The 62,778-nt window shown below is 46.5% G+C and overlaps 1 protein-coding gene across 1 annotated transcript; it reads right to left on the minus strand.

The window, feature by feature from the left end:
• Positions 1 to 44,515: 44,515 nt before the first annotated feature.
• On the minus strand, positions 44,516 to 48,367 carry LOC144689141 (uncharacterized). The gene is made up of 2 exons (XM_078556279.1): positions 48,106 to 48,367; positions 44,516 to 46,084 (listed from the first exon to the last, which is right to left on the minus strand). Exon 2 carries the CDS (start codon positions 46,064 to 46,066, stop codon positions 44,738 to 44,740), a length of 1,329 nt encoding a protein of 442 aa, XP_078412405.1. The 5' UTR covers positions 46,067 to 46,084; positions 48,106 to 48,367; the 3' UTR covers positions 44,516 to 44,737.
• Between the last annotated feature and the right edge of the window lie 14,411 nt (positions 48,368 to 62,778).

The raw sequence follows: 62,778 nt of genomic DNA on the forward strand, positions 1-62,778 counted from the left end.
GGGGGAGAGAATTGGGGGTGTGGGGGGGGAGAGAAAAGTGTGGGGGTGGGGGGGGAGAGAAGTGTGGGGGTGGGGGGTGGGGAGAGAAGTGTGAGGGTGGGGGTGGGGGAGAGAATTGGGGGGGTGGGGGTGGGGGAGAGAAGTGGGGGGGTGGGGGGGAGAGAGAAGTGTGTGGGTGGGGGAGAGAAGTGGGGGGTGGGGGTGGGGGAGAGAAGTTGGGGGGTGGGGGGGAGAGAGAAGTGTGGGGGTGGGAGGGGGAGAGAAGTGTCGGGGTGGGGGGGGAGAGAAGTGTGGGGGTGGGGGAGAGAAGTGTAGGGGTGGCGGGGGGAGAGAAGTGTGGGGGTGGAGGGGAGGGAGAGAAGGGTGGGATGGGGGGGTGGGTGGTTGTAGGGACAAGCAAGCAGTGATAGGAGCAGATAATCAAAAGATGTCACAGACAAAAGAACAAAGAGGTGTTGAAGGTGGTGATATTATCTAAACGAATGTGCTAATTAAGAATGGATAGCAGGACACACAAGGGGGTGGGGTGAAATAAGACTAAAAGGGCACCAAAGGTATAGATTTAAAAATAATGGAAATAGGTGGGAAAAGAAAAATCTATATAAATTATTGGAAAAAACAAAAGGGAGGGGGAAGAAACGGAAAGAGGTTGGGGATGGAGAAGGGAGTTCAAGATTTAAAGTTGTTAAACTCAATATTCAGCCCGGAAGGCTGTAAAGTGCCTAGTCGGAAGATGAGATGCTGTTCCTCCAGTTTGCGTTGAGCTTCACTGGAACAATGCAGCAAGCCAAGGACAGACATGTGGGCAAAAGAGCAGGGTGGAGTGTTAAAATGACAAGCGACAGGGAGGTCTGGGTCTTTCTTGCAGACAGACTGAAGGTGTTCTGCAAAGCGGTCGCCCAGTCTGCGTTTGGTCTCTCCAATGTAGAGGAAACCGCATTGGGAGCAACGAATGCAGTAGACTAAGTTAGGGGAAATGCAAGTGAAATGCTGCTTCACTTGAAAGGAGTGTTTGGGCCCTTGGACGGTGAGGAGAGAGGAAGTGAAGGGGCAGGTGTTGCATCTTTTGCGTATGCATGGGGAGGTGCTGTAGGTGGGGGTTGAGGAGTAGGGGGTGATGGAGGAGTGGACCAGGGTGTCCCGGAGGGAACGATCCCTACGGAATGCCGCCGGGGGTGGAGTGAAGGGAAGATGTGTTTGGTGGTGGCATCATGCTGGAGTTGGCGGAAATGGCGGAGGATGATCCTTTGAATGCGAAGGCTGGTGGGGTGATAAGTGAGGACAAGGGGGACCCTATCATGTTTCTGGGAGAGAGAGGAAGGTGTGAGGGCGGATGCGTGGGAGATGGGCCGGACACGGTTGAGGGCCCTGTCAACGACCATGGGTGGAAAACCTCAGTTAAGGAAGAAGGACATGTCAGAGGAACTGTTTTTGAAGGTAGCGTCATCAGAACAGATGCGACGGAGGCGAAGGAACTGAGAGAATGGGATGGAGTCCTTACAGGAAGCGGGGTGTGAGGAGCTGTAGTTGACTTAGCTGTGGGAGTCGGTAGGCTTGTAATGGATATTGGTGGACAGTCTATCACCAGAAATTGAGACAGAGAGGTCAAGGAAGGGAAGAGAAGTGTCAGAGATGGACCATGTGAAAATGATGGAGGGGTGGAGATTGGAAGCAAAATTAATACATTTTTCCAGGTCCCGACGAGAGCATGAAGCAGCACCGAAGTAATCATCGACGTACCGGAGAAAGAGTTGTGGGAGGGGGCCGGAGTAGGACTGGAACAAGGATTGATATTTTGTTCTTCATCCTTTGAGGTGAAGATGATGATCTTCATTATCTGGAGTGTTTGGTCGTGTTCCGGTGGGTATGGAGGTGACTGCTAAGGCCAATCTGCGCCTGGAAGATCCAGTTGCAAATAGACAGGATACCACAAATGATTGAGTTTTGGATGAATTGCTAACTTGGGATTTCCTCTCCTTACATTATCTCTCTGAGAAGGAGGTTGCGACACCTGCAACAATCCTGGGCAAGCTTCTTCCAGGACTCGAAGTCGATACCAAAACTCCTAAACGAAGCCTTCAGATGTCCTTCTAGTGCTTCATTTGACCACCATGAGAGCACACCCCAGACTCAAGCTCCTGGTAGAAGATTTGCTTTGATAAGCGAGTGTCCTGGATACATGACCAACATAACTCATTTGGGACGGTATCAATATGATGTGGATGCTTGGTATGGCAGCTCAGGTGAGCACCTCAGTGCTGATCATGAGTTTTAAAGTTATCATATGCATTAGAGAACAAGTCCATGCTATGTTGCATGTCCAGCTCTGAGCTGGTGTGGCGAGCGCACAGTCATCGGCAAACAGGAAATCACCAAGTACATCTTTGGAGACTTTGGTCTTTGCCTGGAGTTGTCTCAGATTGAACAGCTTCCCATCCATGTGATATCTGATTCTAATGCCAGAATCACCATCATGGAAGGCATTGGAGAACATGGTGGAGAAAAACATGCTGAAGAGAATTGGTACTAGTGCACGGCCCTGTTTAATTCCTTTAGTGACTGGGAATGGGTCAGAAGACTTACTGTCATCCAGGACACACGCGAACGTGCCATCAAAGAATTGTCGAATTATTGTGATGAATTTCTCCATTGCCTTCCAAATGCCCTCATAGCTGACTGTTGTCAAAGGCTTTAGTGAGGTCAGCAAATGCGGTTTGGAGGCCCATGTTCTGATATTGGCATTTCTCCTGGAGCTGTCTAACTGCAACAACCACATCAGTGGTTTCTCAACCTTTTCTGAAACCACATCAGCGGTTTCTCGACCTTCTCTGAGACCACGCTGACTCTCTGGCAGATCCTGGTTAAAATGTTGCACTAAGCGGTTCAGAAGGATTCTGGTGAAGATTTTGCCAGCGATGGAGAGGAGTGAGATTCCTTTATGAATGTCGCAAGATTGGAAACAACTCTACATTGATATATGGCCCTCAATATTAGGTATAGAGACTACATAATGGGAATTATATGTAACGTGCTCAATGGTGAGGTCACGAACACTTGATTTGCACAGTAATAGGGGTGGCTTCACAAAATGTGATTCCCAAATCATCGATGCAACTTCTGGAAGTACATAATGGATGTTCACAATCCATGTTCACAATCCAGGTATTGGAAATGAGTAGCCTGATTAAAGATATTTTTCACCATGGCTTCCTGAGATGCTAGAAAATCCCACAGAGCCCACAGATCATCAGATTTCTATCCAGCTGTTTATAAATGTCAACAGTAGCTCAGTGGCAGCAGCCTTGGTCATGAGTCAGAAGGTCATGTGTTCAAGTCTCACTCCAGGGACTTGTGTACAAAGTCCAGACTTCAGTGCAATACAAAGTTGCAATGTTAGAGATGCCATCTTTCAGATGAGACATTAAATGAGGCCTGGCCTGCCCTCCCCAGCAGATGTAAAAGATGCAATGGCATTGTTGTGAAGAAGAACAGGGGAATTCTCCCTGGTGACCTGGACAATATTTATCTCTCAACCAACATCACTAAAACAAACAGATGACTTAGTCATTATCACATTGCTGTTTATGAAGTTTGTTGCTGCATGTCCTACATTACAACAATGGTTACACTCCAACGGTACTTAATTTTCTATAAAGAGATTTAGGGTGTGAAAGGGGCTGGTTCCAGAAGGTGACTCCCCGCCAGCTTTTTCAGGGCAATAAATGCAGCGATGACCAAACCCCATGACGCAATTAAAACCTGTATCAATTCAAGCTCCTTCTTCCTTTTATCACAGTTCTCTTGTCATCATCATCACGTCTGCTCTGTCCGAAGGCAGCTCCCTGGCTCATAGGAATCTTTCTGTGGTCTCTCTATCCTATGCCAGTCATTTCATTTGCCAACAATTCCTTTAAGTTTTCAAGCCATTCAGCATTGATATCCTCTTCCCTCCTCTTCCTCTTTATCCTTGAAATCTTCCCTCCATAACATCTCTTACAAGTCCGTTACTTCTTAAGATGTGCCCCGCCCAGTCTCCCTGCCTGTTCCTAATTACATTCAGCAAATTTCTTTTGCTCATTCGCTTTCCACAGTGCTTCATCATTTGTTACTTTTTCTCTCCGGCTGATCCTTTCCATTCTCCTCCAAAGCCACATTTCAAAGTTATTTTGAGAGTTGGTCTCCTCTTTCCGTAAGTCTCACACCCATACAAAAGAACACTCCAAATCAAGCTCTTTACAGTTCAATCACTTGATAGGTTGTTTATTCAGCTTTCTGGTTACCATCGCTTCTGACCAAATACAGCCTTTCCCATTGATATTCTTGTTCTTATTTCTCAGCATTGCCTGCTATTGTACATTTTCGTACTGTTTTGCTCAGGTTGGGTGATAGGACCTCCTCCTCCTCCTCCTCCTTCAGATACCAGGCCCGAAGAGGGCGTTGGCGACCGTGGACTTCCATTGGAATGTGTCCATGATTATGCTTGGCAAAGTAATGCAGTGGTTTGCCATTGCCTTCTGCAGTACAGCTGACCAAGAAACTCTCCCGTTCTTTGCTGCCTGTCATCAGGCATATTGGAAGGATATGCAGCCTGATAATCAACCTGTATGGCCACATTATTCACACACCTTCCATGGCTTTTAAGTCCTTAAGTGGGACTTGAACCCAGAGTTTCTGGCCCAGAGGTAGGGATACAACCCGCTTCATCACAAGACCCCCCCTGATGATAGGACAAAATCTGCAAATCTGTTGAATGACAAAAAAAATCTTTGTCCATACAACAACGACTGTGTTTCAAAGCAATTCATTGTAGTTCAAAGATGTGCTAAAACACTAGATAACTGCATTCAGTCCCTTGGTTAAGTGGCAAGTTAAGCTTCTCTGATGTTGTGAGTGTAGATTTTAATCCATTTGATAACCTTTTAAATGGAAACAAAATATTTTTAAAATGTGACAAAAAAGGGTAAAATGAGGCACTTTGAATAATATATATTGTGGTGGTGTGAGGGAGAGGAAGCTGAACAGGTGACCACAAGATGGGGCTAAAGTTAGTGATAATGTTCTGACTGGAACTAATGGTCTTGTTTTAAAATGTTCCCCCGAACCTGAGATTAAATAACTTTACAGTTCCATAGTCCATCCCTGTTGTGCTGATGTGTAAAACCAAACACATTTTGATGTAAGATTTACATTTTGTTATGATCCCCGTGGAGACCAATGAACTAAAGCAACCAAATTTACTGAATGACCCCAATGAGAAACCAAAGAACAAGATTTCACTTTTATAACTTTTACTTTATCAAACCAAAATCAATTTAAGTTAATCATATATTCACAGGAAAATTGCAGTCAATATAAAAACTATAAATTACACTTTAAATAGCAGATACAACAAGGATAAATCTCATGAATTTACCATAGGCAGTACACTTAGTCTACAGCACACCAATAACGGTCACAAAGTGCTTCGAAACTCTGAGCTTCCTCCAGGCAGAATTCCAGTTCTTTTTCTTCGAGGTTTTAGCCACTAATTCCCATCTAACAATTTTCCAGATCCCTCTCAGCTCTGCTCTGGATCCTGTCTTCCTGGTCTTCTTTTTCAGCAGCGCCATGACCTTCTTCTGCCCTAAAGTTGGTCGCCTGAGCCTGGTTTTCACTCTGCCCGGATCACGTGGACCTGTTTTTCCCACTTCTTCGCGGCGCCCAGTGTCATCATGCTTGACACCTGACTGCATAGCCAGCACGTTCCTAATTGTGCAAACCACATCCCCCAAAGTGCGTCAGGTAAAGCATGGCTGTGCAGTACGGGCGATGGCTAAGCCCCCGCCATTACTGTCCATTTCGATCTGCAGTCCCTCATTCATCCATGGCTGCAAATTGTGGAGTTCATCACAAAGTACATATAATTACACAGGAAATATACAGCACAGGAACAGGCTGTTCAGCTCAACTAGTCTGCGCTGTTGTTTATGCTCCATACGAGTCTTCTCCAATTCCACCAATCTCATCTCAACCTTTCAGCCTATCTTTCTATTCCCTTTTCTCTAGTCTAGTCTAGTTCCCTTTTGAAACCATTTAATCTATTTACCCAACCACTTCCTGTGGTAGTGAGTTTCACATAACTCCTTGAGTTCAGAAATTTCTCCTTATTTTCCTATTGGATTTATTAGTAGCTATATTGTATTCATGTCCCCTAGAATTGGATTCTCCCACAAATGGACTATCTCCACATCTACCTTGTCCAGCCCATTCATAACTTTAAAGACCTCTATCGGGTCACCTCTATATCTTCTCACTTCTGAAGAAAAAAGCCTTAATCTTTTCAGTCCTTCCCAATAGTTGTAATCTCTCAGTTTTTATACCATGCGTGTAAGTCTTCTATTGCATATTTTTCTAGTACTTTACATCTGTTTTGTAGCATGAAGACCAGAACTGTGCGCAGTACTCCAAGCGCGACCTGACCAGTGTCCTGTACAAATTTAACATGACTTCACTCCTTTTGGATTCCGTGCAGCTCAGTTCTTACATTTCACAGGATAGTGCCTTATTTCAAGAAGGTCGTCAATGGCGAGGAGTATACGTTGAAGAGGTCCAGCAAAGGTGATACCGAGGATGAGAGGCTTTAATTATGAGGAGGAATACAAACAAATACTTTATTGAAAGTGTGGCCAGAGGAAGGAATGTGTGTTAAGCATCAGCCATGGCTCAAAGGTGGCACTTTCCTCTTTGAATCAGAAGGTCATGAGTTAAAGCTCCATTCTATGGGCTTGAGCACATGATCTAGGCTGGTATTGCAATGCAGCACTGAGGGAGTGCTGCACTGCTGGGGGTGCTGCCTTTCAGATGAGACATCAAACAAGACCCCATTTATCTTCTTGGGTGGATGTAACAGATCCGATGGAACTATTCAAAAAAGAGCAGGGGAAATGATCCCAGCCAGCATTTATCCCCATAAGAAGCATCACTGAAACAGAATATTATGTCTTCTGTCTGTCAGAGCTTGCTGTGTTTTTGTTGGCTGCTATGTTTACCTACATTAGTGGCTACTCACTCACTACACTTCAAAAGCACTCCAAGCACTTTGTGACATCCTGAGCACCTGGAGGGGGCTTATAAATGTCAGTCTATTTTCTTTTAGATGTTTTCTACAAGGGAAGAGAGAGGCAAAATAAGATGAGTTAGTCAGCGATTCTGTCACCAACCTGTTCTGTTTCCAACAAACAATTAAATTGAGAAAGTAATCTTTTCTGCATTTTTATGGGTTCACTAAGCTGCATATTATGCATAAAATAAACAGGGCGTAGAGCAGGGAAATTGCCCCCTACCCTCTGGTTTCTAAGTAAACCCCCCCTACACATTGTCAACAAGCTGAGTTTCCATCTGTTCCTACTGTGTGTTCCCTGGGCACTGTTTTTAAATTAACAACCAGCCCAGGCACAGATATATATTGCCAGAAGGTCTTCCATTTCTTAGCTGTAGCGCTGTTCAGGGGGAAAAAAAAACTTTTGTCTTGAGAACAAGTACCTTGTAAATCAAAGTTTTCCATCCTGCTGAGTGTGGTGTGAATTGTTTTTCCACTGGCATGGGCTAGAGGATGTTGCCTCTCCCCTCTCCGCCCCCATGTATCGCGCCTCCCCCTCCCCCTCAGCAAATGCAGTAAATGTTAGCCACAAGAGGCTAAACTTGGAATTTAACACTCAAAACCAGAGACATATATAATACAAAACAAAAACAGAAACAGAAATAACCTGGAAAAACTCAGCAGGTCTGGCAGCATCGGCGGGGGAGAGCACAGTTGACGTTTCGAGTCCTCATGACCCTTCATATATAATACATGTGGCTTGGTGGGTAGCACTTGCCTCTGAGTGAGAAGTTTATGCTACTTCCGACACCTGGGTACAAGATCTAGGCTGACAATACAGTGAGTGCCACACTATCAGAGGAGCTGTCCTTTGGGCGAGATGTTCAGCTGAGGCCCCATCTGCCCTCATAGGTGAATGTAAAAGATGTCATGGCTCTATTGCAGAGGACAGCGGTCGTCTGTTCTGCCAATATTCATCCCTCAATCAACATCGCAAAAACAGGTTATCTGGTCATTATCACATTGCTGTTTGCAGATCTATTCGTGTGCAAATTGGCTGCCATGGTTCCTACATTACAAAGAGTACTTAGGGACATTCTGAGGCCATGCTGCTGCTTGCAGCTACTCCTACCAGGAGGTCTGCTGTCACGGTATGTCACACTCGTCCGACCTGTGCCATCTCCACACACCCACCGTAGCTCGTCCGCAACCGCTCGGTGACGTCCATCATCCAACATCCTAGGTCGACCCCTCATTCTGCTGCCCTCCACTTTGCCCTCCAGAAGAGATCTCTGTAGCTTTTCAGCCCTGCTCAAGTGGCTGAAATACTGACATTTTCTTTTCTGGGTGTCACTTCTTAGTGTTCTTTTTGCTCTTGTAATTTCAAACACCTCTTCAATTGTCTTATGGTCTGTATGTGGAATTTTAAGCACACGTCTTAGCATTCACATTTCAAAGGCCTTTATTTTCTTCCACAGATCTTTACTTATTGTTCAGGTTTCATCTAAGGCCATGAAGGATGCTATATAAATGCAAGTTTTCCTTTTTATATATAAATAGAAATATTTATATTTTAATCCTATTGTTCCATGGAGGTAAAGACACATGGCCCCCAGCCTATAACCTCACTGTTCTCCAAACTACCGAAAGGTGTGCGAAACTGATGATTCAGTCTTTGGCCAGGATTTTGCCCTCGTTGGGCGGGCTTGGCAGGGACAGGCAGCAGTGGTTGGGAAGCCGACTGCAGCCCCCCCCAGCCGCGATTTCACACTGGCGGGCCTATTAAAGCCCGCCCAGCGTAAAACGCGTGCTGCAGTGCTGCAGCGCTGCCTGTGTGGTGGGGAGGAGGGTGAGCGCGGAACTCTGCGCATGCACACGGGTGCACGCAGGTAAAGCTCCCGGATGAGGCACAGAGCTGCCTCAGGGAGATGAAGATATAAAAAATTGCAAATCAAACATTTTAAGATGTTAAAAAAAATGTCCCCGCCCATGTGACTCTCTGTCACACGAGCACGGACATGTTCGAAATCATGCATGAAAATTTAAAAAAAAATTTTCACAATGGATCGCAACCTCATCCCACCCGTGGATGAGGTTTCGCAAAAAAATGCAAAGGCCACTTGGCCCCTTCGCCTGCCCGTCAACCGCAAGGTCGGACGGGCAGCGAAAAATTTAATTCAATTAGATTGTTCATGGCCTCAATAGGCCTTTTAATTGTCGACGGGTGCGCCGCCAACTCCTGTGCCCGCCCGTCGGCTGAAATGTCACACGAGTGCGTGATGGCGTTGGGACGCTCGCCCAATGTCATCACGTGTCACTTTACGCTCGTTCGGGTCGGGCGCGCGCCCGCCTGCCCGCCCGCCGAACAGGAAATCCTGCCCTTAGAGGTTTTCCCTTCACACTCTCATTCCCTCAAGGGAAGACCATGCCAATTTGGAGCTCGTTGCTTACATCAACATTGAGTTAATCCATTGAGTCGAACGTTAATTGATCAGGAACTGTGAGGAGGTAGCACCATGTTAAGCAAATTAAGACAACTGGAAAAATAAGCCTGAGGAGAGATGAGGGGGATTGTTTTACACAGTGAATAATTCTTATGAACTAGAAAATGCTGCTGGTAAGGGAGGTGGAAGCGGATTCCACGGCCAGGGTTTTAAGGCCCCACCACAGAGTGTCTCCCCCCGGTGGCTGCGTCAAGCCACTTAAATCTCCATTCAGCTCCGCAGGACCATAATATTCCGGCAGGCGGGAGGAGCCGGAAAATCCTGGCCCATAATAACTTTCAAATGGGAATTGGATAAATACTTGAAAAATAATTTACTGGTCTATGGGCAAAGGACAGGGGGAAATGGGACTCATTACATAATTCTTCCATAGAGTTGGCACAAGCCTGACGGATTGAATAACCTTCCTCTGTGTAGTATCATTCTGTGATTTTTAGGAGTTTTGTTTAGGGGTTTTTTTTTACTACTTTTTACTGTGTCTTTTAGGAGTGCCTCTTGATGGACAAAAATGGATTTCATCTCTGTTTGGCTTCACATTCTGCAAGATAATGAGCACTAACGCAGACACATGAACCAAGTCCCCAGTTGTTTGTGACTGAGACTGATGTGGAGATGTTTTATAGTGCATTGTACGAGCTGGTTAGCAAAGACAACTAGAATGTTGCCTGGAGACACAGAACTGTCACAACGCATTACTTTTGTAAAGCCCAGTTCCCTTTAACAGTGGTACGAGAGTTGTTGTTTGTTAGTCAGTCAGCCACATTGATATTAATTGCCACTTAGCACTGTCACAATCAATGAGACCTAATTTATTTTCTCTCAGGTATTAATTCAATGTTTTTTTTGTTGCCTCCATGCTCTCTGACAAACAGCTCAGGGCGTCACTGTATTTTGTCATTAATTCTGACCTTCCTCAGCTTGGCTGTGTAGTTGTGGGTTCCAAGCCCTGCTCCAGACCCCGAATAATAAGGGGGCCATTTTTGCCGATCTCTTGCCTATTTTAGAAGCAGAAAATGCAGGAGATTTCGCAACGGTGACTCGATTATCCCAAAGCCCTCCTTGATGGCCATCCGAAGCAGACATGCTGACCGTTTCCTATCTTGCACCAAGTCCTGTTCACTCTGTGCTCGCTGACCTACTTCGATTCAGAGCCCAGCAACACCTCAGTTTTAAAATTCTCCATCCTTATTTCCAATCCCTCCGTGATCTCTCTGCTCTCCCTAGCTTTGCAACTTCCGTAGGTCTTCAATGCTCCACCATCGGAGGCTGTGCTTTCAGCTGCTTGGGCCCAACCTCTGAAATACCCTCTCTGCCTCTTCTACCTCTTCTCCTTTATAGCATTCCGTAAAATCTGCCATTTTGGCCAAGCTTTTGGTTACCTCTTCTGCTATCACCTCAGTTTCAAATTATGTTTGATACCACTCCTGTGAAGCACATTGGGATGTTTTTTCAGGTATGTTAAAGGTGCTATATAAATGCAAGTTGTTGTTGTTATTGCATGCATCCACTTTGCATATAATTCGGAGCATCTGAAATATGAACGGACATTTCAGTGAAACATTGATAGAGGTCATCTCTGTATAACCAATATTTGAAAGGGACAAGTTTGCTGGGCAATGGGGCATGAACAGGGGAGTGGGATTAATTGGACCATTGACCAGAAACAGAACTAAGCTAACCATATAAATACTGTGGCTACAAGAGCAGGTCAGAGGCTAGGAATCCTGTAGCAAGTAACTCAACTCCTGACACCCCAAAGGCTGTCCACCATCTACAAGGCACAAGTCAGGCGTGTGATGGAATATTCTACACTTGCCTGGATGAGTGCAGCTCCCACAACACTCATGCAGCCTGGCACCATCGAGGACAGAGCAGCCCCGCTTGATTGGCACCACATCCACAAACATTCACCCCCTTCACCACCGATGCACAGCGGCAGCAGTGTGTACCATTTACAAAATGCGCTGCAGGAACTCACAAAGGCCCCTTAGACAGCATCTTCCAAACCCACGACCGCTACAATCTAGAAGGACAAGGGCAGCAGACACATGGGAACACCACCACCTGGAAGTTCCCCTCCAAGCCACTCACCATCATGATTTGGAAATATATCGCTGTTCCTTCACTGTCGCTGGGTCAAAATCCTGGAACTCCCTCCCTAAAAACACTGTGGGTGTACCTGCACCACATGGACTGCAGTGGTTCAAGAAAGCACTCACCAGCACCTTCTCAAGGGCAATTAGGGATGGGCAATAAATGCTGGCCTAGCCAGTGATGCCCATCCCTAATTGCCCAAAGCTCTTTAAAAGACCCAACACTGGCATAATGGGCCAAATGGCCTCTTTCTGAGCTATGATTAAGAACCCTGTGTATTATTGAAAGTAGAGCAAGGAGCTCTGCCACCCCAGTCAAATTTAATCTCTCAGTTAACACCAACAAAATAAAATGTGTTTAACTGGTTGTTCAGTTCATTGTAGTTTGCCAGATCCAAATACTTGTTCAGCTGAAACTTTCAAGACTGAGACTGATAGATTTTTGTTGGGAAAGGGATAAGAAGGGATGTGCAGCTAAGGTGGGTAAATGGAGTTGAGGTGCAGATGCAGCCATGATCGATTTGAATTATCGGAAAAGGAAAGATATGCAGGGCTATGGGAAGACGACCGAGGAGTGGTACCAGGTGAATTGCTCCAGCAGAGAGTCAGCATGGACACAACGGGCTGAATGGCCTCTTCTGTGCTGTAACCATTCTATGATTCTATGAATGGTGAAACCATTCGAGGGGCTGAATGGCTTCCTCCGTTCCTATTGTCCTAAAAAAAGGCTTCCATGTCTGCCTAGAACAAACCAATGGCTGAAATTTAAAAATGATGCAAGTAGTGTTGCATGCAAATATTTGGTGAAAATGGACAAATTAAACTTTTAATTTTAGAGATACAAATCGACATTCTCATTTGGGACATTGCTGAGAAGTAGAGTAGGGTGCTGTAGAAATCTAAATTGTTCTCCTCTATTGGGTCTGTTGAATGCTAAACCGTTAAATGTTTGTTTGATGGATGTCACTTTGTTTGTAAACAGTCTGGAACAATCTGAACTCTGTTGGCCGTTTTGTATGGTTTTGGTTTTCCAGTTTCCTGTTGTAATAACTTTGGAAATGTCTAAAAGGAAAAGATAGATCAATAAAACAGCTTAGTGGAAAACCCTGGTGATGTTTTTTTCCTTTGTTCTCAGGATGTGGACAATGCTGGCAAGACTGCATTTATTACCCATGCCTAGTTGTTCTGAAAAAGTGGTGGGACTATTCATGAACAAGATGTGGTGATGGTGGCAGGCAGGGAATACCAGGATTTTGACCCAGTTGCTTCATCGACGTGCTTGGTCGTGTACTTTACAAAGAGGAACTGTAGTCCGACTCAGGTAGTGTAAATTGACCAGCTTGGAGGAACTATGTACAATATTTACACAAGGTGGGTTACTGAGTAGACACACGTCCCCTCAGTGCTGCCTGTCTGCTATATTAGCACATGACTGTTGATGTCCCAGATACATCATTGTCTACGTCACTCGTTAGCACATCTATTCTATTAATCCATTACACTACACCAGCAATGATGAAATTGTCAGCAAGCAACTTATAATAGGTGTGATGACATGCAAGTAGAGTTCGTTGAGGCTTTTAATGAGGTAACTACATGAAAGGCAGTAAGAGAAGGAACACTTCCAGGTGAAGGGTAAGAGTGTTAATGTCATGCGATTCAGCCCCCAACCCTTTGGAAGTCGTTAGAAATTAATTCCTTCATTGTAACACAGGGCAGCAGAAGTACCTGTCACCATACATTCTTACTGTTGACTCTTACCTTGCCTACTCTGATCTGGGGCGGGATTTTCAGGCCCCGCCTGTCACCAGGATCGTCTGATCCCGCTAAAAGTCAATAGAATTTTGGTTGGGCCCCCCCCGATCTCTGCCATGACGGAGCCGGAAAATCCCGGCCCTGGTCATCACATTTTTTTTCTGGTACTGAGTTGCCACATTGGGTGTGGTTGCATTTGCACTCAGAACCCTGGCCACTGCAGCCGTTTTTAAGGCCGGTAACCCTCGAACACAAAAGTGCATTCATACATAGAATCAGTTGGCATTTACAGCACATTCAGTACATTGACATTCATTGCACAGGCCATTCAGCCCAATTGGCCTGTGCTGGTGCTCCACACAAGACTCCTCCCACCTTACTCTCCCTAAGTCTATTTGCTCATCTTTCTATTCCTTTCCCCTTCTTTTCAGCCACTCCGTGTGGTTGCAAGTAAAGGGAAGTTGGAAAAGAATGCAAGTGAGAAAGGGATTTTAAAAGATGCTGACAGGACTTGGATGAAGAAGGGTGGGACGAAGCTTACCTGGAGCATGGGCATTTGCATGGACCAACTGAGCTGAATGGCTTGTTTTTTTGCTGTGCATTCTACATCATTTTTGCTGACTTTCCCCAATCGGACCTCAAGTCTCTCCATCCAATAGTCATACACTCCACTTCTGCTCTGCCTCAAGTCAACCACCTCAGCACAGAGCCTGAGTTTTTACCGGCTTGGTATGGCACAGTTCCAGAGAGGGGATTGCATTTACCAATAAGCTTTTTGGGGAAGATTGCTGGACTTGAACATTGATTGATATTTACTGTCTATATTTGCATTTATTACAAGTTAAAACATCTTTTAATTTTCCACTGATTTCTCCCTTTTCATTTCTAGAACAACAAGGATCTGGTTTTCGTGCGGTATCCTTATAAGAAGACGTAAGAGGTCAATGGACTCTTGTTGAATATGCCAAAAGATTCTAATATCATTCATCAGAATGCCTTACAAACTAGAAGGTGATAAATTACAATATCCTGGCATGGGCTAATGATGAGATTGCTTTCAAGAGGGCTGTAGTTGTTTCTGAGCTTCTTTTCAAGGGAGGTTTAAATGTTATAGAAATTTATGGTGGCCATTCAGCCCATCATAACTGTGCCAGGCAAAGAAGTTACACAGCCCAATTGTTCTATCCAGGTGTTGGTGGCAGCCTGTAGTATGGTCTGTAGTACTTCAAGCATACCCATGTATTTCTGAATGCAATTCTTTTAAATGTTTGCTTTAAAGTTACTGCAGTTTGCTTTGGCAATTGTTATAAATCTGAACGTAACATATGAAAACAGGACAGTTTCCAAATTTGCAAAGATATCCTGACAGGGGTTTGGTAAAGTTGTTTCTCTTCATGGAGCTGTTTATGCCAAAAAATAACTAGCCAGTCCAAAAGTAGGTATGAGTCCAGTTTGGAAAGGGCCCCGCAGGTAATGAAACGATGGCAGAGCTGCAACTTCAAACCTTAAGCAACCACGGAGGATATAGGTATAATCAGTGAAGCAAGAATAACATCTGATGTGAAGCCACTGTATTTCCGTGTGTTATCTAATCACAATCTCCATTATTCCTGCCTTCCGCCAAACCGTTAACCTTTACAGTATATTTAACCTCCGTTTAAAAAAAGCGAAGATACACATTAGGAGCAGGAGTAGGTCACTCAACCCCTCAGCCTGCTCTGCCATTCGATAAGATCATGGCAGATTTGTAGCCTCAACTCTACTTTCTTGTGCAGCCCTTTGATTTCCTTGTCAATCAAGAATCCATCTAACTCAGCCTTAAGAACATTCAATGACCCCCACCTCCATGGCGCTCTGGGGAAGAGAATAATCCTCTGAGAGAAAACATTTCTCCTCAACTGTGTCCCCAGCTCTAGTGTCCCACACAAGGGGAAACATCCTTTCAGCATCCACCCTGTCAAGTCCCCTCAAGATCAAATTTCAATTTGATCACCTCTCATTTGTCTAAACTCCAATGGATACAGGCTAAACTTGTTCAACCTTTCCTCATAAGATAACACCCCACCCCCCCAATTCCTGGAGTCAGTCAAGTGGACCTTTTCTGAACTGTTTCTAATGCAATTCTGTCCTTTTTTAAATATGGAGAAACAGTACACAGTACTCTAGATGTGGTCTCACCAACTCCCTGTACAACTGTGGCATAACTTCCTTACTTTTATATTCGATCCTCTTTTACAATAAACATCAACATCATTCCATTTGCCGTCCTAATCACTTGCTGCACCTGCATGACAACTTTTTGTGATTCATGTACCAGGACACCCAGATCCCTCTATGCTGTAGAGTTCTTCAGTCTCTCTCCATTCAAATAATATACTGCTTTCCTATTCTTCTTGCCAAAGAGAACAAGTTCACATTTTCCTGCATTATACTCTGCCCGCCAAATTTTTGCCCACTCACTTAACCTATCTATATCCCTTTTCAGACTCCCTATGCTCTCCTCACCACTTACTCTCCTACCTATCTTTGTGTCATCAGCAAATTTAGCAACTACACATTTGGTCCCTTCATCCAAGTCATTTGATGATGGTTGTCCTTGGAGTGGAAGAAGATGATGGATGTGCAGATTTATCAACCACGAACACTGAGATGGTATGCGGTCTCAGTCTGAATGCACAGATTTGGACACAGTTGGAACTCATATGTTGTGACGTGGACAGATGCTGCTCTATGATTTTGTTCATGGGCATCAATAAGACATTGACACCGATACTTTTCAAAAATGACAGGATCTCTACAGATCAGGGCTCTCCAGTAAGTTCCTTCTCACACTGATTCTTCCAGCTCATTAGATTTGATGCCGTACCACTTCAGATTTCCCTTAAGCATGTCTTTGTAGTGCTTGCACAGCTAACTTTGGTTTCTTTTGCCAGGCGCCAGTTCTCCTTTTAGCAGTGGTCTCGGAATGCAATTGGTCCTCCATTTTAATTACATGCCCTACCCAATGCAGTTGGGCTCTCAGGAGCACTGCCTCAATACTTGTTGTCTGGGCTTGGGCTAAGATTTCGAGGTTTGTGATCTGGTCTTGCCAGCGGATGCCGAGGATGGAGCGAAGAATACATGTGAAATTATTCCAACAGCCTTATGTGTTTGTGGTATAAAGTCCAGGACTCACAGTTATAGAGGAGGGAAGTAATGACAAGAATGTTATACATCTTGATCCTTGTGGACAGTCTAATGCTACGGTGGTTTACTACATACACTGGTGCACAGCCCGAGCACCTGGCTTGCCTTACTGATCCTAGCTGATATCTCATTATCAAGCAAACCATTGTTGGAAATAATGGTTCCAAGGTTTTGAAGCTATCAACATTCTTCAGCTTTGTATCATTTATGGAGGTGTTTGGTTGAACAATGCTGGAATTTGGCAAGGGCTGGTATAGAACCTCCGTCTTTCTAAGACTGATGGTCAATCCAAACAGCTTTGAAGCCTCTGTCAACCATGATTTGCAAATCTCTCGTTTTGTGAGCTGTAAGGTGCAATCATCAGCGAAAAAGACTTCCTGGATGGTTTCTCAGGAGTTTTGGTCAAAAGAGTGAGCCATCAAGATGATATTGGAGATATGCTCCCTCTTCTAGATCCTTGATAGCATGGCTAAAGATACAAGTAAAGAACAGGTTAAAGAGGACTGGTGCTACAACGCAGCCCTGCTTCTTTCCATTCGAGATCTCAAAGGGAGCTGATGATTCGCCATTTAAAAGGACCTGGCCTGTCACTCTGGCGTGGAACAGTTGTGAGATCTTGACAAACTTTTTGGGGCAACCACATCGTTCCAGGATTGTCCAGAGGGGCCTCCCTGTTGGTTGCATCAAACGTCTTTGTGAGATCAATGAAAATGAAGTAAAGGGCCATGTTCTGTTTGAGGCATTTTTCTTGGATTTGTCTCACAGTGAACACCATATCCACTGTGCTGTAACCTGGTGGAAAGCCACACTGAGATTCAGGTAGATTCGTTCCTGCTACAATGATAAAGTCTGTTCAGGATGATGTAAGCAAAGATCTTTCCAGCTTTGGACAGAAGTGAGATACCTCTGTAGTTGCCTCATTCAACTTTGCTGCCTTTGTTTCTGAAGAGAGTAACAATCATGGTACCATGAAAGTCATTTGGCATCTTTTCTTCATTCCAAATGGACAAGAGGATATCATGGAAGACCTCTATCATATCGGTGCCCTCCGCTTTGAAAATTTCTGCCAGGATTCCATTTTTTCCTGAAGCCTTGCCTTAGTTCATCTGCTTGACGGCTTTGTTGATCTCGTCAACAGAAGGAAGTAAGTCAGGCTTGTCAAGGACTGGTTGCTGAAGAATCTGGTTGAGGGCTGTGGGGTTGATGGTCTGTTCAACAGGCTGCTGAAGTGTTCTGCCTATCTATCTCTTATACCTGATTTACGATCAAGGACGACCCGTCGGTTGAGAGCTATGCTGTGGAGCCTGTCCTAGAAGGTCCATATACAGGTTTGATAGAACTGAAGAACTTTTTTGAGTTGTAGGAGTCTGCATATCATTGTAATTCTTCAGCTTTCCTTTCCCACCATTTGTCTTACTTCACATGTAGCTCTCTCTGTACTTTGCTCTTCAGATGTCGAAACTTGTCTCTTTTGGAGGTAGAGTAGCTCATTCTGTCACTCCATATAGAGGTGGAGGTTGGATCGTTCTGTCACTCCATGTAGAGGTGGAGGTTGGATCGTTCTGTCACTCCATATAGAGGTGGAGGTTGGATCGTTCTGTCACTCCTCCATATATCCTCTAGTTCTGGCCGGCAAGATTTGAGAGATGTTTTCGTCATTTTCAACGAACCAATCCTGATGCAGTCGCTTCTTCAATCCAAGGACAGAGTTTTGTTGTTTCAGTGACAATGTCATTTATATTGATTATAAATAGTTGAGGCCTCAGCACTGATCCCTGTGGCATTCCACAGATCTCTTTTAGAGATCCTATTAATAAGGTGAGCATGATGGCAGGAGACACTCTTTAAAACGAAGCCTTACAGGCTGTACCTTCCTCTAAAGACACTGCTGGAGTGTCCAATAGCCTGGATGAGTGCAGCTTCAACAACACCCAAGAAGCTTGACACCATTCAGGACAAAGCTCCCCATCCACCACCTTAAACATTCACTCCCTCCACTATTGATGCACAGTGGCAACAGTGTGTACAATATACAAAATGCACTGCAGCAACATACCAAGGGTCCTTCGACAGTACCTTCCAAATCCACGACTTCTACCACCCAGAAGGACAAAGGCAGCAGATGCATGGGAGTACCAAGGCCTGCAAGTTTACCTCCAAGCCACACACCATATTGACTTGGAACATTATTGCCTTTCCTTCGCTGTCGCTGGGTCAAAATCTTGGAACTCCCTTCCTAATAACACTGTGGGTGTGTCTACATCACATAGACTGCAGCGGTTCAAGAAGGTGGCTCAAGAGCCTTCTCAAGGGCAATTAGGGTTGGGCAATAAAAATGCTGGTCTCGTCAGTGATGCTAACATCCCATGAACAAATAGATAAAACAACAAACCTGCAAAAAAGGAGAAAAGGTCACCTTTTTTAATGCCTTTATAATTTTTCTCAAGGGCATTGCTCACAAAATAGTCATTATGGGAATTTAATGCCCTCCCCTCTGGTAAATTTGATGGCAGGGGGCATTTAATTGCATTGAAGAGTGGCGGGTGGGGGCCCTGCGGACTTCCTGTCCCTGCCCAGGAAGGCCAGTGGACAGCCTCCTCACCCTGCCACCAACTGAGGCCCTCATGCAATTAACACTCACATAAGGGTCTTTTCCCACAGCCGCTAGTATTAACCTAGCAGCAGGCAGGAGGCTCAATATGTGTGAAGTCCAGAGACCAAACTCTGTGGGGGTTCCCGGGACAGGAGGATCCTTCATTCAAAGGCACTCAGTGATCAGAAGACTGGCATTGGCAAGGTGGGCCTGCTGAGAGCCGCCCACCTGCCCTTGCAGCCGACACCCCTCTATCCCCCTCCCCCATGACCCCAACTCGGCAACCCCACCTTCTTCTCCCCCATCGCTCAACTGTGCATGAGTCCCTCCTTGCTCTGAGGCCTCGGATGGGTGTAGTACTGGCAGCAGCCACTGCCTCCATGTTGGCAATGCTGAGCAAAGAAGAGCTGCTGGCCTTTAATTGGCCAGCAGCTCTTGGTAGGCGGGATGTCTGCACCCCCCCCCCCCCACCACCTCCGGGGTCCTTGATCCCAGGGAAGGCCCACCACTACCCAGATATGTGCCTGATTGTTATTGAACTCAGTAGGTTTTCCTGAAAAGATGCAAATTGGAGCTCTCGCTGGCTCTCCTGCCGAGAAACCCATTGCCTGTATTAAGCAGCGCACATTGAGATTAGACTTCAATTATTAAAGGCGCCAGGGAAATCCAGGAAGGCTGGTAACCCTAATGGTACCGCAGGACTCCTAGCATCCCTGGAACTGTATCCCAGCACGTGATATCTACCATGTGCCTTGAAGGGAAAAGTTGAATAAAAGTATTAAAGTTCAGACGATTTCTCTGAACTCATGTGGAAAACGTTAAATGACATTTTTGCCCTGATACTGACATACCCCTTTAACATGGGTTTATACAAATCCTGGAAACTGTTTATTGTGATTTGCATCTCCTTCCTAGCTCCACTTTCTGTCATTAAAAGTGCATGTTTGGCCCAAACACCTCCAGTTCTGAATTTTACAAATGTAAAATCATACTAACATGCGGACATACAAACTAGGAGCAAGAATAGGCCACTTGGCCCTTCAAGCCTGCTCCACCATTCAATAAGATCATGGCTGATCAGATTGTAATCTCCCACCTACCCCGTAACCCTTCACTCCCAATGTTTATCAAGAATCTATCTACCTCTGCCTTGAAAAAGTTCAACGACTCTGCTTCCGACTGCCTTTTGAGGAAGGGAGTTCCAAAGATTCGCTAGCCTCTAAGATAAACTATTTCCTCTCATCTCTGTCTTGAATGGGTGACCCCTTATTTTTAAATGGCTCCTAGCTCTAGATTCTCCCACAAAAGGAAACATCCTCTCCACATCGACACTGTCAAGACCCCTCAGGATCTTAAATGTTTCAATCAAGCTGCCTCTTACTCTTCTAAACTCCAGTGGATACAAGCATAGCCTGTCCAGTCTTTCCTCATAAGACAACCTATCCATTCCTGGTATTAGTTTAGTAAACCTTCTCTGAACTGCTTCTAATGCATTTACACCCTTCCTTAAATAAGGAGACCAATACTATACACAATATTCCAGATGTGGTCTCACCAATGTCCTGTACAACTGAAGCATAACCTCCCTACTTTTATATTTAATTTCCCTTGCAATAAATGATAACATCCTATTAGCTTTCCTAATTACTTGTTCTACTTGTGTACTAGCCTTTTGCAAAATCATGCACTATGATGCCCAGATCCCTCTGTACCTCAGAGCTCTGCAATCTCTCACCATTTCGATAATATGCTTCTTTTTTATTCTTCCTGCCAAAATGAACGATTTCACATTTGCCCACATTATACTCCATTTGCCAGATCTTTGCCCGCTCACTTAACCTATCTATATCTCCTTGTAGCCTCCTTATGTCCTCTTCACAATTTACTCTCCTATCTATCTTTGTATCATCAGCAAATTTAGCAAACATACCTTCGATTCCTTCATCCAAGTCATTAAAATTCCCTTTCCAGAATCTCTTTTCAATGGAAGTCAGTTTAATTAAGTGTGTTATTGCATCCCACTAAAGTGTACAGTGTCTCCCAAAGTTATTAAGCACTTGAACAGTCATCCATTACCGCAGCATAACGTGGGGCAGTGGACATGCAATTTCCCAGAGTAATGAACTGGAAATTATCTTTCAATATATCTTCCGCTAACAATGTGACAAGGAAACCTAATTCACTGGCTGCCAAACCCAAACCCATAGTGTGAGCTTCCAACTAGTGTCAACCCTCAGACACAGAGCAGCCAAACGTTCAAAACATGGGCAAGACCCAAATGCTTAATCGCATTTTTCCAAATGATATGCTACATTAAAACGAGTAAGAATAATAGTTTACATTTATATAATTTTACTTGAAGGTAAAATAAAATGTCTCTAGACACTTCACAGGAACATTTATAAAGAAAAGTATGACACCGAACCGCATAAGGAGACTTTAGGCTAGATGACCAAAAGCTTGATCAAAGAGGTAGCTTTAAGGAGTGTCTTAAAGATGGAGACGAGGTCGAGCGGTGGAGAAACTTGTGGAGGGAATTCCAGAGCTTAAGGTCCAGGCAGCTGAAGGCATGGCTGCCACTGTTGGAGTGAATTCACAGATAAGCAAGAGACCAATTTGTAGGCCATCAATCTAATCCCGAGGACCAGAAATAACATTAACCGAGCCTCCTTACCCCAGAGTTCTGTCTGATTGGATTCCAGGCCTCTGCTGCGCACTTTTAATTAATTCTTTATCAAAGTGATCCTATCTTATAGCTCTGCAACCCTGCCTCCCAGCATTAAACTGGTGCCAATCTTTCCTATTACATTTGCCTTCAAGTGACTATGTTTCAAAAGTATTTCATTGGCTGTGAAGTGCTTTGGGCGCCCTGAAGTCATGACAGGCGCTATATAAATGTAAGCCTTTCTTTTCTTCCTTGCTCCATCTCTTCCTACTTTTAAATGTCTACTGAAAGCTAAGCTGTAGTATAACGGGTTAATAGCTATTATGCTAATAGCTAATATACATCATCAATGATGTCAGATCACTTGTCACTGGAACTCAGAGAGAGGTGCTTTTGGAAGGAGCCTCATGCTTATCTATCCCTGTATATAGTTAATAAATGTTTGGGAGTTCCTGGATTCCCTGTTTCCAGTAGTGTCTGTTTAACACACATTCCTGATGATAGTTCAAAAGCCACCCACATGAACAACTCAATCACCTTCTCTAACATTCCTCCCAATCTTCTGCTCCGTGGAATCTGGTTTTCCCTCTTTTTGTGGCTCAAGGATGAATTTGTTTCACCCAAGGCACTATCTTAAAGTGAGCTGTTGCTGGGTGTTGCAAGTGACCCTCTCATGCCACAGGATGCTATAGTATTGAATATATTCAATATATTATGCTAATGCATTGAATATATTCAAGGCTGATTAGACAGATTTTTGATTGACAAGGGAGTCAAGGGGTTAGGGGCAGGAAAGTGGGGTCAAGGCCACCATCAGATCAGCCATGATTTTATTGAATGGTGGAGCAGGCTCGAGGGGCTGAATGGCCCATTCCTTACCTCCTGACATAGCGCGTCAGACTGAAAGGCTGGAAATCGAGCTGAAATCGCGGCCAGCAAAGTAAGCTGGGGTTGGGGTTCCTGGGGAGGCAGTGGCCCCAGAGGAACATTCCCGCAAACAATTCGACAATTACTTTTAGGAGGCACTGCACCTTCTGTCACCCATGGAACTGATGCCAACTTACATGGCACCAGCTCCAGCCAATCCCAGCCTAGAATGGCAACCTGATTTCCATTTATGTTGCAGGAGTCATTTTCCATATTAAATAAGGCCCATTGCCCAAAACAGGCAGACACATAGGACGCCTGCCATTTTTGTTGCCGGGTTTACAGGGGCGGCTGTGGGGTGATGTGGGGGGTGTGCTGGGGCAGTGGTCACATTGTGCGGGAGGTGGGTAAGGCTGCCGATTCTCATTTTGAGGTTGTTAATGCCAGGGGAGGCTGCTCAAAATAGCCTTTATCCAACAAACAAAGCATTAAGTACAATACCTATAAATGGCACCAGGAAAGAGCTAGTTTAAGTCCAATGCAACATTACGCTCAATCAAAATTGAAATCAACTTCTGCTCTCCTGCTCCACCCCCCACACTCCCGACCCACCACCTCCCCCCCACTCCTGACAGAATAATGTTAGAACGGAAAGAATCACACTGACTCGACCCCACTGCTTGTAACTTTGGAATGTTAGTGAAATCCAAAGCAAGTTTCCACAGAGCACGGCAAATTGAGAAACTGGCCAGGATCCAGGAAACATCTGGAAATGAGATTGAAATGCATTGTTGTTTAGATTTCTTTTCTGCTTGCCCTGGTGAGTTTGGTAAACCGTCACGTTGTTAAGCCCTCATTTTAATTTGTTACAGAAATCTTCGAGATTGTGCAGCTGACATCTACACACTCGGACACATTGTCACATTGCCCCAAACTTAACAACCAATGATTCAACGAGCATACATACGAACATACGAACTAGGGGCAGGAGTAGGCCACTCAGCCCCTCGAGCCTGCTCCGCCATTCAATAGGATCATGGCAGATCTGATCATAACCTCAACTCCAAATTCCCACCAACCTCCAATTACCCTTCACCCCCTTGCTTATGAAGAATGTATCTAGCTCTGCCTTAAAAAATATTTAAAGACTCTGCTTCCACTGCCTTTTGAGGATGAGAGTTCCAAAGACTCATGACCACCTGAGAGAAAAAAAAAATCCTCATCTCTTGAAATGGGCGACCCCTTATTTAAATAGTGACCCCTAGTTCTAGATTCCCCCACAGAAGGAAACATCCTTTCCACATCCACCCTGTCAAAACCCTCACGATCATATATGTTTCAATCAAGTCGCCTCTTAGTCTTTTAAACTCGGGTTGCATAATAGTTAAAATGGTGGATGAACTGATAAATGCATTATACCAGCAACTCCCACAAACAGCAAAGAGATAATGACCAGATAATCAGTTTTGGTAATGCTGATTGAGGCCTAAAAATCGTCCAAGACCCTGACAGCAGATTTCCTTTCCTAAAGGGCATTAGTGAACCAGATGGGTTTATCACAGCAATGATTTATGATCATCATTAGACTTTTAATTCCAGGTTATTATTGAATTCGAATTTTACCATTTGCTATGGTGGAGATTTGAATCTAGGTCCCCAGGGGCATTGCTCTGGTCTAGTGACAATACCACTACACCACTGCCTCTCCCCCAGAAGGTCAGAGGGAGTGATAGCATCATGGAACTAACAGGCTTGAGTTTCATGAGGGCACTGAGAGCGGCTCAGGATCGATGCAGCTGGAGTTGCCACAACAACTCAGCCTCCCTGAGTTATCTGCACCATCGGCGATTGATGAATAGGCCCCTCACCAGAAGCTAATAGGAATTAAGTGCTCACTGTGTGCTCTGAGAATGCCTGGTCCATATTGAAAATCACTTGGGTCGGAATGAGTTAAAGAATGAAATCGCACTGCAATTGGCAGTGATGAAATTCAAGGACAAACCTTTAGAGCAAAACACAGTTCTCGATAATCAATACCTGTGTGTCTGTGCTTTTTCATAAGGGCTAACTTTACACGATTCATTTTTCATTATTATTTTAAGTATTTTATTGCCAAATTCCCATTAATCGAAGGACTTTTCCCTGGGTGCTGTACCTGTGCAGCGGTATCCTGGAGATTAATCTTTAATTCCTAGAGACTCCAGGAAACTCCTGGAGGGTTGGCAACCCCAAAGTGAAGTGGGGGTGGGTAACTTCAAAAATGTAATTCAGTGAAAATCACGAGTGTCTCACCCTCCAAGGCAATTCGCCACTGGGATTTGTGACTCCTTTCCCTGGGATCTTTCCCTGTATGAGTAATTTCATGGCTTTTGTCTTTCACAGGACAAGAAGCTTTTGCAGTAAAGCCATGGAGAGCGTCTCGTGTAATGCATGAGCCTGCTGCTATGCTCTTATCTTATCCAAGGCTGCTAATTTCAGACATTTATACATGGAAGAAAGAGAAGGACAAGCTGATAGAGTGAGGTGAAATGGAGTGTGAAGAGGCCTATGTGGAGCAGTAGCCCTGCTACAGGCCAGTTGGGCCAAATGGCCAGTTTCTGTGCTGCAAATTTGATGTAATTCTGTGTAACAGGGCATGAATTCCAGCATTCTCTAGAATTCCTTCCCTAACCCTGTCCACTTCTCTCCCTCTGTCCATTCTCCTTGAAGGTCCTTAAAACCTAGCTTTGTCCTGGCACTTCCTTCCATGGCTCAATGTTAAATTTGTTTGTTAATTCTCCTGCTAAGTGCCTTGGAATGTTTTACTTCACTAAAGGCGCTATATAAATTCAGGTTGTTATCTTTGTTTTAAATCTTTATGAACCGAGGCCCCAAATTTAACACTTGACCTCATGACCCCAGGGTGTCCCAAAGTGCTTTACAGTCAATGAAGTACTTTTAATGTGTAGTCAATGTTGTAATGTAGGAAACACAGCAGCCAATTTGCACACAGCAAGCTCCCACAAACAGCAATGAGATAATGTTAAGATAATCTTTATTAGTGCTGTTGGTTAAGGGTTAAATATTGGTCAGGCCTCCAGGGAGAACTTTCCTGCTCTTCTTCAAAATAGTGCCATGGGTTCTTTTGCATCCACCTGAGAGGGCAGATGGCACCTCAGGTAGTACATCACTCCCTCAGTATTGCGCTGAAATCCTTCTATAACAAGGAGGAGAGTGTTACCCACTGAGCCATAGCTGAACCAAATAAATGGTTCAACTGCTACAGCAGGTATTACAGTGTCTGGAATTTCAATCATCACCCATATGACCAGCTCCCCTCTTCATCCTCAAGCTAACGAGGAGGCTTGATCGAGCGGCCAAGACCATTTACTGCCCATCTCTAATTGCCCTTGAGAAGGTGGTGGGGAGCTGCCTTCTTGAACCGCTGCAGTCCATGTGGTGTAGGTACACCCACAGTGTGAGTCCCAGGATTTTGACCCAGCGACAGTGGAGGAACAGTGACACATTCTGCTTCTAGATGCTGGCCAGGAAGCCCACATTGTCAATGTACCCACTCAGGCACTTTGCTCAAGTACTCACTCCTCCCCTTTGATCCTGAATATTTGGCTGGGGATTTCCTTGGAGCTGTTCCTCCTCCATTGGCATATCTTAGATGGGAGTGTGACAGACACCCCGTCTATGGTGCTTTGGGTGTGGGAGCAGCTTCCTTGCGCATCAACAGATATTTGACTGTAGAAGACACCGCAACAGAGCCACCTCCTTCACTCAGCTCATCTTACAGACATACACCCATTTCAATACATGTCACTGGATTGTGTCCAGGAACAGTAACCTTGGCTTATTTGCTTCCTTCCTAGCCCTGAGTTATTGGGGTTATCATACTCCAGCTACCATAACTCTGTAAGATTTAAGGCAGTTATGGAAAAGGACAAAGATGGACTGAAAATAAAGGTCCTGAATTGGGGCAAGGTCGATTTCAATATGATAAGACATAGGATGGGCTGGTAAGATGGGCAGAGCAGTGGCAAATGGAACTTAATCCTGAGAAGTGTGAGGTGATGCATTTTGGGAGGACTAATATGGCAAGGGAATACACAATGAATGGTAGGACCCTAGGAAGTACAGAGGATCAGAGAGACCTTGGTGTACTTGTCCATAGATCCCTGAAGGCAGCAGCACAGGTAAACCAGGTGGTTAAGAAGGCACATGGGATACTTGCCTTTATTAGCCGAGGCATAGAATATAAGAGCAGGGAGGTTAGGTTGGAGCTGTATAAAACGCTGGTTAGGCCACAGCTGGAGTACTGTGTGCAGTTTTGGTCACCACACTATAGGAAGGATGTGATTGCACTGGAGAGGGTGCAGAGGAGATTCACCAGGATGTTCCCTGGGCTGGAGCGTTTCAGCTATGAAGAGAGACTGGATAGGCTAGGGTTGTTTTCCTTACAGCAGATAAGGCTGAGGCGGTGGGGGGTGGGGGGGGGGGGGGGTGGGGGCATGATAGAGGGATACAAAATTATGAGGGGCATAGATAGGGTAGATAGGAAGAAACCTTTCCCCTTAGCGGAGGTGTCAATAACCAGGGGGCATAGGATTAAGGTAAGGAGCAGAAGGTTTAGAGGGGATTTGAGGAAAAATGTTTTCACCCAGAGTGTGGTTGGAATCTGAAGCTCACTGCCTGAGGGGGTGGTAGGGACAGGAACCCTCACAACATTTAAGAAGTATTTAGATGAGCACTTGAAATGCCATAGCACACAGGGCTATGGGCCAAGTGCTGGAAAATGGGATGAGAACAGATCGGTGCTTGATGGCCGGCATGAACACAATGGGCTGAAGGGCTTGTTTCTGTGCTGTATAACTCTATGACCCTATGACCATCTCAACTGAGATCAGCACAGGCCAAGTGCCTGGGACCTTCCCAGTTTGTATGGCTTAGTTTCAGATCAGATACTGCAAGTACTCATTAAAACACTGGGAGAGGTTAAGATTGGGAATTCAAAATCTTGCTATATGTAAAGAGAAGCTGTGTCCAGTGGCAGGAAGGTCTGTAACCAAATTTAAGATAATTGGCTTTTTTTAAGCCAGAAGTGAAAGGCAAGTTTTTTAATGCAGTGAGTTGTTGTGATCTGGAATGTGCTGCCTGAAGGAGCAGTGTAAGCAGATTCAATAGTAACTTTCAAAAGGGAATTGAATAAATACTTGCTTCAAAATTCTCATCCTTGTTTTCAAATCCCTCCATGGCCTTGCCCCTCCTTATCTCTGAAATCTCCTCTAGCCTCACAACCCTCCGAGATACCTGCACTCCTCTAATTCTGGCCTCTCGTACATTCCCAATTTTAACTGCTCCACTATCGGTGGCCATGCCTTCAGCTGCCTGGCCCCCAAGCTCTGGAATTCCCTCCCTTCACCTCTCCACCTCTCTACCTTACTTCCCTCCTTTAAGACACTCCTTATAACCTACCCCCTTGACTAAACTTTTGGCTACCTGACCCAAAATCTAACGCGGCTTGCTGTCAAGCGTTACTTTATAATGTTCCCGTGAAGTGCCTGGGACGTCTCATTGCATTAAAGGGGCTAGAAATGGGAAAATATTTGCAGAGCTACGGGGTAAGTGCAGGGGCAGTGGAAGTAATTGGATAGATCTACAAAAGAGCTGACACAGGCACAATGGGCTGAATGGGATCCTGCTATGAGTATAGATTTGTGTAGTTCACAGCGTGCAATGTTGTGAGACAAGCCTATCATTCTTCACATTTCCCTTTGAGCAACTCCTTAAGCAGGCCGTGTTAATTTAAGCTAGTCATTTGTAACAGTTCTTGTGTTTGGCCTGGAGATCAACCCTGTTCATTTTAACAGGCCCGCTCTCTCAAACCAACATTGTCGATACCAAAAACGTCTCATAATCGGACACATTGGAGTGAGGAGATAATTCGTTATCTGTCACTTCAGTCCTGCTAATAAAAGCCTGTGGAAAGAATTACTTCTCAGGTCTCTCAACACGTCACCCGACTCAAACGAAGCTGTAAACCCTCTCTGTGTCCTTTCGTTTGCTTCTGTCAGCGAGCCATTTGCTTGAATTGAGAGGACAAGCTGTGCATGGTTCCAGGTCATCATGTAACACTGCACTGCATAAACAGAGCGGGAAGGTCAAACCCTGTCCTTTGTTGAACTAGCTGGTTTATACTGGGATGCTTGTAGGTTTTCCAATGTCTCCAGCTAGCCCAGTTTCTCCCTTTATTCGCCGACGATTGCTGACAGACTGAGCTGGATTTTCCCGTGGGCTTCGGGACCCCAATGTTGGGTTCAGATAGGGGTCCTAAGCCCGCACTTTCCAGCAGCGAGACCGACAGCACAATCTCTGGGAGGCAGCTTCCTTATTTGCCACTTCCACGCTTGCTAAGGACGACAGGCTTTGGAGCGTCGGCATCCCCAGTAGGAGGGCAGGTGCTGCTGAGGCAGGTTGGGGACTGAGAGGGCGCCTCAACATGGAGGTGCCTTTGGAGGCAAGGATTGAAATAAAACTTCATGAAGGCTGAAGCCAATACATCTCCTGAGGAATTGTGTCCTTTCCATTAGTCTTTTTTGTTATTATTTGTACTTGACTATATTTTAATGATTTATGTACATGGACCCCAAAATCTCCAGTGTTCCTAGCTTCAGCATACTTGTTTATTTTACTTGGTGCACTGGGTCATGGTTCCATCTCATCCTGTAGTTTACTTTTATTTTCTGTGAATTGTGCTGTGAAACTTCGATGTTAAAATGCTGGGGAGCCTTCAGGCCGGATTCTGAGTGGCTCTTCCTGTCGGCTGGGGGATGTTGGGTGAGGCATCATAGTCTCTGGATGGAGGCCAGGTGTTAGAGACTGTGACGGGGGCATTTCTTCACTCAGTGGGTTGGGGATCTTTTGTATTCTCTGCCCCAGAGAGCTGTGGATGCTCAGTCTCAGTCATTGAGCATATTCAAGGCTGAAGTTGGTGGATTTTTGGAATGGCCCATTTTCGATTGGGGGGGGCGGGGTGGAGCCTCCGGATCTGATGGCCCCCAAGCCTGAACAAGGAGACCGCTTCTGTTGAGCTGACAACCTCCGCACTTCGTGGGGATGGGTTAGTCTGCCAGCAGCAAAAGTGTCGGCAAGGCTGCAAAATCACCCCGAATTGCATGGGGCCTTAACCACGTTAGTTGTCTGCCTGCCCCAACAGAGCGAACAGCTGGTTCTAATCCCAGTCCACCCCGGGAAAGCTCCCCCAGTGGCAGGGACGTGTTAGGGAGCCATCCCGATACAAATCCCCACTATGCTCCTGGTCCACCCACACCTCCAAATATGTCACTATGTGGCCGGAGAAAATTCAGCAGTGTGTGCGTGTGTGTGTGCATGTGTGTGCACACGTGTGTGTGTGTGTGTGTGTGTGTGTGTGTGTATGTGTGTGAATGAGTGTGAATATGAGAGAGTGGCCACAACAGAGAGGCACGGTGGTGAAAATCCTGGAAATGGATGAAAATTCCAAGTCCCGCCACCGAACCCAGCATTCTCCATCTGGATTGGGCCGGGGTTTCGCACATGCGCGATTTGTGGAGGCAGCTGGCCATTCAAATCACCTGCTGCCTCCACTGTAGTGGCATTTTGGTCAGGAGTGTGAAACGCATAGTGTGCAGATTAGTACAAGTAAGAGTGTGTCTGAACTTTGTGGATTCGTTTGGATAGCCAGGATGCCCCTTTGAAGAGGTAAGGTACCCTTTGGATATGGTCCTAGGACACCTTTGGGAGAGGTAAGGCACTCTTTGGAATTGTTAAAAGTAACATGATTATGTCAAAGAACTGTCCAGCTGTCAAAGAACTGTGAAGGAACTGTCAAAGCTGTCAAGGAACTGTCAAAGCTGTCAAGGAACTGTCCAGGGATACTAGGTGAGTTGGCATGGAGGGGGTAAGAGCAAAAGGGTGATGAGTGGGGGGGGGGAGGCAAGGTGTGGCACAATTTTGGCACAGGGGGTATAAATGGCCATGCAGATGTGGGGCGCATAAGGGGAATGAGAGGTTATGAGGGAGGGGGGTATGAGTTGGCATAGGTTGATTTGTATGGGGCATAGGGAGTGTGTAGGCAGTTGAGGGATGAGGGCTGGAGGGCTGATTCTTGTTTTATTCTATTTATTTAAACATAGATCCAGAGCACAAAGGCAAGCCTTGTGCCCAACCTGCCTTCTCGCTCATTCTGGGAGCAGGGGGCCCGACTTTCAATCCAGTCCACCCCCTCAGAATAAAAATCCCACCCACAGGTGGGTTAGACCTTTGAAAAATCCTACTTTTAAATTCTTCCGACTCTGCACCTGAACTGGGATTGAAAATCTGGGCCAGTGTGTGTGTAAGTGTATGAGTGTGAGTGTGTATGTGTGAGTATGCTTGTGTGAGTGTAAGTGTGTGTGAATGGGTGTGTGTAAATATGAGTGAGAGTCTGTGTATGTAAGTATGTCAGTGTGCATATCTGGCAGCGTGTATGTGTGCATGTGTGTTGTGTGTGAAACTGTATGAGTGTCTGTGTATTTGAGTGAATGTGAGTATGAGTGTGAATGTGTGAGTGCGCTTGTATGAGTGTAAGTGTGTGTAAATGTGTGTGTGTAAATATGAGTGTGTGTGTGTGTATGTAGGTGTAGTATCTGTCAGTGTGTGTGTGTGTATGTATGAGTGTGTGTGTGTGTGTTTGAGTGAGCGTGAGTATGAGTGTGCGTGTGTAAGTGTGTGGGTGTAAGCGTGAATATGTGAGTGTGCTTGTGTGAGTGTAAGTGTGTGTGAATTGCGTGTGTGTGTATATAGGAATATAGGACTTAGGGACTGGATAGGCCATTTGGCCCTTCACGCCTGCTCTGTCAATCAATATGATCATAGCTCATCTGGTTGCAGTCTCAACTTTGCTGTCTGCCAGCCATAACCCTTGACTCCCTTGTCTATCAAAAAATTGTCTAACTCAGCCTTAAATAAATTCAGTGGCCCAGCCTTCACTGCTCTCTGGGCAAGAGAATTCCACAGACTAACAACCCTCTGAGAGAGAGAGATTCTCTTCCACTCAGTCTTAAAAGGGAGATCTCTTATTCTTAAACTGTGTCCCTAGTTCTAGTCTCCCCTACGAGTGGAAATATCATCCTAGTATCTACCCTGTCAAGTCCCCTCGGGATCTGATATGTTTCAATAGGATCAGTTCTCATTCTTCTAAACTCCAATGGGCATAGGCCCAACCTGTTCAACCTTTCTCCATAGGATAAGCCCCTCGTCCCAGGAATGGGTCAAGTGAATCCTCCCTGAGCTGCTTCTAATGTAATTATATCCTTTTTCAAAGGAAACCAAAACCGTACACAGTACTTCAGGGGGCAGAATTTTACCCTTGGAGCGTGGGCACGCGCCCAACACGCCCGAGCGTGAAATAAAGTGCGTTGTTGTCAGCCGAATGTGCCAGCGTCAACGCGCATTCTTGCGATATTTCGCTAGGTAGGCGCGCGATGAAGATGGAGGCGTGCCCGCCATTAATTACGTGGCCAGTTAAGGCCCTTGAGACACCAATTCTCTCCGACTTTACGTAGCCCGTGCGATTTTCAGGCCCCCGTACAGGCAAAACAGGCAAGTGGACGGGCCACAATTTGCAAAACCTCATCCACGGGCGGGATAAGAGGGGTCAGTGGCCTTGTCAAAGTGATTACTGAGGAGTGCAGGATATCACTTGCTGCCAGTTGCTTCTGTGAACAGGACAAATTCATCTCGCTTCAGGGCTGCATTTCGAGGCTTCAGTTCAGGACTCAGTGTTGTTTTTCAGGCCCCGGAAGATTCACACCACGCGGGGCCCTCAATGTATCAGACAGCCTTCCATTACGCTGATAATGGGGATTGTGGTCTCCGCTGGAGGCACCTCCTCCTCTGAGGAAGAGAAGGCCAGAAGGGGGAGGAGGCCAGGTTTCCCTATTCAGTTTCCGGGGGAGAGACCTGCGGGAGGAGCGGCGCAGGCACAAGGGGCGCAGGGCCTACAGGAAGGCCAAGGCGGAAGGGGATGCAGAAGTCGCCAATCACCTGCTGCCAGGGTTTACAGACGGTGATGCAGCTACCTCAATATGTCTGAGATGCAATGCTGAAGGAGGCTCCATCTCTCAAGGGAGACATTGACCTCCATCTGTCAGAGGATCGGGCCTGAGATCAGCCCTGACTGTGTGGGCGGACATCCCATGCCAGTGGCTCTGAAGGTCACAGTGGCCCTCAACTTCTATGCGTCAAACTGGTGACAGACGTTCTGTTCAGGTGAGTAATGACATTTATTCATTACTGTACTGGACGAGGCCAGCCAGGCTGAGCGAGCCAGAGGCTTTGCAGCGATTGCTGGCTTCCCCCACGTCCAGGGTGCCATCGATTGCACACTTTTGGCCATCAAGGCGCCAGTGGGTCAACCAGGTGCCTTCGTCAACAGGAAGAGATTCCACTCCATGAACGTGCAGATAGTGTGTGATCACAGGATGCAGATTCCGCAAGTCTGTGCAAAGTCTCCTGGCAGCTCCCATGACACGCATATCCTGAGACACTCCCAGGTCCCGAGGCTCTTCAGTGCTCCAGCCCGGTTGGATGAATGGCTGCTGGGTGACAAGGGCTTTCCCTAGAAAAGGTGGCTTATGACGCCTCTCCGCCATCCAAGAACAGAGGCCGAGCAACAGTGCAACTGGAACCACACCTCCACATGGGCTGTGGTGGAGGGAACCAATGATCTTCTCAAGATGCGCTTCTGATGCATGGACTGTTCAGGAGGCGCACTGCAATACCCCCCAGATCGTGTGTCACTGATAGTGGTTGCGTATGCTGCGCTCTTCACAATCTGACACTGGAAAGGGGGCAACGCAGTGAAGGGAAAGGATCTTGACGCAGCTGCACAGGCAACAGATGATGAGTCCAGTAGTGAATCCGAGGACGAGCACACTCAGGAGAACACTGAGGGCATAGATGCTGACCTGGGTAACCTCCAGGGAGGCAGGGACACCCGGGATGCTTTGATCCAACGCTCCTTCAGCTAGCCTACCAAATAAGAACTACCACCACATGCCAGGGCGACAGGCTCCAAACTCGATCACTGACAGGACCAGTTCCTTGGTCAACAACATACGCTATGTGTCATTGCAATAAAGTTTAAGGAGTCACGCGTCCATCATAACATCATGGCTTACCCTGCACCTACAGAACAAACAAAGCAGCTAGAGGTCAGTTGCAAAAAGAACATATCATTTACTGCTGAATGACAAACATTGCAGAAATTAACACTGACAGGTGTTTTACACCACAGCATTAAAAAAAGAACAGAAAAATGGGAGAAATAAATATCACCCATGACCAGGCCGTGTTGTGTTTAAGGTGCTTTTAGTTTTCGCTTGTGGGTGCTACGTCCAGGTGTCCTATGTCCCCTCTCACTGGCTGTGGCATTGGAGACAGCCTGCTGACTCTGCTCTCCTGTTAGCCTTGATGACCTTGGTGGGTGTCCTCTGGCCCGTGGAGCCTGTGCTGGCCTCAACTGGGAGGGAGCAGCCAGTGCCACAGCTGGCATCCCCCCAGTCGCTGCAGCCTCATCAGATGCCACGCTCACTGGGAGAGGGGCGGAGGAGCTGCTGCTGCCATCCAGAGCGCCCTGAGAGGAGCCCGCAGAGATGACAGGCAGCTCATGCGCTAAAGTGAGGTCACTTTGGACCTCTCTGCTCACCATTGTTGGATGAACACCTAGCTGGGATACTGGGTGCCCAATCCATTTCCCACACTGACACTGAGCAGCTGAGGTCAGTGCCGGAGTGAGGGGTTGCAGGTCCGAGTGCAACCCCAGGAACCGCTGATTGAGCTCCTGGAGCAGCCTCTCCATGAGAGTCACCACTGTCTCCATGGAGGAGGCATTCGCCCGGCCATGAGGGTCAACGCAGTACTCATGCTCTGCAGGGACTCCTCCACAGCTGACACCATGGCATGCATTCCCTTATCTCCGCCAGATCCTCCCGCACATCCTACTGGGCATCCAGCAGCTGCTGCCTCATGGACGACTCCAGAGGCCCCTCATCAGCCTTCGACTGAGCATTGTCCTGGTCCCCAGCAGTCCTCCGACTGCTGGCACCCTGGGCACTCTCTGCCTGCACCTTAAGCGAGTGTGAAGTGCCCTCACCAATGTGCACCGAGATACTATATGGCAATCTTATGCTCACCGAGGGGCTGGTATCTGCGCTGGTGCCTGCTTGACAGAAAGGGTTTGGCGTTGGTGCGTGCTGAGCATGGTGGTCCTCAGGGGTGAGGGCCTTCAGGCTCCTCAGAATGAAGGGTTGCTGGTGAGCCTAAAAGAGAGAAGAAGGGCATATCATTAGTTTAACTCATTAGACTGTCAGTGCGCATGCCTGGCACCCTGGTGAGACAGAGGTCTACACCACGGTGCCCTCGTCTTTCCATTATCAATGGGGACTCAAGGTTCGAGGCTCACATCAGTATGGCGACTACACTGGAATGGTTGCAAAAACCTGCATTCTCATCTCAGCACAGTGCACTCTTACCTCCCTCTGGCACCCCAACCTCACCACGGCCGCTTGACCGAGCTGCATGGTGCCTCTCCAGCTCCTGGGCCTCCTGCTCGTATCGGCTGAGGATTCGGAGATGTGGGGGTCCCCTGCCAGTCTGTGACCTCTCAGCATTGTTATGGGATGTTTTGTTCTGAAAGGGTAGAGGAGCACTGATTAGTCCACCCTCTACCTACAGCGTCATTGCAGCCTGGCCAACCCCACTCGCTGCTCACTGATCACTGACACCCAGTCTGGGTTCCACGAGGGCCACCCAGCTACTGACCTCATTACAGCCTTGGTTCAAATATGGACAAAAGAGCTGAACTCCCGAGGTGAGGTGAGAGTGACTGCCCTTGGCATCAAGGCAGCATCAGGTGGCGTCAAGGAGCCCCAGCAAAACTGGAGTCAATGGGAATCAGGGGGAAAACTCTTCGCTGGTTGGAGTCATACCTAGCACAAAGGAAGATGGTTGTCGTTGTTGGAGGTCAGTCACCTCAGCTCCAGGACATCACATCAGGAGTTCCTTAGCATAGTGTCCTCCGCCCAGCTATCTTCAGCTGCTTCATCAATGACCTTCCTTCCATCATAAAGTCAGAAGTGGGGATGGTCGCTGGTGATTGCACAATGTTCAGCACCTTTTGCGACTCCTCAGATACTGAAACAGTCCATGTGGCATTACCATCACTGAATCCCCCACTATCAACATCCTGGGGGTTACCATTGAGCAGAAGCTGAACTGGACTAGCCATATAAATACTGTGGCTACAAGAGCAGGTCAGAGGCTAGGAATAGTGCGACGAGTAACCCACCTCTTGACTCCCCAAAGCCTGTCCACCATCCACAAGGCACAAGTCAGGAGTGTGATGCAATTCTCCTCATTTGCCTGGATGAACGCAGGTCCCATAACACTCAAGAAGCTTGACACCATCACGGACAAAGCAGCCACTTGATTGGCACCCCATCCACAAACATTCACTCCCTCCACCACTGATGCACAGTAGCAGCAGTGTGTACCATCTACAAGATGCACTGCAGGAATTCACCAAGGCTCCTTCAAAAGCATCTTCCAAACCCACGACCACTACCATCTAGAAGGACAAGGGCAGCAGATACATGGGAACACCACCACCTGGAAGTTCCCCTCCAAGTCACTCACCATCCTGACTTGGAAATATATCGCCGTTCCTTCACTGTCGCTGGGTCAAAATCCTGGAACTCCCACCCTAACAACACTGTGGGTGTACCCACACCACATGGACTGCAGTGGTTCAAGAAGGCAGCTCACCACCACCTTCTCAAGGGCAACTAGGGATGGGCAATAAATGCTGGCCCAGCCAGCGAAGCTCACATCCCACGAATGAATAAAAAAGAAACCTGAGGAACACCTCGCAGCAGAGCTCAGCTGATTCGTGGCCTTGGAGCCCCCAGGCACTCAGCCCAAGCAGCCAGGGCTCACCCCCTTGGCCAGATCCTGCCTCATTGGCATTTGCCACTCACACTGCAACACCTCTAAGGTCCACGGGGGGATGGGCAGCTCTTAGCTGTTCTGCAAATTGACCCATGCCAACACGGTACTCACCCTTCCCGATTGCAGGTGATTGTTAAAGTGCTTCTGGCACTGCGCCCATGTGCACCTCACCACGTCGTGGCTGCTGAACCTGGATGCCACCTCCCACCAGGCCTCTTTGGTGAGGTGATTGGGCCTCCTCCTCCTGTCCCTGGGGACAAGTGTTTCTCTTCTCGCTGCCACCTTCTCCAGGAGGGCAGCGAGGCACTCGTCTGAGAAACGCGGGGCTGGGTGCTCCACCAACCTGCCCTCCCGCCTGCCGTGTCCACCTGCTATGGTGTCCATTCACAGGACTTCCGCGTCCTTCAGTGGCAACCTTCCGGGGCTGCTGAGAATCACAGAATCACAGAATCACAGAATCACAGTGCAGAAGAGGCCCTTCGGTCCATCAAGTCTGCACCGACATGTGAGAAACACCTGGTGTACCTACCTATCCCATTTACCAGCACTTGGCCCATAGCCTTGAATGTTATGACGTGCCAAGTGCTCATCCAGTTACTTTTTAAAGGATGTGAGGCAACCCGCCTCCACCACCCTCCCAGGCAGCGCATTCCAGACCGTCACCACCCTCTGGGTAAAAAAGTTTTTCCTCACATCCCCCCTAAACCTCCTGTCCCTCACCTTGAACTTATGCCCCCTTGTGACTGACCCATGAACTAAGGGGGACAGCTGCTCCCTATCCACCCTGTCCATGCCCCTCATAATCTTGTACACAGTCTTCTCTGTTCCAATGAAAACAACCCAAGTCTATCCAACCTCTCTTCATAACTTAAATGTTTCATCCCAGGCTACACCCTGGTGAATCTCCTCTGCATCCCCTCCAGTACAATCACATCCTTCCCATAATGTGGCGACCAGAACTGCACACAGTACTCCAGCTGTGGCCTCACCAAGGTTCTATACAACTCCAACATGACCTCCCTACTTTTGTAATCTATGCCTCGATTGATAAAGGCAAGTGTCCCATATGCCTTTTTCACCACCCCACTAACATGCCCCTCTGCCTTCAGAGATCTATGGACACACACGCCAAGGTCCCTTTATTCCTCAGAACTTCCTAGTGTCATGCCATTCATTGAATACTTCCTTGTCAAATTACTCCTTCCAAAGTGTATCACCTCACACTTTTCAGGGTTAAATTCCATCTGCCACTTATCTGCCCATTTGATCATCCCTTCTATATCTTCCTGTAGCCCAAGACACTCAACCTCACTGTTAACCACCTGGCCAATCTTTGTGTCATCCGCAAGCTTACTAATCCTACCCCCCACATAATCATCTATGAAGTTTATATAAATGACAAATAATAGGGGACCAAGCACAGATCCCTGTGGTATGCCACTGGACACTGGCTTCCAGTCACTAAAGCACCCCTCTGTCATCACCCTCTGCCTCCTACAACTAAGCCAATTTTGAATCCACCTTATCAAATTACTCTGTATCCCATGTGCCTTTGCTTTCTTTATAAGTCTTCCATGTGGGACCTTGTCAAAGGCTTTGCTGAAATCCATATAAACTACATCAACTGAACTACCCTCATCTACACACCTGGTCACCTCCTCAAAAAATTCAATCAAATTTGTTAGGATTGACCTCCCTCTGACAAAGCCATGCTGACTATCCCTGATCAAACCTTGCCTCTCCAAGTGGAGATCGATACTCTCCTTCAGAATTTTCTCCAATAGTTTCCCTACCACTGACGTGAGGCTCACTGGTCTGTAGTTCCCTGGCTTATCTCTACAACCCTTCTTAAATAGCAGAACCACATTCGCTGTTCTCCAGTCCTCTGGCGCTTCCCCTGTGGCCAGAGAGGAATTAAGAATTTGGGTCAGAGCCCCTGCGATCTCCTCCCTTGCCTCCCTCAGCAGTCTGGGACACAAATCATTTGGACCTGAGGATTTGTCCACTTTTAAGCCTGCCAACACCTCCAATACCTTGTCACTCCCTATATCAATTTGCTTAAGAACCTCGCAGTCTCTCTCCCCGAATTTGATACCTTCATCCTCATTCTCTTGGGTGAAGACAGATGTGAAGTATTCATTCAACACTCTAGCGATGTCCTCTGGCTCCACCCATAGATTTCCCCCTTGGTCCCTTATGGGCCCTACTCTTTCCCTGGTTATCCTCTTCCCATTGATATACTTTTCGAATATCTTGGGATTTTCCCTACTTTTACCAGCCAGAGCTTTCTCATATCCCCTCTTTGCTCCCCTAATTGCTTTCTTAAGCTCCACCCTGCACTGCCTGTACTCCACTAATGCCTCTGCTGCTTTGCTTCCCTTGTACCTGCTAAAAGCCTCTCTTTTCCTTCTCATCGCAACCTGAATATCTCTGGTCATCCATGTTTCTCTGGGCTTGTTATTCCTTCCTATCACCCTAGAGGTAACATGTTGAGCCTGTACCCTCCCCATTTCCATTTTCTCCTCCCTGAGGCTGCATTTGAATCGGCTGATGGGTCGCCATTGGACCCGGCGGACATTAAGCCCCTGGCCTCCCCTTCGTGCTCATTCACAGGGCGCGTCTCATGCTGGGTGGGCCTTAATTGGCCCACCAGTGTAAATTTGTGGTGCTCTGCCAATCGCGGGCAGCGATCAGCTTCCCGACTGCCCCCACCCACCCCCGCCAAGGGTAAAATTCTGCCCCAGATGTGGTCTCACCAAGGCCCTGTATAGCTTCAGTAAACTTCTCTACTTTTAAATTCCATGCCCCCTGCCATAAACACCAACACTCCATTTGCCTTCCTAATCACTTGCTGTACCTGCACACTAACATTTTGTGACTCATGTACAAGGATACCCAGATTTCTCTATCTACCACTCACCGAGCTCTCCAGTTAAGTAGTATATTGCTTTTTTATTCTTTCTGCCAATGTGGTCAAGTTCACATTTTCCCACATTATACATCTTCCAAATTTTTGTCCATTCACTTAACCTATCTATATCCCTTTGCAAACTCTCTACCTGAGTTGAGTGTGTGTCTAAGTGTGTGTATCTGTGTGAGTGTGTATGTGTGAGTGTCTGTGTGTGAATGTGTGTGTATATATGTATACAAGTGTAGATGTGTGAGTGGAAGTGTGTGAGTGAGTGTGTGTGTGTGAATGTAAGTGAGTGTGTGTGTGTGTGTGTTTGGAGTCTGTGAGTGTGAGTGTCTGTGTGTGTGAGTGAGTGTATGTCAGTGAGTGAATGTGAATGCGACTGTGAATTCTGGTCTCCCTCACAAGTGGACGCATCTTCTCTCAACCTACTTTACCAACCCATTAATAATCTTACAGGCCTCTATCAGGTCACCCCTCAGCCTTCTTTCTCCTAGAGAAAAGATTTCAATCCAGTTCAATTATTCCTGATTGGGATAACTTCTCACTTCTGGTACCAATCCTTCTTGAACCTTCTCCTATGTCACTGATCTAACCTGAACTAGCCAGAAGTATAGAAAAAGGAAGATTGGTGTGGTCTTGTGTTACCTTTGTCAGAAATGATTTGTATGAGGCAAACAGAAGTGTCAGATGCATTTTGAAACAATTTGTGAGTGTACGATTCCTGATACTGCTTCTTTAATCTTTAGGCTGATGATGAGTCCAGGGAAACACCATTCATCTCTAAGTTGACTAGCTGCATTTGCTTCCAGCTCATAAAATCTTGAAAAATGATACTAATAACACAGTAACAGGTTGGACAAACATCAGGGATTGTTTTATTACTGCAACATAATCGCTTTAAAACGAAAATAGGCGTAACGATAACAAAAAAACCACACATTAATTCTGTTGATTCGGTTGTCCCACTTACTCTGTCTTTTTTAACTGTTTTCTATTTACCCTATACTTGTTTCCTAACTTCATGCTATTTTCCTTCTAGCTAGTTAAATCTACTATAATTATTCATAAAATCATACTGTACAAAAGGAGGTCATTCGGCCCATCGTTCATGTGTCAATTCTTTGAAGAAACTATCCAATTAATCTCAAATCCCCTTCAAATTTTCCCTCTTTGAGTGTTTATCCAATTTCCTTTTGCAAGTTATTTTTGAACCTGCTTGAATCACCTTTACCAGCAATGCATTTCAGGCCATAACCACTTGGCACATAAGAAAAAAACAATTCTCCTCATCTCTCCACCTAGTCCTTTCCCTAAAGTTTTTCTCTTAACAAATTAAATCTGCCTGTTATCTCATTTCTTCCCCCTCCTTGCTCTTTTCCTTCATTTTGGAGACAAGGGGTGCTAATTGAAAAAAAAACAGGTTTTCATTTGCAAACGAGGGCGTGTACGTCCACAGTTATTCCTGTAAAGAAAGAAAGACTTGCATTTATATAGCTCCTTTCACGACGTCAGGATGTCCCAAAGTGCTTTACAGCCAGTGAAGTGTGTCTGATGCGCAGTCGTTGCTGTAATATAGGAAACTCGGCAGCCAATTTGTGCACAGCAAGCTCCCACAAACCGCAACTAAATAAATGGTCAGATAATCTGTTTTAGTGGTATAGGTTAAGGGATAAATATTGACAAGGTCATGGGAAAAACTCCCTTCCTCTTTGAATAGTAACTTTGGAGTGTTTCACATCCACTTGACCTGCCATATAGGGCCTTGGTATAGAGCTCATGTTGCATTTGTGTGTGTCTTTGTGTCAGGGTGCAAGTGTGCTTGACATAGCATGCTTGTACATGTATATGTCTTTGCATCTGGCTGCATAAGTGTGAAATAGGACACACCTTCTCCTTGATGCCTCAATTAACAACTCAATCATGTTTTTTTATTCTTTCATGTGATGTGAACATCTCTGACTGGGCCAGCATTTGTTGCCCATCCATGATTGCCCTTGAGAAGGTGGTGCTAAGCTGCCTTCTTGAACTGCTGCCGTCCATGTGGTGCAGGTACTGTTGTAATATGCCTTTAAGGGATAGCAGCATGCTATCACTAGAAGGGGAGTGTGTCATGTGATCCAGTCTCTGTTTCACTTTGGCCTGTGAGCAGAACACAGCACACACAGCTCTGCTGCTGATGTCTTCAAGTTTTCTACTTAATGTTCCCATGTGTCTACCCGAAATAAATGAACCCACAATCCTTTATGAGCAATTGGTGCCTTTATATTATTATAGGAATGTGACATGGTGCACAGCAGTGGTAAAGCAACTTGGCAGCAAGATTAAGAACAGGTATAACATGGTGAACTGCCTTAGATTGTACTACATGGCATGAGACAACCCTTGACATTTTGGTCAGACTGCAGTGAGCTTGTGGCATCAGAAAGTGTTGAAACTGTAGCATTCTGACTGCACAGAAAAGCTTGGAAGACTTAGTGACATAATGCTCAAGTAAAAAGCTGGTAAGCAGACGGATCCCTTGAGGTGCGATTGCAGCACATAGCCCATCAGTTCCGTGAGTGGGCCAGCGTGTCAAGAGGACCAGCACTGGGTTAGCTCAGTCAAGAAAGACAAGTGACCAGGATGTGGGCCTGATCGATAGCAAGTGAGGGACAGTCAAACAAAACAAGCAAAACTGAACAAAACTGTCATAAAATAGGGTCAGGGAAGGTTGTGGTTATAATAGTTGGCTTCTGGAGTTGCTGAATGATAAATTAAATAAAACAAAGAGGAAAGTCAAAGCGATACTATCAGAATGTCCACAAAATTCCCCAGTTTGAATTGGGATGCAACTGACCTACTATCCAAACTCAAAATGTTTAAACAGTTTACAGAGCTATGGTTTCTTGATTCAGGTGTGTCTGAACCTGATAAGCAAGCCATAAATATTCACCTAGCAATTGGGAATGAAGGTCTACACAGGCTGAACATGTCAGGATTAACAGCAGAAAAGCTAAAGGATCACCAAAAGATATGGACTACATTGGAAGGCCTGCTCAGAATCAGGTTAAACTTCCATATTCAATGACTAGAGTTCATGTCATTTTGACAACAGCCTACAGAATCCATAGACCACTTTGTCATTAGACGCAGAGAGGAGTGGATGTGCAGTGATTTTTTTCAAATGCAGAGCTAGCAGACAGAATTGTTGAGTTGGTATTCATATCCACTCCCATGGAAGCATTCCAGAAAGATCTGCTAGATAAACCCAAAATGTATAGCATCGAAGAGCTACTCAAAGATTGAAGTAAGTACGAAGAGATCCTCGCAGGTTGATGAAGCTTACAGGCCCTGAGCACAACCCCAATTGTTGACGCACTCACTGGAACACCCAAACCTAGCAAGACTTGTGGGAAATGTGGTATTCTGCAAGCACCAAGGAAATACCTAACTTACCACCAATTCTACAGGGTATGTGGCAAAAAGGGCCATTGGCAGCAGCAGTGCATTGCAGCAAAGGCTGATGTAGCTACAAAGAACCGTGCACTGATCCAAACAGACCGTTCACAACAGATACCTTCAAACAATAAGAATTACCATCCGGTATCCCATAAGAAACACTTACATGAGGTGATTGACAGACCAGAAAATGATGCTGATGTGCACGATGAGATGAAGAGTGGTGAACACAGGTTTCAACCATCAATTTCATGGAAAACATAGATGCCACCTCACCGTCCGAAGTGTTTGCCATGATTCTAATTACCTGCCCTAAGAAAGTTGGTAACTACTGGTTATTGGCCAAGATTGAGACAGGGCAAGTGCCAGCATACTACCCCTGTGAAATCTAAAAGACATGTATCCACAGACACGGAGGGACATGGCAGAACCTATTACTGTACAACTTTCAGCATACACCTGTTCTCTAATACCATGTGCAGGTTCCATAGTCCTGGAGTGCAAGTACAATCAATCCTGCATATCACTGATGTTCTACATCATGGAGACTATAGGCCCAGTGACTGTAGGTCTTCCAGCATACCATGACCTCGCACTAATGACAATCCATGGAATCAGTAAGACCTCACACAGCAGATCAGCCTCAGAAACTACTTCTATCACCTCAGTTCATGACCTAACATCAAAATATCCAGAATGTTTTGACAAAATTGGCAGTTTCAAGGGAGCTGCAACATTATGCTTGCAGGAGAATGCAAGTCCATCAATTGACCTGGTACATTTTGCTCAATGCAAATTTCAGCAGCTACAAGAAGATCCGATAAAAATTTCTGCACTACAGAAATCATGGAAAGCCATCTTTGAAGAATGGCTGGACTTAATTCAGCGTGTCCATGGGCACATGAAACCATTTTGGCCTTATTGCATCTCCCAGGGAATCATTTTTAAAGGCAGGTAGGTCATTATACCAGAATCTTTGTGACAGACTTGCAAGAGACACAGTCTATTGGCCGGCTATAAACAATGATATTGAAGTCGTCATCAAGAAGTGTGAGGCATGTCAAGAGCAAGTCAGCACTAAGAACCACTCACTCCATATGAAGTTCCCACCCATCCTTATCCAAAATTGCATCCAACCTCTTTCATGTCTATGGCACTGACTTCATCGTCATCGTCGACTACTTTATCAAGCAGCCCATTATTTGACAATGGCACAATATGTCAGGCACCACTGTTGCGCACACTTTAAGTTCTATTTTCAGTTTATTTGGTGTGCCCAGAGAGACCATTACGGATACGGCCCGCAATTTATTGGTAAACCATTTCGGGATATGTGTGAGAAGTGGAATATCAATCATACTACTTCTGCTCCTCATTACCCTAGACCTAACAGCCTAGCTTTTTTTTTTGTAAAAATATACTTTATTCATAAAATATCTTCAATCACATTCCAAACCATTTCAAAAACAACATTACAAGGGTACAATCCAGGTTAAACTTTTACAAAATGTATCACCAGGTGCATCAGTACAAACAATATTACAATCATTTACAGCCTTTCATTTTGATCTGTACAGCCCGAGGGGCTCTAAACAGTTCCCAGTCTCTCGGTGCGCTGTGGTAGAAAGGTCTTAGACAGCGACCCTTCCCCATTGCGCCTTTGCGGCAGCTGCCCCAAGCTTTAGTGCGTCCCTCAGCACGTAGTCCTGGACTTTGGATTGTGCCAGTCCGCAACAATCGGTCGGGGACAACTCTTTGTGCTGGAAGACCAACAAGTTTCGGGCAGACCAAAGCGCCTCTTTCACCGAGTTGATGATCCTCCAGCTGCAGTTGATGTTTGTCTCGGTGTGTGTCCCTGGGAACAGCCCATAGAGCACAGAGTCCTGTGTCACAGAGCTGCTCGGGATGAACCTCGACAGCAACCACTGCATCTCTCTCCAGACTTTCTTTGCAAAGGCACAATCTACAAGGAGGTGAACAACGGTCTCTTCCCCACCGCAGCCACCTCGAGGGCAACGTGCAGAGGGGGTGAGCTTCCTGGCGTGTAGGAAGGATCTGACGGGGAGGGCCTTTCTCACCACCAGCCAAGCTACGTCTTGGTGCTTGTTGGAAAGTTCTGGCGATGAGGCATTCTGCCAAATGACTTTGACAGTCTGCTCGGGGAACCATCCCACAGGGTCCACCCTCTCTTTATCCCTCAGGGCCTCTAGGACGTTACGTGCTGACCACTGCCTGATGGACTTGTGGTCAAAGGTGTTTTTCTGCATAAATTTTTCCACCAGGGACAGGTGGTACGGCACGGTCCAACTACTTGGAGCGTTCCGCGGCAGCGTGGCCAGACCCATCCTTCGCAACACCGGGGACAGGTAGAACCTCAGCACGTAGTGACACTTGGTGTTTGCGTACTGAGGGTCTACGCACCGCTTGATGCAGCCACACACAAAGGTGGCCATCAGTATGAGGGCGATGTTGGGCACGTTTTTTCCCCCTTTATCTAGAGGCTTGTACATCGCGTCCCTGCGGACACGATCCATTTTCGACCTCCAGATAAAGCGGAAGATGGCTCGAGTGATCGCCATCGCGCAGGAGTCTGGAATGGGCCAGACCTGCGCCACGTACAGCAACAGCGAGAGTACCTCACACCTGATGACCAGGTTCTTACCCGCAATGGAGAGGGAGCGTCGCTCCCACATGCCCAGTTTCCTTTTCACCATAGCCACTCGCTCCTTCCAGTTTCTAACGCATGCCCCGGTCCCTCCGAACCATATCCCCAGCACCTTCAGGCCGTCAGCCCTGACAGTGAAGGGGACAAAGGATCGGTCAGCCCAGTTCCCAAAGAACATAGCCTCGCTCTTCCCACGATTTACCTTGGCTCCCGAGGCCAGTTCGAACTGGTCGCAGATGTGCATCAGTCTGCGCACCGACAGCGGATCCGAGCAGAAGACGGCGACGTCGTCCATTTACAGGGAGGCTTTTACCTGAGTGCCTCCACTGCCTGGGATCGTCACTCCTCTTATGCCCGGATCCTTCCTGATGGACTCGGCAAAGGGTTCTATGCAGCATACGAAAAGGACAGGCGAGAGAGGACAGCCCTGCCTGACTCCAGATTTAATCGGAAAGCTATCTGTTTCCCACCCATTGATTGAGACTGCGCTACTGATGTTAGTGTAGAGCAGTTGGATCCAATTTCGAATTCCCTCCCCAAAGCCCATTTTGGAGAGCACATCCCCCATGTAGGTGTGCGATATTCTGTCAAAGGCCTTCTCCTGATCCAAGCTGATGAGGCAGGTATCCACACCCCTGTCCTGTACATAGGCAATCGTATCCCTGAGCAGCGCCAGGCTGTCAGAGATCTTCCTGCCTGGCACAGAGCAGGTCTGGTCAGGGTGAATCACCAATTCCAGAGCGGATTTGCCTAGCTTTTTTTTTTGTAAAAATATACTTTATTCATAAAAAATCTTCAATCACATTCAAAACCATTTCAAAAACAACATTACAAGGGTACAATCCAGGTTAAACTTTTACAAAATGTATCACCAGGTGCATCAGTACAGACAATATTACAATCATTTACAGCCTTTCATTTTGATCTGTACAGCCCGAGGGGCTCTAAACAGTTCCCAGTCTCTCGGTGCGCTGTGGTAGAAAGGTCTTAGACAGCGACCCTTCCCCATTGCGCCTTTGCGGCAGCTGCCCCAAGCTTTAGTGCGTCCCTCAGCACGTAGTCCTGGACTTTGGATTGTGCCAGTCCGCAACAATCGGTCGGGGACAACTCTTTGTGCTGGAAGACCAACAAGTTTCGGGCAGACCAAAGCGCGTCTTTCACCGAGTTGATGATCCTCCAGCTGCAGTCGATGTTTGTCTCGGTGTGTGTCCCTGGGAACAGCCCGTAGAGCACAGAGTCCTGTGTCACAGAACTGCTCGGGATGAACCTCGACAGCAACCACTGCATCTCTCTCCAGACTTTCTTTGCAAAGGCACAATCCACAAGGAGGTGAACAACGGTCTCTTCCCCACCACAGCCACCTCGAGGGCAACGTGCAGAGGGGGTGAGACTCCTGGCGTGTAGGAAGGATCTGACGGGGAGGGCCTTTCTCACCACCAGCCAAGCTACGTCTTGGTGCTTGTTGGAAAGTTCTGGCGATGAGGCATTCTGCCAAATGACTTTGACAGTCTGCTCGGGGAACCATCCCACAGGGTCCACCCTCTCCTTTTCCCTCAGGGCCTCTAGGACGTTACGTGCTGACCACTGCCTGATGGACTTGTGGTCAAAGGTGTTTTTCTGCATAAATTTTTCCACCAGGGACAGGTGGTACGGCACGGTCCAACTACTTGGAGCGTTCCGCGGCAGCGTGGCCAGACCCATCCTTCGCAACACCGGGGACAGGTAGAACCTCAGCACGTAGTGACACTTGGTGTTTGCGTACTGAGGGTCTACGCACCGCTTGATGCAGCCGCACACAAAGGTGGCCATCAGTATGAGGGCGATGTTGGGCACGTTTTTTCCCCCTTTATCTAGAGGCTTGTACATCGCGTCCCTGCAGACACGATCCATTTTCGACCTCCAGATAAAGCGGAAGATGGCTCGAGTGATCGCCATCGCGCAGGAGTGTGGAATGGGCCAGACCTGCGCCACGTACAGCAACAGCGAGAGTACCTCACACCTGATGACCAGGTTCTTACCCGCAATGGAGAGGGAGCGTCGCTCCCACATGCCCAGTTTCCTTTTCACCATAGCCACTCGCTCCTTCCAGTTTCTAACGCATGCCCCGGTCCCTCCGAACCATATCCCCAGCACCTTCAGGCCGTCAGCCCTGACAGTGAAGGGGACAAAGGATCGGTCAGCCCAGTTCCCAAAGAACATGGCCTCGCTCTTCCCACGATTTACCTTGGCTCCCGAGGCCAGTTCGAACTGGTCGCAGACGTGCATCAGTCTGCGCACCGACAGCGGATCCGAGCAGAAAACGGCGACGTCGTCCATGTACAGGGAGGCTTTTACCTGAGTGCCTCCACTGCCTGGGATCGTCACTCCTCTTATGCCCGGATCCTTCCTGATGGACTCGGCAAAGGGTTCTATGCAGCACACGAAAAGGACAGGCGAGAGAGGACAGCCCTGCCTGACTCCAGATTTAATCGGAAAGCTATCTGTTTCCCACCCATTGATTGAGACTGCGCTACTGATGTTAGTGTAGAGCAGTTGGATCCAATTTCGAATTCCCTCCCCAAAGCCCATTTTGGAGAGCACATCCCCCATGTAGGTGTGCGATATTCTGTCAAAGGCCTTCTCCTGATCCAAGCTGATGAGGCAGGTATCCACACCCCTGTCCTGTACATAGGCAATCGTATCCCTGAGCAGCGCCAGGCTGTCAGAGATCTTCCTGCCTGGCACAGAGCAGGTCTGGTCAGGGTGAATCACCAATTCCAGAGCGGATTTGACCCGGTTGGCGATGACCTTGGACAGAATCTTATAGTCCACATTCAACAGTGAAATGGGTCGCCAATTTCTAATTTCCTCCCTTTCCCCCTTGTGCTTGTAGATGAGGGTGATGATGCCTTTCCTCATGGATTCTGACATGCTGCCGGCCAGGAGCATACTCTCGTACACTTCTAGCAGGTCTGGGCCGATCAAGTCCCACAGAGCCGAATACAACTCCGCCGGCAGGCCGTCGCTTCCGGGGGTTTTACTCTTCTCGAAGGACTCGAGGGCCTTAGTCAGTTCGTCAGGAGTTAGCGGTTTGTCTAGGCTCTCCCGCGTACTGTGGTCTAAGACCTCCGTGATAGAGGACAGGAAGGACTGGGAGGCCGTGCTGTCCGTGGGCTTCACGTCATACAGTCCGGCATAAAAGGATTTGCTGATCCTCAGAATGTCGGACCGTGATGACTTTACTGAGCCGTCTTCTTCCTTCAGGCTGCTGATCACAGAGCGCTCTCTGTGTACCTTTTGGAAGAAGAAACGTGAGCACGTCTCATCCTGCTCCACGGAGCGGACTCTGGAACGGAAGATGATCTTGGAGGCCTCCAAGGCAAAGTGCGAGGCTTGCTGGCCCTTCACCTCTTGGAGCTCCTCCTTGACATCGACCCCCATCGACTGCAGCCGGATTTGCCTAGCTGAATGAATGATTCTCACAGTGAAATCCCTAATTCTCAAATGGAGACAGACCAAGCATTCAATGTTACATCTGAGAGAGACACCTTTAAGTGCAACTATCCCATCACCGGCAGAGCTCATGTTTGGCAGACCAATATGTACCAATCTACCTACTCTTACCCATCCTATTCTCTCAGAAACTACCAAGCAAATTTTAAAACTGCAAGAGAAGATGACCAAAGTGCAGATTAAAATGCGGTTACAGAATTGCCAAGTTTAGAGTTGGGACAGCAAGTTCGCATCCAGGATCCCATAGAAGGTACATGACTACCAGCCGAGGTGACAAGGATCTGTTCAGAACCAAGGTCCTATGAGGTCATTACATACAAAGGCGCAATGATGGGCTGCAACTGAGGACAAATCAGATCCATTCCAGCTCCTCAACCACCGTGCAGTTCTATTGCATTGAGGGCGAGATCCCACATGCAACCAAGAACAATATCCAAGAACAGCAATCCCACAGATCATTGTGAGCAATTAAAGAAATCTCCAGATAAGGTTACCATTACTAGATCTGGGCATACCAGCAGATTACCTTTATGATATAGAGGCTGATGGATTCACCAGTCCTATACATTTATGTAATGGTAATTAAACATGAACATGTATTGTAAATACTTACACTTTGCTGGAAGTGGGGAGAGCATCTTTAAAAAGAAAGTGGGATGTTGTAATGTGCCTTTAAGGATAGCAGTATGACATCACTAGAAGGGAACGATGTCATATGATCCAGTCTCAGTTTCACTTTGGCCTGTGAGCAGGACACAGCACACACAGCTTGGTTGCTGATACCTTCAAGTTTTCTGTCTTTGTATAAATGTTCCCATCTGCCTTGTTTAAATAAACAAACTCACAATGTGTTTACACAATCCCTTATGAGTGATTGGTGCCTTTATATCATTACAAAAACATGACAGGTACACCCACATTGCTGTCAGAAAGGGAGTTCCAGCATTTTGACCCAGTGACTGTGAAGGAATGGCGTTACAGTTCCAAGTCAAGATAGTGTGTGGCTTGAAGGGGAACTTGCAGGGGGTTTTGTATCCATGCATCTGCTGCCCTTGTCCTTCTAAGGTTGTGGATTTAGAAGGTGCTGTCGAAGCAGCCTTGGTGAGTTGCTATAGTGCATCTGGTAGATGGTACACACTGCTGCCACTGTGCCTCGGTGCTGGAAGGATTGAATATTGAAGGTGGTGGATGGGGTGCCAGTCAAGCAGGCTGCTTTGTCTTGGATGGTGTTGAGCTTCTTTTTCAGCTCTTTTCAAACTGGGGTATGAGAATATACATTCACCATGGTGATTTAACCGATAATAATCAAAGCAGTTTCATTGAGACATTACTCCCTACATTACCTTGGCTTCTCTCTTGTTCTTTTTGATCCCTGAGTAATATCTAGAACTTAGCTTTCTCCATGTAATAAAATAATGCTTTTGAGGTGAAATTGCGCCATGCCATATATAGGTATAAACGCTTAAAACAGTCCTAAAAAATTCCATTGTTTGTTACTATGATGTGTTAACGTCTGTGTTGAATAAGGGGCAATGGAAAGTCACGTGCATATGTTCAGGATTCCGACTCTAACATCTGTTATTTTCACCCCTATAACACCACTCAGTACAGGGCCCTGGGACAAGTAACATTTGGAATTCTAGAGGTTACTATGCACAATGTTAGTATACAAACACTTAAAGATAAGACATTAAAACAAATGGGTTAATGCCTCTGTTATAAATAACAGACAACCCTATTGACATATAGATAGGTTAAGGGTTGTGTGCTAATATAGTAGTTTCCCTGTTGTAAATTCTAGCCTTACCCTGGATGAACTTTTCCTTAAACATAGCCTCCAATATTTCTGGTTCGTTGGAAATTCTTCGGAATGTATGTTGGTGGACAGACTCCAATTAGAATATTTAAAAATAGGCTGTAAACGCGGGCTGTAAGATGCTCTTTACTGACCCAAGTACTTTTCATATTTCACATGTTTTCCATTTTAAACAACTGGGGCTGGAAGTGCCATTAATCTATTGATGGAGGTCAAGAGTGACAATAAATGACATTCTTCTCAGTGTGGAAATCATGTGGACAAATTCAGTTGCTGCACAGACAATAATTGCAGTATTTTGTAGTATGAGTAATGTCAATCAGGGGGCAGGACACAGTGCCAGTGTTTTTAAAACACTATGATTAAAGGTTCTTTTATTTACTGATTTTTATTCCTCTTCTGCCCATTTGCTACCTGTGCAGGTTGTCTGGTGTGTTGCACTAATGCAGTAGATGACGCACACCTGGGTCAGGACTGAGGCAGAATAGAGGAAGCTTCACTCTGCATCTGACCATGATATTCCTGGCTGGGAGTCCCTGATTCTGACACTGGGGAAGTCCAAGAGGAGAAGGGCTCTGCCCGAATGGCAACGTCTCTTGCTGATTAGATCAAGAGAAAAAGCCGCAGTGGACTGTTCTCATTAGGATGGAATGCACAAGAAAAACAAAGTAACCTAATATACTTGTGTAATCTTCCAATTAGGCACTTTATAGCCTTCTAGACTCAACATCGAGTTCAAACAACTTCAGACCATGAACTCTGTCCCCCATTTTGATTTTTTTTTTGTCAAGTGTCAGTCTATAACTTGTTTTCATGTTTTTGCTTTCGGACAGCGCTGTTCATTATTCTGCATTAACACTCACTCTGGGCCAATGCTTTGTTTCTTTACTGATAACCATTACAACTCTTTTGTTCCATGATATCTTTGTTATTTAATCTCTCCTGCCCTCTACCCTATCCCAGACCTTTCCTTTTGTTCTTCCTCCCCCACCCCCCCACCGCTTCAACAGCATTAAACCCATCACATTTCTACCTCTTTTCAGTTCTGAAGAAGAGTCATTTTCCACTCGAAGCATTAACTCTGCTTCTCTCTCCACAGATGTTGCCAGAGCTGCTGAGTATTTCCAGCACTCTCTGTTTTTATTTTAGATTTCCAGCATCTGCAGTATTTTGCTTTTATTTTAATATACTTGTTCCATGAGAAGTTGTTTCTTTAAGTAACAGGATAAAGATACACAGCCACAAATTCTTCACATGGCGAGTTCCTGATCTCAGTCATGCTGTCGCTCAGAACTGTTGGTGAACTTCTCTATGGAAGGGAGGGAGAAAAAGAGAACGATAAAGTAAGTTACCCTGGATGTGCTTGCATGTTGCCAAGGATAATAATAGACAACTGGTTCGAAACTGTTTGAATACGTGCAAAAGAACTAGCCTGTGTAACTGGGTTTTGCAATCAGATACACCAAAGTTACACTCGTTCTAAGACAGGCACTAAATTCCAATAGAATTTTATGGGATGTGGGCATCGCTGGCTAGGCCAGCATTTATTGCCCATTCCTAATTGCCCTTGAGAAGGTGTTGGTGAGCTGCCTTCTTGAACCGCTGCAGTCCCTGTGTTGTAAGTACACCGGCAGTACTGTTAGGGAGGGAATTCCTGGATCTTGACCCAGCGACAGTGAAGGTGCACAACGGGTGGGTTTATGCAAATTGAAAGATAATGAGGGCAAAAAGCTGCTTCCCAGAAATGTCAACATTTAAGCCTCAATCGGGCGTGACGCACGTTAAGCTAGTTGTAAAGAGAGACAGAGAGGTAACTATCTGCATGACTCATCACACCAGAAGCCGGTTTAGTTCCCAGGCCCCAGCTATTTTCACAATCTTTGTCTGAAACATCACCCAGGAATTTGGATCATACCTGAGTTGGGCGCATCCCCAGGACAGTGCTGATGGCGGGGAGCCAGCAAAATCAGTCGGCTGGCATGGCAACTGAAGGCTTAAGGTGAGTCTGAAAAGGGGAAAGGGTTGGGTGGGGTGGAGAGGTCAGGGGGAGGGGGCAAGCAGTAAGCTGTAGTTTTAATGGGGAGCTGTAACGGATGGTCTGATCATTTACCTGATGGCTGTTTGTGGGAGCTTGCTGCACGCAGATTGACTGCTAGAAGTGCCATCTTTCGAATGGGACATTTAAACTGAGGCCCTGTCAGGCCTCTCAGTTGGATGTAGACAGATCCCGTGGTAGCATTAAAGCAGGAGGGGAGCTCTCCGCAGTGCGCTGCCCAACATCTATCCCTCAACCAACTTCGCTAAAAACAGATTATCTGATCATAATGAGTTTACACTAATTTAACAGAGGAAGGCTCAGAGGGGATAAAGAATTAGAGAGGAGAGACCACTTTCAGAGAACTGAGAGACAATTAGGTTGTAGAATAGTTCAGAAATAGGATTGATCAGGCAAAGGGGAAAGGATGGGTTGAATGTGCATGTGCATAAATGCCCAGAGCAGGATAAGTAAGGTTGGTGAGCTGTAGTCTCGTGGTAAGTAGTCACATGGGATTACGATAGAGTGACAATAATGGAGACCTGGCTCAAACAAGAGGAAGAATGGTCACTTAATATTACCACCTAAAATGTATTCGGGAAAGACAGGGGTGGAGGAAAACAGAGGAGGGGGTGGGCAATTGGCAGTGTTGATTTAAGATACTGGGCAGAATCTTGTGGAGGTGACTAAGGTCTTGGCCGCCAGCTGGAGAGCTGGTGAGACCCCCGCATTGCCTCTTTCCAGGAAGGCCCTCCACATCTTGTGCCACTCAGGCACTTAACAGGCCAGCAGCGGGCCTTCGGCCGGGATCAAGGACCCTGGGGTAGGAGGTCCCTGCCACTGAGAGCTGCCGTCCAATCAGAGGCCAGCAGCTCTTCTGTACTCAGCAGCGCCACAGGGGTGGTGGCTGCTGCTGGTACTACGCCCATCTGAGGTCTCGGACCAAGGAGGGACCAAGGCGCAAGTGAGCGATGGGGGGAAATGGGGTCATGGGGGGGAATGGGGTTGCAGCAGGTGGGGATAAGGGGATTGGTAACAAGGTCAAGGGGTGGGCTTTCAGTGGGACCACCCTCCCCGATGCCAGGTCCCCCTGAATGAGGCAACCCCTTGCCCCACCCCCACCCCAGGGACCCCGCAAGCAAATGCGCCAGGGTCTGGTGTTGTGCTCCTGGCATGGTGATCCCTGGAGCCCCCTGCCCGACACTGGGTGAATACCAGCAGCAGTGGGATAAGGCCCATAACTTGGTATTAATTAAGGGGCTCAATCGGTGGTGGGACGGGAAGGCCGTCCACGGGCACTTCCAGTCACAGACTTAATCAGGGTGGAGGCTGGAAAATGGCAGGGACCCCACCTGCCACCCTCCCTCCTGATTAAATGCCTCCGCCGCCAAACACGCCAAGGGAGAGGGCACAAGTTTCCACCCACTGTTACAGCATTAGAAAGCGATGATTGACTGGAGGGTCCAAAGACAGATCTATTTGGTTATAGTCAAGGAACGGGAGAGGACCTCTGCCATGTCTTGAGGTTGTGAAAAACAAGGGATTAATGCAAGTTCTTTCTTGCTTTCCATTACTTGGCTGAGGTATCGGTGACTCACCATCGTCTACCAACAGTCAGGAGGGGAGGAAAACCGAGGCCAACAATGAGCTGATATATAGAGCAGGCTGGAATGAAGCACGGACAGGAGAGGGTTAGTTGTGGAGAAAGCCCTAGGACTCGCAATCGTCACTCATCCTTCTCAAAACATTTATTGCCCAGCACTTCGTTTTTTTTAATGTGTTTAATATCATACTTTCCACTGACTTCAGCAGCCTGCTCCAACTTTCCGTAATTAGTGTTCCTGCCGCTCAGCATGGAGCAGCAAGGGACCGGCTGTAAAGTTCTCCAGAGTATTTTGATAGTTTAAACATGTGAACCATCTGGAGGGTTCAGCAATCCTGACACACAACAGAGGAGCAGTCAGCAATTACGGAGGCAGTGCGGGACCCACCCGAAGCGAAGAGGCGAATACTTTCGCGGGGAGGGGAAAAGACAAAGACAAAAACCTGTGCAAGGATCCTCAGTAGGGAATTGAGCCACACAGACTTACTGAGTTTGAGTTATCCCACAAGCAGGGCTGAGTGAGCTGATCCGAGCAGTGCCCTCTGGACCTATCCATGCAAGGGCGGGTTTAGTGGCGTGATACCCTACGTGGTTGAATATCTCATTGAAGTTGAGCATAAAGGCCAACAATGATCATTTATATTTGAAGTAGCAGAGGGCATTTATGGAACTGTGTCCCAGCAAGGAGTAAGATACCTTGGGCAGTCGTGAGGCACAAGAGTTAGCAAGAGGGGAAAAATAAATTATAGTAAAATCTCATTCTGTGGCTCAGTGTCATGCCATGTTTTATAATGCCCCTGTGAAACACTTTGAGAGGTTTCATTACATTAAAGGTGCTACGTAAATGTACGTTGTTGTTGTTGTCATTGCTTGCATACGAATTTTAGAGAAAAATAAAACAATTTAGGTTAGGTTGTTTTAAGGTTCTGTAACGTTGTTTAATGGGGCCCTGCCTTCATTTAAAAAACCAAAACTCATCAGCAGTGCTTTGTGTTTATGGAAACTCTTTCGAGTTATCAACAGTCACAGATTGCAACTCTTTCGAGTACAATCACAGTTCTTGGTTTCCGGGAGTGGGACATGAACCCACAACCCTCTGATTCAGGGGAACAGCACCTTCAGCAACTGGTGCAACCATGCAGTCGGAGGGGGGTGGGGGGGGGGGTTTCATGCCATCTCCCACCGTGCTTGCAAACAAAACAGATTTATTGAAGTATTTTTTGTAACTCCGCCCCCACCCCCCACCAATGGTGATACCCCTTTAACTGTTAAAGAGGCACTTCAGTGTAAATTGTAACATACTTTAGCTCCTTGACGATGGCTCAAATGAGACGCTCCCTCAGTGCTAAACCTGCTCCGTGCATGAGCTTTAAATATAATTGATGCGTTGTATGCGAAGAATGGAGAAAGCTTTTGCATTAATATAGAGCTGTATTACATCCCTCAGAAATATCCCCAGGCAATCTACATATCATGAAGTATTTTAAAAATGCGATGACTGTTATTTGAAGCATCAGCCTTGAGCCAGTTGGTAGCAGTCTTCCCTTGGAGTCAGAAGGTCGTGGTTTCATGCCCCATTCCAGAAGTTTGAGCGCATAATCCAGGCTGACGTTCCCCTTGCCAGCACTGAGGGGGTGCTGCACAGTTAGAGATGCTGTCATTTTGGATGATGCAAAACAAAGGAATGCGTTTATGTAGCACCTATCATGATCACAAGGCTTCCCAAAGCACTTTAAAGTCAATTCAATGCTTTGAAGTGTAATCACAGTTCTAACCTAGGTAACAGAGCAGCCAATTTACAGACAGTAAGCCCCCACAAACAGAAATGTGATAATGGCCAGAGAATATGCTTTTGTGTGACGTTGATTGAGGGATAAGTATTGGCCAGCACACACCAGGGATAGCTCCCCTGTTCTTATTCAAAATAGTGCCATGGGATCTTTTACGTCCATCTGAGAGGGCAGGCAGGCTTAACAACTCATGTGAAAGACGGCACTTCCAACAGTGCAACACTCCCGCAGTACTGCACCGGAATGAGTGTCAGCCTTGATTTTAGTGCCTAATTCCCCTCAGTGGGACTTGATCCCACAACCTCGTGCCACAGAGGCAAGAGCGCGACCAGCTGAGCCATTGCTGAAACCAAAACCAAGGCCCCAGTCTGTCCTCTCAAGTGGCTGTAAAAGACCCCCCAAGGGCACTATTTTAAAGAAGAGCAAGGGAATTGTCTCCGGTGTCCTGGTTAATAATAATTCCTCAACCAATGCCACATAATCAGATTCGCTGGTCATGTGTTCCATTGCTATTCTGGGAGCTTGCTCTGCATAAATTGGCTGCTGTGCTTTCTACATTACAATGGTGACCACATTTCAGAAATACATAATTAGTTGTAAGACGCTTTTGGACATCTGAGGGTCACTATATAAATGCAAATCTTTTTCTCAAATGCAGCAGCCATTATGGGCAGACACGGTATGTTGCATATTTTTCAGGTTACAGAGACTCAGTACTCTTCTGAATGCCCAAGGAATACAGCACAAAAGAAATTAAGTATTTTTTGGGTTGACATGCAATAATTAAGAAGCAAATAGCTGGAACTTCTTTCTCCAATTAGACACATTTTACACAGGTCTGCATTAGAACCTTTCTAATTCACGCCATTGCTCACATCACAAACACATTGATCACTTTCAAGGTGAAATCACACACGTTGGACTATTAGCATTCATGTGTTTGCTAATTGTTCAAATTTTAGATGGGCTGTCAGCCGTCCCCTTTGATCACAACATAAATCACTGATGAGGATTCAGCCCACCTTAGTGCATCCATCCAGGGAGGTCCTGATGATCCCTTCATTGTAGCATTGAATTCTTTCTTAAATGATTCCATGGTTTTTTTGGCTTCACAACCATGAGCAAACTCCTCAACTTGAGGGAGTGACAATCTGAATGGAGGGTGTAAAGCCTTTTGTGTGGAACTTCATCAAAAGCCTTTTGGAAATTGAAGTGCACCATGGCACAGGGAATACCATGATCCACTTTGGTTATTACTTTCTCAGTGAGGTCCGTAAGGTTAATATCGAAGAAGTGAAAGGCCATGAGGTTTAATAAAAAGTTAAAATGTAATAAATTTTGTAGTAAATGTTACAAAAAAGACTTGTATTGATATGGCACCTTTCATAACTTCAGGATGTCCCATACCCTTAACTACCTTATCAACTTTCAAAGATTTATGACAATGCACAGAGCTCCTTCTACCTTTGCAGTCACAGCCGCCCCTTCCAATTAGCACCAAAGTGGGCCAAATATTGGCCAGGATGAAGTTTTGCCTACAGATCTGTAGCAGTGCGCTTAAAAATTGTTGCTAGCTCTTAGTCTTACATTCTGCATAGTGGATCGATGTTTTAAATTCATTTGCAGGATGTGGATGTCACTGGCTAGGCCAGCATTTATTGCCCGTTCTTAATTGCCCCTGAGAAGGTGGTGGTGAGCTGCCTTCTTGAACCACTGCTGTGCATGTGGTGTAGGTACACCCACAGTGCTGTTAGGAAGAGAGTTCCAGGATTTTGGCCCAGCAACAGTGAAGGAACGGCGATATATTTCCAAGCCAGGGTGGTGAGTGGCTTGGAGGAGAACTTCCATGTGGTGGTGTTCCAATTTATCTGCTGCCCTTGTCCTTCTAGGTGGTAGTGGTCATGGATTTGAAAGGTGCTGTCTAAGGAGACTTGGTGAGTTCCTGCAGTGATCTTGTAGATGGTACACACTGCTGCCACTGTGCGTCGGTGGTGGAGGGAGTGAATGTTTGTGAATGTGGTGTCAATCAAGTGGGCTGCTTTGTCCTGGATGGTGTCAAGTTTCTTGAGTGTTGATGGAGCTGCACTTATCCAGGCAAGTGGGGAATATTCCATCACACTCCTGACCTGTGCCTTATTGATGGTAGACAGGCTTTGGGGAGTCAGGAGGTGAGTTACTTGTCACAGGATTCCTAGCCTCTGACCTGCTCTTGTAGCCACAGTATTTATATGGCTAGTCCAGTTCAGCTTCTGGTCAATGGTAACCTCCAGGATGCTGATAGTGGGGGGTTCAGTGAAGGTAATGCCATTGAATGTTAAGGAAAGACGGTTAAATTCCCTCTTGTTGGAGATGGTCATTGCCTGGTACTTATGTGGCGCGAATGTTATTTGCTACTTGTCAGCCCAACTGTCGGCGTGACATTAGCCGTCTCAATTTCTCTGCTCCTCTCACCCATTCTAATCTCTCTCTCTCTGAACTCACTGCACTCCGTTCTCTCAGGTCCAACCCCAACATTGTCATCAAACCCGCTGACAAGGGTGGTACTGTTGTTGTCTGGCGCATTGACCTCTACCTCGCGGAGGCTGAGCGTCAACTCGCAGACATTTCCTTCTACCTCTCCCTGGACCATGACCTCACCACAGAACATCAAGCCATTGTTTCCAGGACTGTCACTGACCTCATCTCCTCTGGAGATCTTCCTCCCACAGCTTCCAACTTGATAGTCGCCCAACCTCGGACGGCCCGCTTCTACCTCCTACCCAAAATCCACAAACAGAACTGTCCTGGCAGACCGATCGTGTCAGCCTGTTCCTGCCCCACGGAACTCATTTCTCGTTATCTTGACTCCCTTCTCTCTCCCCTTGTCCAGTCCCTTCCCACCTACATCCGTGATTCCTCTGACACCTTACGTCACATCAACAATTTCCAGTTCCCTGGCCCCAACCGCTTCCTCTTCACCATGGATGTCCAATCCCTCTACACCTCCATCCCTCACCAGGATGGTCTGAGGGCCCTTAGCTTCTTCCTTGAACAGAGGCCCCAACAATCCCCATCCACCACTACTCTCCTCCGTCTGGCTGAACTTGTTCTCACACTGAACAATTTCTCCTTTAACTCCTCTCACTTCCTCCAAATAAAAGGTGTGGCTATGGGTACCCGCATGGGCCCCAGCTATGCCTGTCTCTTTATGGGGTATATGGAACATTCCTTGTTCCAGTCCTACTCCGGCCCCCTCCCACAACTCTTTCTCCGGTACATCGATGATTACTTCGGTGCTGCTTCATGCTCTCGTCGGGACCTGGAAAAATTTATTAACTTTGCTTCCAATCTCCACCCCTCCATCATCTTCACATGGTCCATCTCTGACACTTCTCTTCCCTTCCTTGACCTCTCTGTCTCAATTTCTGATGATAGACTGTCCACCAATATCCATTACAAGCCTACCGACTCCCGCAGCTACCTCGACTACAGCTCCTCACACCCCGCTTCTTGTAAAGACTCCATCCCATTCTCTCAGTTCCTTCGCCTCCGCCGCATCTGTTCTGATGACGCTACCTTCAAAAACAGCTCCTCTGACATGTCCTCCTTCTTCCTTAACCGAGGTTTTCCATCCACGGTGGTTGACAGGGCCCTCAACCGTGTCCGGACCATATCCCGCGCATCCTCCCTCACGCCTTCTCCTCCTTCCCAGAAACATGATAGGGTCCCCCTTGTCCTCACTTATCACCCCACCAGCCTCCGCATTCAAAGGATCATCCTCCGCCATTTCCGCCAACTCCAGCATGATGCCACCATCAAACACATCTTCCCTTCACCCCCCCTGATGGCATTCCGTAGGGATCGTTCCCTCCGGGACACCCTGGTCCACTCCTCCATCACCCCCTACTCCTCAACCCCCACTTATGGCACCTCCCCATGCCCACGCAGAAGATGCAACACCTGCCCCTTCACTTCCTCTCTCCTCACCGTCCAAGGGCCCAAACACTCCTTTCAAGTGAAGCAGCATTTCACTTGCATTTCCCCTAACTTAGTCTACTGCATTCGTTGCTCCCAGTGCGGTCTCCTCTGCATTGGAGAGACCAAACGCAAACTGGGCGACCGTTTTGCGGAACACCTGCGGTCTGTCCGCAAGAAAGACCCAAACCTCCCTGTCGCTTGCCATTTTAACACTCCACCCTGTTCTCTTGCCCACATGTCTGTCCTTGGCTTGCTGCATTGTTCCAGTGGGGCCCGATGCAGACTGGAGGAGCAGCACCTCATCTTCCGACTAGGCACTTTACAGCCTTCCGGGCTGAATGTTGAATTCAACAACTTTAGATCTTAAACTCCCCCTCCCCCCATCCCCACCCCGTTTCTCTCCCCACCACCCCCCGCTTTTTTTTCAATAATTTATATAGATTCTTCTTTCCCCACCTATTTCCATTATTTTTAAATCTAAAACTAAAACCTTGTTAGCCTTTCCACCCCACCCCCACTAGAGCTGTACTTTGAATATCCTGTCTTCCATTCTTAATTAGCACTTTTCTCAGACAAAACACCTCTTTGACCCTTTTGTCTGTGACATCTTTTGATTATCTGCTCATCTCCACAATCACCACACCCTCAATGTCTCTCTCTCCCCCCACCCCCCCCACCTTAAACCAATTTATATTTCTCCCTTCTTCTAACTATGCTTCAGTTCTGCCGAAGGGCCATGAAGGCTCGAAACATTAACTGATTTCTTCTCCGCCGATGCTGCCAGACCTGCTGAGTTTTTCCAGGTAATTCTGTTTTTGTTTTGGATTTCCAGCATCCGCAGTAGCTTTTAGCTTTTTGTTTTTATCAAGCCTAAATATTGTTGGTTATGCCTCCCCCAATCTTAATTCACCTCACATCATCAACATATCCTTGATTCCTTTCTTTCTCATTTACTTATCCAGATTTCCCTTAAATGCATCTATGCTATTCACCTCAACCACTCCCAGTGGTAGCAAGCTTCCCATGCTAACCGCTCTTTGGGTGAAGCAGGTTCTCCTGAATTCACTTAAAAACCTTCAGAAGCAACAAGACCTAATAGAAGAGCAAAATACTGCAGATGCGGGAAATCTGAAAGAAAGACAGGAAATGCTGGAAATTCACAGCCCGTCAGGCAGCATCTAAGGAGAAAGGAACAGAGTTAACATTCCAGGTCTGTGACCTTTCATCAGAACTGGGAAAAGTTAGAAACGCAACAGGTTTTGGGCAAGTGCAAGGGCGGGGGAGGGTGGGAAGAAGAACAAAAGAGAAGGTCTATGATAGTGCGCAGGGCAGGAGAGATTAAATGACAAAAGAGTTGATGGTGCAATACCAGGGGGAGTGGTAATGGGACAAGTAAAGAAACAAAAGATGTGTCCAGAGAAGGTGTGAATGGCAGGATCTTGAATAGCTACCATCTGAAAACAAAGGAAATAAGAGAGAAACAAGAGATGAGAAAAAAAAAAACAAAGAAAAACAAAACAAAATGGAAGCACAGGTTGTGATCTAAAATTGTTGAACTCAATGTTCAGTCCAAAAAACTGTAAATTGCCTGGTCGATATAAATGAGGTGGCGGCCCTCAAGCCTGCATTAAGCTTTATTGGAATGCTGCAGCTGGCCAAGAACCTCTGAACTTGTTGGTTCTGAAGGTTTTAAAATATTAAAAAAAACAAACAGATAAAGTTTATGTGGCTATTGTAACCACATTAAACTTTAGTTGAAACATTTGCACACAGCAGTTCACGGGTATAAATTGTGCAGCTTTAAGTTCACAAGTTAGTTCTAGTCTACAGGAGGGTCCAGCATAGTACGGAAGGTTTAATTGTTATTATCCGCTAACTCACACAATCAGGACACAACGCTTGAAGCACTAAATAATTTTTCCAAATAGTCTGCCAACTGTGTGAGGCCATTGCCATGGTGCAATGCGGTTGGGGTACAGAAAGTCCTTTGAGCAATAGGAGTCAGTTTGTGCAGTTGTTGGTAGAGTTAACTCAAAACAGTCAAATGGACTGAGTCCCTTAAGCACTTGGGCAGCAAATTACAGCAAACTAGAGAATCTAAGCACAGATTGCTGGTTATAGTTTTGCTTTCAATATTGGTCTAATAATCAGGAATTCACCCTTGATATCTGTCATCCAGTCAGACCCCAACATGGCCCCAGGCTTCACAACAATGAAATTCCTCGTAATATGAAATGGGTGTTGTACTTGTACCACCATGTGTTCATCTCCTGCCCTCAGCCGCAGAAGATGGGATAGTGATTTAATTTACATC

This window comes from Cetorhinus maximus, chromosome 13 (genome assembly GCF_964194155.1).
Source record: "Cetorhinus maximus chromosome 13, sCetMax3.hap1.1, whole genome shotgun sequence".
In the NCBI taxonomy this organism is placed as follows: domain Eukaryota; kingdom Metazoa; phylum Chordata; class Chondrichthyes; order Lamniformes; family Cetorhinidae; genus Cetorhinus; species Cetorhinus maximus.

Excerpts from the sequence above, each read along its gene's own strand:
- LOC144689141 (XM_078556279.1), bottom strand. The coding sequence starts at position 46,066 with ATGGACGACGTCGCCGTCTTCTGCTCGGATCCGCTGTCGGTGCGCAGA.